Raw genomic sequence first — 72,089 nt, 5'->3', positions numbered from 1 at the left:
AAATCAACCACACACAAAGGAAGACAGTATGCAGGAAGTGAGGAACCAAAAAGCTGTCAGGCATGTAGAAAACAAACAGAAAAATAACAGAAGTCCTTCCTATCAGTAATTACCTTATTTATTTCATTTACTTATTTATTTATTTATTTTTTAGTAATCTCTACACCCAACATGGGGATTGAACCCATTACCCCGAGATCAAGAGTCACATACTCTCCTGACTGAGCCAGCCAGTAATTACTCTAAATTGAATTGGATTATTCTCTTTTCAAAGTACCATACAAAAAAAAACTTTATTCATTTTTCTATAATGGTAGTTATTACTCAAATAAATGGTATTTTTAAAACACATGAAAGTAAACAGAATTCACTGAGATTTCTATATTTAAATAAATTACTATAATATTGTTTTTAAAAAGAGAATGACAAAGAGAGAATCTTGAAACCAAAAGCAGATTCTTTGAAAACATTAACAAAACCAACAGACCTTTAGTTAGACTGTGATGGTTAGTCATGTGTGTCAATTTGGCTAAGCTGTTAGTGTTAATCAACAACAAACACTAATCTAGATGTTATTATAAAGGCTGTATTCGTAATGTTTCTTTAGAATTAGTTTCTCTTACCAATTTATAAACTACCCAGGAAAAATGAGAGAAGATTCAGCCTCTTAAACCAGGAATAAAAGTAGACCGTTGCTACTAATGTTGCAGAAATAAAAAGAATATAAGGAAATATTATGAACAATTGTATACTAATTAAATTCAAGAAAAATGACAAATTCCTAGAAACATAAAAACTACCAAAATCAACTCAAGAAGAAAGAAACTACCTGAATAGACCTATATCAAGTAAAGAGATTGAGCAATTGAAAAACTTTTCAAAAAAAAAAAAAACAAGTCCAAAATGGCTTAGGTGGTGAATTCTACCAAAAATATAAAGAATCATTAATACCAATCTTTCACAAACTCTTCCAAAAAATAAAATAGTATGAAACACTTCCCAACTCATTCCCTGAAGGCAGTATTACCTTGATTCCCATATTCCCTAAGTTGATCTATAAATTCAAAGCAGTCAATAAAAATCTTACCTGCTTCTTTTTCAGAAATGGGTAAGTTGGTACTAAAATTCATATAGAATTTCAAGGACCATGAAAAGCCAAAATTATCTTGAAAATAAGTACCAAGTTGGAGGACTCACCCTTCCCAATTTCAAAACTTACTATAAATCTACAGTAATTAACAGTGTGGTACTGGCATAAAGATAGAGCAATCAAATAAAATTGAGAGTCAAGAAAAAAGACTCACCTATTTATAGCAAATTGATTTCAACAAAGGTGCACAGACCATTCAATGGGGTAAGTTAATAGTCTTTTCAACAATTGTTGGTGGGACAACAGGGAATAAAGCTGGCCTCTACCTCAAACAATATATAAAAATGAATTAAAAATGGATGAAAGATCTAAATGTAAGAGTTAAAAGTATAAAACTCTCTAAAGAAATCATAGGTTTAAATCTTTGTGACCTTGGGTCAAGCAATAATTTCTTAACATGACATCAAAAGCACAATCAACAATAACAAAAAATAAATTGTACTTCATCAAAATTAAAACTTTTTGCATCAAAGGGCAGTATCAACAAAAAAAAGATGACCCACAAAACAAGGGAAAATATTTACAAATCATATATCTGATAAGAGTCTAGTATACATAGCATATAAAAACATTCTGAACTAAACAAAGGGACAAATGACCCAATTTTAATAAAAAGAGGCAAAAGACTTGAGCAGACATTCCTCCAGAGAAGATATGCAAATATCTAAAAAACACATTAACAGATGCTCAATGACATTAGTTATTAGGAAAACCAAAACCACAATGAGAAACCACCTCACATCTCCTGGAATTGAGGTAATTATTTTTGGTGGAAAATAACTAGTATTGGTAGGATGTAGAGAAACTAGAACCTTTATACAATGCAGGTAGGAATGTAACATGGGGCAGCCTCTACGAAAAACAGTTTGGCAGTTCTTCAAAAAGTTAAATATAGAATTACCATATGATACAGAAATTCCACTTCTAGTTATTTACTCAAGAGAACTGAAAACATGTACGTACAAAAACTTGTACATTGAGACTCAGAGCAGGATTATTTATAATAGCTAAAATGCAGAGACAACCCAAATGTCTATCAACTGATGAACAGATTTAAAAAAAGCTTTATTTATATCCATAGTATGGAATATTATTCAGCCACAAAAAAGGAATGAAGTACTGATTCATACTAAAACACGGATGAATCTCAAAAACATGCTAAGTGAAAGAAGCTTGATGAAAAAATCCAGACTGTATAAAATGTGGACATTTATATGAAATGTCCAAAATTGGCAAATTCAGATAGAAAATAGTAGATTAGTGATTGCCAGGGCCTAAAGGGAGGTGGGGAATGGAGAGTGATAGCTTAATAGAAATGAGGTTTCTTTTTGGAAATAATGGAAATTAAACTGACTAACCAAATTTTTGGGCTATACATCATATATACTAGAGCAAAATCTCTGATGGTGAAGTTTCAAAATATGCTTTTGAATAAGCATGTCAGATGATTTTATTATGTTCTAAATTTTATGTATATGAATAAAAACATATTCTTGGATTATATATTTATATGTATTCTTGGTTATATATATTCTTGGAAGAATATGACTTGACCCATACTATAACTGGGTATACTACGATGCTTTATAAACATTTTCAAAAAACATAGTAAAGTGTATGTACAGAATCAGCATAAAAAAGGATCACAATAATGACTTTAATGTTCCAAATACAATTATGATTGTTAGAAATATCTGAATTATATTCCAATTTCATTTCATGACTTCAGACAATCTAGATATTCTGTTTCTATTTTTATAAATGTTAGGATGGTGGAAAATATGATGAATGACATTAAATAAAATACAGAAGATGACTGGCCATCTATACCTCAAGTAATTAAGCTCTCAAAAAATTCTTTCAATTCTCAAATTCTGAGGAACTGATTATGGAGCTTGCATTTCTGGTCACCTTCTTGTTGTCTCTCCTTCTGCATTTCAGTGCTTGTTAACACTCACTCCTGAGAGCAGGCATCAAAAGAAAAATGTAGAATTAATATCAACCAATTGTGACTTCTTAATAGCTCTGTTCATTTCTCACAGTGAGAAAAAAGTAAGGGGGATGGAATAGGACATCACTGTGATTATACAGAAATAGAAAAATATAGTTTGCCAGCATTGAACACATGCCAATGAAGTGAGAGGCTTCAGGTAGTCTTGAAAAGCACTGGAATTCTATTTGTTTACATTTATTCTTTTCTGCTAAAAAACAGAGTTTAAATGTTGGTTGTGCTTCAAGAAAAGGTGAAAAGTATCACAATATGTTTTCTAAAATGCTTTTTGACAATTACAAAACATATCATTCCACTATCACATTCCTCTTAATAACAGGGTGTCATTCTCATCTACATTTATATTGTTAGAAAGACGGATTTGGGTTCCAGAATGGCTGGGTTCAAATTCTAACTGTGTTATTGGCCAGATAAATTTGAACAGGGTACTTCACCTCTCTGTGCCTCAGTTTTTACATGCATCATTTTAAAATCACAGTGTTCTTGCAGAGATTAAATAATGTATTGAAGTATTGATACATAATAAGTGTAAGGTATTAACTATTATTATTGTACAGTACTTTATATTTTTAAAAGAACTTTTTATATTATCATGTGTGGTACCTTTATATTTAAGGGAACATGATCTTTTTTTCCTAAAGTTTCTCCCTTAATTAACAAAATAGTGTTCATTCTAACTACCTAGAAAATAAAATAAGTAATAAAATACGAAATAAAAATGAAGGAATAAAATATGAAGAAAAAAAAACACCCAAAACTCCTGAAGACAATCACTATAAATATTTCCTTTCATTCTTTTTTTACATTCTATGCATATTTTTATCTCATTGAGATTATAATAAATTAAAACCTATCAGATGGCAATACTCAAATTTTAGACCTACAAAAAGATCAATTTCATTTAGTATATAATGTTGTACCTTGCATTTTTGTCCATTTATTATAAACATTGATAATAAAATAGAAGAGTAGAGGTTATTATTCCCATTTTGTATTTTTTAAATTTTATTGTTTTTTTTCCATTTTTTTATGTTATGTTAATCACCATTCATTACATCATTAGTTTTTGATGTAGTGTTCCATGATTCATTGTTTGCATATACCACCCAGTGCTCCATTCAGTACGTGCCCTCTTTAATACCCATCACCAGGCTAACCCATCCCCCCACCCCCCTCCCCTCTAGAACCCTCAGTTTGTTTCTCAGAGTCCATAGTCTCTTATGGCTCGTCTCCCTCTCCGATTCCCCCGCTTCATTTTTCCCTTCCTACTATCTTTTTTTTTTAACATATAATGTATTATTTGTACAGGTCTGTGATTCAATAGTCTTACACAATTCACAGTGCTCACCATAGCACATACCCTCCCCAATGTCTATCACACAGCCACCCCATCCCTCCCACCGCCCACCACTCCAGCAACCCTCAGTTTGTTTCCTGAGATTACCCATTTTGTATTTTTAAAAACTGAAACTCAATATAGTTAAATAATTTATCCGACAGATGATCTATCAGTGTTGCAGGTAATAATAAAGTCTAGGTCCTTTAATTTCAAAGCATATGTATTCTCCCTTATAGTAATTCATCTTTTCAAATTGTTAGTGTAATAAATAAGAATACTTAAGTTTTTATTTCCAGCAGCTTCCTATCATTCTTCTGTCTTTATAAACTACCCATCTTCTCATTTCTTTTTTCTATTTCATGCACTCTTGATCATTGCTTGATCTCTTCATCATCAGTTCACCCAAGGTCACATACCCAATGCCCAAAAACTCATCCTAGTGTTTTAAAATCACCATACTACAAGTAATATAATGATCTCATCACCAAGATTATTAAGATTATTTCTCTATTTTTTATCTGCCCTCATTCTTAGGAAAAATATTTTAAGCCATTTTTATTTATTTCACCACTCATTTTAGTATATATCTCCAAAAAATATTAATCTTCTCTCATATAACTGTAATGCCATTATCATATATAACCAAATCAACATTATACCTTAGAAGGTAAAATACTCAGCTCATATTCAAATTTCTTTGACTAAAAATGTGCTTCACATTTGATTTTTTAAATGGAGTATAATTGCCATATTATATTAGTTTCAGGTGTACAACATAATGATGTGACAATTCTGTACATTATGAAAGGCTCACTACCGTAAGTATATTTACCATCTGTCACCATACAAAGTTATTACATTATTGACTAGATTCCCTATGCTGTAATTTTTATCCCTATAACTCTATTTCCTAAGTGGAAGTTTGTATCTCTTAACCCTTTACCTATTTCACCCATCCCCATACTACCCTCTTTTCTGGCAACCACCCAACCACCAGTTTGTTCTCTGTATTTATAGGTCTGTTTCTGTTTTTTATTTATTTTGTTTTTAGACTCCACATACAAGTGAAATCATATGGTATTTGTCTTTCTCTGACTTATTTCACTTAGTGTAAGTTCCTTCCATGTTTTTGTGAATATTTCATTCTTTGTTATAAAGAAAGATATCAATAGTAATACAATGGTAGGAGATTTTAGCACCACACTTACATCAATGGACAGATCATCCAAATAGAAAATCATAAGAAAACAATGGCTTTGAATGATACACTGGACCAGATAAGACTAAAACAGGTACATTCAGAACATTCCATCCTAAAACAGCAGAATACACATTCTTTTCAAGTACTTACGCATGGAACATTCACCAGAACAGACCACAGGTTAGGCCATAAAACAAGTCTCAACAAATTAAAAAAGATCTAAGTCATTCTGTGCATTCTGAACACAAAACTATGAAACTAGAAATCAACCACAAGAAAGAGCACAAATACATGGAGGTTAAATAACATGCTACTGAGCAATGTATGGGTCAACCAAGAAATCAAAGAGAAAATAAAAAAATACAAGGAGACAAAAAAAAAATGAAAACACAATGGTCCAAAATTTGTGGATGCAGAAAAAGCCATCCAAACTTTATAGCAATACAGGCCTAATTCAAGAAGCAAGAAAAAGCTAAAATAAACCACCTAACCTTACAAAAAAAGGCACAAAAAAAAAAAACAAACAAAACTCAAAGCCAGTAGAAGAAAGGAAATAACAAAGATCAAAGCAGAAATAAATGAAACAGAAACTAAAAAAATATATAGAACAGATAATGAAACCAGGAGTTGGTTCTCTGAAGAGATCAAAATTAATAAACCTTTAGCCAGACTCATCAAAAAAAAAAAAAAAAAGCAAGAGACAGGGCACCTGGGTAGCTCAGTCGGTTAAGCAGCTGACTGTTTCAGTTCAGGTCATAATCTCATGGGTCGTGGGATTGAGCCCTGTGTCAGTCTCCATGCAGTGGGGAGTCTGCTTGAAAGATTCTCTCCCTCTGCCCTCCCACCGTGCTCTCTCTCTCTAATACATAAAATAAATCTAAAAAAGAGAGAGGATTCAAATGAATGAAATCAAAAATGAAAGGGGAGAAATAACAACCAATACCACAGAAATACAAACAGAATCTAAGAAAAATTCTATGGCAACAAACTAGACAACACAGAAGAAATGGCTAAATTCCTAGAAACATATAACCTTCCAAAACTGAATCAGGAAGAAATAGAAATTTTGAACAGACTGATTAACCACAATGGAATTGAATCAGTAATCAAAAAACCTCCAATAAGCAAAAGTACAGGACCAGATGGATTGACAGGTAAATTCTACCAAACATCTAAAGAAGAGTTAATATCTATTCTACTCAAGCTATTCCAAAAAACAGAAGAGGAAGGAATGCTTCTGAGTTCATTCTATGAGACAAGCATTACCCTGATACCAAAACCAGAAAAAGACATCACCAAAAAAGGGAACTATAGACCAATATCTCTGATGAACATAGATGCAAAAATTCTCAACAAAATATTAGCTAATAAAATCCAAAAATACATTCAAAAAAATCATTCAACATGATCAAGCAGGATTTATTCCCAGGATCAAAGGGTGGTTCAGCTATTTGCAAATCAATTACTGTGATACATCACATCAACAGAAGAAAGGATAAAACCATATGGTCATTTCAACAGATGCCTAAAAGGCATCTGACAAAGTATAACCACCATTCATGATAGAAACACTCAACAAAGTAAATTTAGAGGGAACATACCTCAACATAATAAAGGCCATATATGAAAAACCCACAGTGAATATCATCAAAGTCAATGGTGAAAAACCAAGAGTTTTGTCCCTAAGATCAGGAACAAGACAAGGATGTCTATTTTCACCACTTTTATTCAACATGGTACTGAAAATCCTGGCCACAGCAATCTGACAAGAAAACGGGATAAAAGGCATCCAAATTGGTAAAGAAGAAGTCAAACTTTCACTATTTGCAGATGGACATGATACTATATACAGAAAACCTGAAAGACTCCATCAAAAAACTACTAGAACTGATGAATGAATTCAGTAAAGGCTGCAGGATATAAAATCAATATACAGAAATCTATTGCATTTCTATACACTAATAATGAAGCAATGGAAAGAGAAAGAAAGCATCCTATTTACAATTTCACCAAAAATAATAAAATGCCTAGGAATAAATTAACCTAGGAAGTGAAAGACCTGTACTCCAAACTATAAGACAGTGACGAAAGAAATTGAAGATGACACAAACAAATGGAAAGATATTCATATCCATGCTCACGGATTGGAAGCCAAATACTGTTAAAATGTCCAATACTACCCAGAGCAATCTCCAGATTACTGCAATCCCTACCAAAATACCGACAGCATTTTTCACAGAACTAGAACAAGTAATCCTAAAATTTGTATAGAACTACAAAAGTCCCCAAATAGCCAAAACAATCTTGAAAAAGAAAAACAAAGCTGGAGATAATGCAATTTCAGATTTCAAGTTATACTACAAAGCTGTAGTAATCAAAACAGTATGGCATAAAATAGACACATAGAGAAATGGAAATGAACAGAATGGCATAAAAATAGACACATAGAGAGATGGAACTGAACAGAATGCCCAGAGACCATGATTATATGGTCAATTAATTTTTGACAAAGAATATGAAATGGGAAAATGACAGTCTTTTCAACAAATGGTGTTGGTAAAATTGGACAGCTATGTGCAAAAGAATGATAGTGGACCACTTTCTTACACCATATACAAAAATAAACTGAAAATGGATTAAAGACCTAAATGTGAGACCTGAATCATAAAACTCCTAGAGGAGAGCACAGGCTGTAATTTCTCTTGACATTGGCCATAGCAACATCTTTCTAGATACATCTCCTGAGGCAAGGAAACAGAAGCCAAATAAACTATTGGGACTACATCAAAGTAAAAAGCTTCTGCACAGCGAGGGAAGCAATTAACAAAACTAAAAGGCAATCCACTGAATGAGAGAGGATATTTACAAATTACATATCTGAAAAAGGGTCAGTATCCAAAACACATAAAGAATTTATACAACTCATCACTCTAAAAACCCAATTAAAAATGGGTAGAAGACATGTACAGACATTCTCCAAAGAAGACATACAGATGGCTAACAGACGCATGAAAAATTACTCAACGTCACTCATTATCAGGGAGATGAAAACCAAAACTACAAGATATCACCTCACATTTGTCAGAATAGCTAAAATAAAAAACACAAGAAACAACAGGTGTTGATGAGGATGTGGAGAAAAAGGAACCCTCGTGCACTGTTTGTGAGAATGCAAACTGGCATAGTCACGGTAGAAAACAGTATGAAGGTTCCTCAAAAAATTAAAAATAGAAACAGCATATGATCCAGTAATTCCAATACTGGGTATTTACACAAAGAATACAAAAACACTCATTTGAAAGGATATATGTATCCCTATGGTTACTGAAGCATTATTTACAATAGCCAAATTATGGAAGCAGCCCACATGTCCATAGACTGATAAGGAAGATGTGGTATATACATATATATATACACACAATGGAATATTATTCAGCCATAAAATGAATGAAATCTTGCCATTTGCAACAACATGGATGGAGCTGGAGAGTATAATGCTAAGCAACATATGTCAGTCAGAGAAAGACAAATACCATATGATTTCATTCAAATGTGGAATTTAAGAAACAAAAAAATGAGCAAGGGAAAAAAGAGAGAAACCAAGAAATGGAGTCTTTAACTATAGAGAACAAACTGGTCTTACCCGAGGGGAGGTGAGAGACGATGAGTGAAACAGGTGATGGAGATTAAAGAGTACACTTGTCATGATGAGGACTGAATAATGTATAGAATTGTTGAATCACCATATTGTAACACCTGAAACTAATATAACACTGTTAATTAACTATACTAGAATTAAAATTAAAAAACTTTTTAAAAGTTAAAAAAAAACTAAAAAGCCAGGGGGGAAAAAAGGAAAAACAAAAATGTCTATTCAGGTCCTCTGACCATTTTTTAATTGGATTGTTTTGTTTTTTGGCATAGAGTTGTATGAGTTCTTTGTATATTTTGGATATTAACCCCTTACCAGTATATGATTTGTTAATATTTTCAATCATTCAGTATGCTGCTTTTTCATTTTGTTGATGGTTTCCTTTGTGTGCATAAGTTTTTTATTTTGATGTAGTCCCAATAGTTTATTTTTGCTTTTGTTTCCTTTGCATGAGGAGACATGGCCCTACATATGTTGCTAAGGCTGATGTCTAAGAGATTACTGCTTACATTTTTTTTAACAAGTTTCATGGTTTCAGGTCTTTAATCATTTAGGTCTTTAATCCATTTTGAATTTATGTTTGCAGTGTGAGAAAATGGTAGTTTCATTCTTTTGCATATAGCCATTCCGTTTTGCCAACACCAATTATTTATTATGTATATTTTCCCAACTGTGTATTCTTGCCTCCTTTGTTGTATATTACTTAACCATGTAAGTGTGAGTTTGTTTCCAGGGTCTCTATTCTGTGCACTGATCTATGTCTTTTTTTGTGCCAGTATCATATTGTTTTGATTACTATAGCTTTGTACTATAGTTTGAAATCTAGGAGCATGATGCCTCAAGCTTTGTTCTTTCTTAAGGGTGTTTTGACTATTTGGGGTCTTTTGTGGTTACATACAAATTTTAGAATTATTTGTTCTAGCTCTATGAATAATACTACTGGCATTTTGATAAAGATTATATTGACTCTATAGACTGTTTTGGGTAGTATGGACATTTTAACAATATTAATTGTTCCAATCCATGAGCATGAAATATCTTTCCATTTATCTGTGTCTTTTTTTATTTCTTTCATCAACATCTTACAGTTTTCAGAGTACACACTTTCTTGGTTATCACATTTAGTTTTGATTCCAATTCACATAAGGTCCTCACATTGTCATTGGAAATCATATCCACTTATACCTCTAGGAAGAACTAAGACGGTTTTTAAGATAGGATTAATTTGGTGTATTGTCAGTTTTAAAACTTCCTATTTTCCTACTACCTCAAATCCCCACAAACAGGCTGTGAGCACCGTGCCCAGGTGACCAAGAACTCCAGTGTAAAAAGGCTGGCCCCTGCCACAAATTCCCTTCTTCCCCTCCATTGACTGTGACCTAATGACTTCAAATCCACAAAGGAAATCCCCTCCTATTTTTTGCTGTGGACTCTACCCCAACTCCTAATAAAGGCATTTGCCCACAAGTTCACCTTCTTCCCACCCCATCTCCCTTTTCTCCCCACTTACTTGGTTGAGCCTGGTCCCTCAGTTCTCCCCCTGCTTCCTGTGTGACCCCCTCTTTGTGGTATGTGGTGACTCTCTTTTTAGTACTGTGTGTATAGTAAATTTTTCCTGCACCTCTCCTGCGTCCCCTCTTGTGGTCACACCTGACTGAACATCTCATGAAAGAATATACATCAGTAGGCATTGAGAGCCCATTATTTATTAGGAATTATAAAAAGAAAGAAAGCAGAATTAGGGTGAGGCACAGAGCCATGGTGCAATTGTAACAAAATTTCTGTCAGTCCAACAGGAAGTTCAGGAGCAAAGAATACCCTTTAGAGGCACCCTGTCTTGGCAAAAATCGCCAGCCCTTGTACCACATTCTTGTTCAGCTCATTAGCTAAAGTAGAGAGAAAAGCTGAGGACATCCTACAGGAACTCACATCTGGAAGCTGTCAGCTAGGCACACTGTTCAAAGCTAGGCAACAGTGCCTTCTTGAAGGGGGACCTAAGAGGTGCATCTCTGTCTGCCACAGTTGTATCTTTTAAGTCTCTCTCTCCTTTTTTTTAATGCCACTGACTTATTAAAAGAACAGGATCAAGGTTCCTATAGATTATCCTACATTCCAGTTTTGCGATGTTCTTTAACTTGTTTTTATTCTTCATATTCCTAATAAACTGTAAGTTACTTATGAAGGCTTGGTTGAACTAAGGAAACATTTTTGGCAAAAATACTTCACAAGTGCTGCTTGAAACTCAATTGTTATCTATCAGTTAGGAAACAAATCCCTCTACTGTAAAGTTTCCCATCAACTTGATGGGTATCACATGATGAATAATATATTATTAAGAAATGCAAAATCATAATTTTATAAATCTATCATTTCTTCTACTTACTAGCATGGAATCTTCTATAAAGAATAACTTTCTCCTATCAATATGAACTACTTGGTCATCCTACAATGGAAGTTAAAAAGAAAAACAAAATTAACTGTTTTCCTTCAAATTGCCAATTTTCATAATAAGGAGTGTGTCCTAGTTAGTTCCTATGACACAGTGAGGAGCTGGTTTTATTTTGTGTTTTTATTTATATTGCTTTTGGTTTTCTCTTTTTTGTGTCATATGAACTCATGGGTTTTGTTTTGACCCATACTTGAGAAGAGAATTTCTGAATTACTGAATAAGAAGAGATTGTTTAAGTATGAAAATCAAAACTTACCATTTGTTCTAAATTACTCTCTACTGAAATTTTGATGGAAGTAATGAACTCTCTTGCCCCTCAAAACTATTAAATGCACAGATAAACATTTAATTCTTCCTCTCATACTAAGACTAAAAACCACTGTTCTAAATAATCTCTATTATTTTTAGAACTTAGTACATTCTTTTGGCCATTGTGTACTATATGTCAAATCATAATGTTCCCCACTCCTCAAGAACCCTTCCATCCTTTTGTATTTTTTTATTTTTTAACTTTTCATTTTGAAATGAATTCAGGTTTCCAAAACTTTGCAAAAAATTAGTACAAAAAATTCTGAATACCCTTCATCCAACTTCCTTGGAACAAAGACTTGTGGCTATTTAGGACAATGTGTCAAATTTGGGGAGAGAAGTCATTAACGAAGGTAGTAAAGTAAAAGAAACCTGGGTCTTGAACAACAATGGAACTGCCAAACCAGCTGAATACTGTCTGCTTCTGAATTGCTTGTTAATGAGAGAGAAATAAACCTCTATTTTGTATAGCCACTATTTTAGGTTTTCTATTATATGCAGGCTAAATGAATCTTAGCTGATATCTAAGTCTTCTTATATCCCATTCCCAATCCTATCAATTCCATAACACCCTCCAATATATTGTTTACTGCATATTCATATATTTTTCACGTTGAACTATTCCATAATATTTCTAGGAAAGAATTATGTTCTGAAATATGGCTTTTGGGTATACATACTAATAAGCAACCACTAAAACTTTTATACATATTTATGCAGTTTACACCCTTTCTAAACCCAATGGATAGGTAATAAATTTACCTTGATTGTATGTAATCACTACTCCAAGGCCTCTGTGAGCAAGAATACATGTCTTTTGCCTTGAAATCAGTTGTGCTTTGACTATTCAGTCTCTCTATTTAATCAAAATGCATCAAAGATTCTCTATATTCCATTAGTATCAGTTGGTCATTACTACCAGGTATTAAGATGAGCAGAATGGAAATTATTGAAAGTTAATAAGTAAATAAACTATGAATAAGAAATATCAAAATGATTTTCTCATGATCTCATGGCTGACAAGTTATACAATCAGAATTAGAAAATAGGGTTTCTGGTTTCTGTTGCATATGTATACTATTTTAATATATATCAGAATAAGCATCTATATATAATAAAGACCCATATGGAATAGAAAAAAAATAATCTTGCATTTTAACACATGATGATTTCCAAGTCTCTAAAACACATTATTTCCAGTATTTCATATATTATTTATTTGCACTATATCATATTTAGTTCAAAATAAGTAGTAATGTTTTTAATATATATTAAGTGAGGCATCATCTCTATAACAGCAAAGAAATCACATCATCTTCATCTACATTTTGAATGTTTACCAAAGAGGAAGCCATATTGTTTTTTATGTTTGCAGCCAAATTGATTTTGTGATTTTCCTATTTTTACCAGTTAATTGTGACCAGTATGATAGTATTACTTACTCCATAGAAATTTTTTACATTGTGAGTGCAATATAATTTTAGCAAGAACTACTGTGGCTTATATTTATTTTTTATTTCCCATTACAATTCATAAGTCATATACAACATTTAAAATAAATTCTACTTGGCTAACTTGCAAAAGCTGATTAGTAAAGAATCCAAAGGAAACTGTAATAGACACATGACAGTGTTTTCACTAACATAAAAAAATAGGTAGGTTTTTTAATAACAACACACATATAATCAGAATATTCTGTAACTAAACCCAAATTTATATGTTTACTAGAAGATAAGATAATTACTCTAGAATTGCCATGGAAATGAGGACATTTTAAGACCATCATCATTGAATCTTTATGACCATTTATGCTACAATCTCTCTATGTTTCAAATTTACTCAAATAGAAATGTTGCTAGACTTCTGAAATAATTCACAAATTATTACAGTTATTACCTTGCATCCAGTTCCCAGAAATGCAAAACTCATGCCTGCAAAGAATATTTCTAAGCATTTTTTTCTCATTTACCATGTGCTTTGCAATGCAGTAAGAACATTACTAGCATTTACAAATAGGAGCATATAATGTATAATATACAAGATTTTCCTCATTTGTTGGTTTTTCCTAATTTTTTTGTCACATTGATCTGTATGGATAGCAAGACAGCTTGACTGAGAAATTAACTCTGTCTTTGTTTTCACTATTGTGATCTCAGCATGAAAAAAAAATGTGAGAGGTTTGCCCATCTTCATTCCTTGAAAATGAGGAGTCAGGGCTTTGGGTCTTAGAGTTAAGGGTGTCCCCTCCCCTACAGTAGAGGACTTTGTTTTTATAAATACAGGATTCAGAAAGTACTGTGAATGAGAGAAGAATAAGGGTATCAATGTTAACTGAGTGGAAGTTAACCGCCCTGGAGAAGGGTGGGTTTCTTGAGAGGCATTTCATTCTTCATGCAGCACTCCAGAAGTGGCAGTGCCTGCAAACAATTTGACTGCGTGTATGTCTGGCACTAAGCATCATTTTTGGAACCATAAAAGAAATCCTGTATCAAAATTAAGCAAGGATAAAGTAGATGTTGCCACCAAAGAAACGTGCTATCTAATGTATCATATAAACTGAGTAGGGAGAGAAAACAGACTGAGTCCACTAAAGTTGTACAACACAACATGGTAGCTAGCACCCATATGTCCCAATTTCGATTTGAATTTATTATGGATGAAAATTAAATTAAAAATTCATTTCTTCATTAACACTAGCCATACTTCCTGACTGCAAACTATATGACAAAGCTATAATAATCAAAACATTAAGGTACTGGCATGAAAACAGATATATAAAACAATAGAATAGACTTGAGAGCCCAGAAATAAACCCATGCATATATGTTCAGCTAATATTTAACAAGGGAGGCAAGAGTCTCAATGGGGAAAAGATAATCTCTTCAATAAGTGGTGTTGAGTAAACTGGACACATGCCAAAAAATGAAATGGGACCCCTATCTTACAGCACTCACAAAAACAACACAAAATAGATTGAAGAATTAAATAATAACACACAAAATCCTAAAACTCCTAGAAGAAAACATAGGGTAAAAGGTCCTTGATACTGGTCTTAGCAATAATTTCATGGATAAGACACCAAAAGCACAAGTAACAAAATCCAAAATAAACAATTTGGACTACATCATACTAAAAGGCCTCAGCACCCCAAAAGAAACAACCAATAAAATGTAAAGGTAACCTAGAGAATGGCAGAAAATATCTGCAAACCACACATGTGGTAAGTTGTTACTATCCAAAATATATAAGGACCCATACAACTCAATAACACACACACACACACACACACACACACACACACACACACACATCCGCCTCAATTTAAAAGTAGGCAAAGAATCTGAACACTTTTGCAAAAAGGATACACAAATGGCCAACAAATCCATGAAAAGATGCTCAAAATCACCAGGGAAATGCAAATCAAAACACAATGAGGTATCACTTCACACCTGTCAGAATGGCCAGTATCAAAAAGACAAGAGACAACAGGTGCTGGCGAGGATGTGGAGAAAAGAGAACCCTAGTGCACTGTTCGTGGGAATGTAAATTGGTGCAGCCACTCTGGAAAACAGTATGGAGATTTCTCAAAAAATTCAAAATAGAACTACTATATGATTCAGCAATTCCACTTCTGAGTATATATCTGAAGGAAATAAAATCACTAACTTGAAGAAATATCAGTAGCCCATATTTATTACAGCATTATTTACAGTAGCCAAGACCTGGAAACAACCTAAGTCTCCTTCAAATGATGATATGTAATATAATATAATATAATATAATATAATATAATATAATATAATATAATATAATATTATATATACATTATGTATATAAATATCTAATATTCAGCCATAAAATAGAAAATTTTGGCCTTACGACAACATGGTTGAACCTAAAGGGCATTATGCTAAGTGAAATAAGTCATACAGAAAAACACAAATAATGTTTGATCTCACAAGTATGTAGAATCTTAAAAATAAAATGAACTCATACAAACAGAGCAGAGTGCAGATTGGTAGTGGGAGCAAGAGTAGATGGGAAAATGGGTGAAGGTGATCAAAGGATACAAACTTCTAGTTATAAGATGAATAAGTTCTGAAGCAGTAATGATATAATGTACAGCATAGTGATTATGCTTAATGATACTGTATTGTATATTTGAAATTTGCTAAGAAAGTAGATCTTACAAGTTCTCCTTGCCAATATATATATACACTTAAAAATATATATATTTATCCACACACATATACATATGTACGTATTTAGAAACTGTGTGAGGTAATGGGTGTGTTAATAACTAACCTTACTGTGGCAATCTTTTCACAATATATAGTACATCAACTAAGTACGTTGTATACCTTAAACATACACAATGTTACATATGTCAATTATATTTCAGTAAAGCTGGTAGGGGTAGGGGGGAAGAAGTCAGATCTAATCAACAGCCTAACCTTCCACCTTATGAAACAAAAAAAAGGGGGGGTGGTAAATAAGCCTAAAGGAAACAGAAAGGAAATAATAAAGATTAGAGCAGAAATTAATGGGATAGGGGATAAAAGTTCAATAGAGAAAATCAATGAAACTAAAAGCTAGTTCTTAAAAAGATCTACAAATTGACAAGTCTTTATGCTTACCAAATAAAAAGGGAGAAAAGATTCAAATCACTAAAATCAGGAATAAAAGAGTAGACATTACTACCGGCCTTAAATAAAAAGAACTAAAAGGTAATACTATAGATTACTATATGTCAATAAATTAGATAAACCAGCAAAATGGGAATAGTCCTGGAAACAAACAAGCTACCAAAACTGATTTAAAAAAAGAGAGAGAGAGAAAAATCTGATTAAATGTATATTAAGTAGATAGATTGATTTAGTAATCAAAACACTTCCCACAAAGAAAAGCCCAGGCCCAAATGGCTTAACTAATTAATTCTACCAAACATTTAAAGAATAATTAAGACCAATCTTTCCAACTCTTTGAAAAAATGGGGAGGGAAGACTTCTCAACTCATTCTATGATGCCGGTAGTATTATTCTAATACCAAAACCACAGAAAGACATCACAAGAAAGGAAAATTGTAGAACAATGTTCTTTTTGAATATAGCCACAAAAGTCATCAACAAAATGCTAGCAAAGTAATACAGTAACACAGAAAAGGGATTGTACTTGATGATCAAGTGGAATTTATCAGTAATTCAAGATCAGGTAAACATACTAAAATCAATCAATGTAATACAGCATATAAACAAAATAAAGGGAAAAAAACCACACATGATCACCCATCAACAGATGCAGCAAAGCAATGGATAAAATCCATACCCTTTTATGATAAAATATACTAAACAAAATAGGAATAGAGGGTAATTTCACAACCTGATAAAGGGCATTTTTGTGAAAAACCGACAGCTAACATCATGCTTAATGGTGAAAGACTGGATATTTTTTCCTGAGACCAGGAACAAGACGAAGATGTCTTATTTGTACCACTTCTATGCAACATTGTACTGAAGATGCTATTTAGGGCAATTGGACAAGAAAAAGCAATAAAAGATATCCAAGATTGGAAGGGAAGAAATAAAATTATTTTTTTTCAGATGACTTGGTCTTGAATAGAGAAACTTTTACCGAATCTTCAAAAATATTATTAGCACTAATAAACAAGCTCAGTAAGGTTGCGGGATCAGTATGCAAAAAAAAAATGCAATTATATACATTAGCCATAAACACTAAAGCTACAGTAATCAAGGTAGTATGGTAATGACATAAAGATAGATAAATAGATAAAGGAACAGAATACTGAGTTAAGAGATAAACTTACACATTTACGGCAAATTGATTTCTGACAAGGCTGTCAAACCAATCCAAGAGAGAAAGAAAAGTCAACAAATTGTGCTGTAACAACTTGATATTTCCATGCAAAAGAATGAAATTAGACTCCTACCTCAAATCATATATAAAAATGAACTCAAAATGGACGAGAGACCTAAATATAAGGGATAAAACTATAAAAAATCTTAGAAGAAAAAGAGTAAATCTTTGTGACCTTGGATTAGGCAATACTTTTTTCAATATGATAGCAAAAGTAAAAATGCAGAAAAAAAAGATAAGGTGGACTTCATAAAAATTAAAAACTTCCATGCTTCAAAGAAAGTGCACTTCAAGAAAGTGCAAACACAGCACACAGAGTTGGAGAAAATATTTACAAATAAAATAGAAAGTACTTTGACAAGCCAAAAATAGGCAAATAAGTCAACTTAAAAATGAGCAGTGTGGTGATCATTTTGTAATATGTACAATTATTGAACCATGTTGCACATCTAAAAATAGGATAATGTTATATGTCAATTATACCTCAATTTTAAAAATGGGTAAAGAATCTGACTAAACATTTCTCTAAGGAAGACATATTGGCAAATTAGAAACCTCATATACTGCTGGTAGGCATACAAAATGGTGCAGCCTCTTTGGAAAACAGTTTGGCAGTTCCTCAAAAAGTTAAAAAAAAAAAAGACGTACTATATTATCCAGCAAGTGAACAACTACATATATAGCCAAGAAAACTAGAAACATATTCACAAAAAACACTTGTACTTGAATGTTCACAGAATTATTCATAATAGTCAAAAAGTAGAAACAATTCAAATGTCTATTAGTGGATGAATGGATAAACAAAAAGTAGAGTATCTATCTATACAATGGAATATCATTCAGCTGTAAAAAGGAATTAAATACTGATACATGCTACAACATGGGATGAGTCTTGAAAACATGGTAAGTGAAAGAAACTGATCACAAAAGCCTCCATATTATATTATTTCATTTATATGAAATGTCAAGAATATGTAAATCCATAGTGACAAAGTAGATTAGTGGTTGCCAGTGCTTAGGGGATTATGAAATGTGAATACTATTCCTATGGAGTTTCTTTGTTTTGTTTTTGGAGGAGTGAAAACATTCCAAAATAAACACGGCAATAGATGAATATACTAAATACTCTAAAAACCACTGAGTTCTGTTTTAAAGGATTGAACTTTATGGTATATAAATATATCTTAATAAAATTGTTTATAAAAAATACCCTTAACATCTTATATGGAAAACTATAATGCACTATTGAGAGAAATTAGAAAAGATGTACCTAGATGGAGAAATACTGCATGTTCCTGGACTGGAAAACTTCATTTTAAATGTGAGTAAATTCTCTTCAAATGTGTCTCTTGATTCAATATAATCCCGATCAATTACAAGTTTATTCTAAATTTTTTTAAGATTTTATTATTTGAGAGAGAGAGAGTGTGTGTGTGCAGGGGGGAGGGGGAGAGAGGGGGAGAAAGAGTCTCAAGCAGAGTCCACACTGAGTACCCCTATTCTAAAATTTATGTAGAAATGCAAAGGCCAAGAAGAATAAGACATTTTTGAGGTAGAACACAGAAGGTCATCATATTTTACCAGACATGAACATTATTATAAAACCATATTAATTAATTCTTGCATTGACACTTAGACAAAGAGAACTGCCCACTGTTGTAGGGGCTCCAGCCAACCACAGGACCCAATACTGCTTCCAAAGAAATTAAGTGGAGGGGTAACAACAACCACAGGTGCCAAACCAAACCTGGGAGAGGACACTTTTGGATCACACAGCAAGACCTCCAGCTCCCTGCCAGAAAGCTGCACAGGCTCCCCCACAGCTTTCCTTATCATTACAATAACATGATCCTTTACTTTATACTGTTAAAACTTTTGAACCCCAATTATCACATTAGGGCAGATTTTAAAGGGATTCCTCAAAAGCACTTGGAAAGGAAATAATTATGGAGAGTGGAGTGAGGTCTAGTAGCTGGGAATGCAGTATGTTAGCATAGTTTCTGGTTAGTATAAGCATCTCCCAAAGGGCCTAGCCTTCTAACCTAATTTAAGCAGGAATGAGCTGCACCTCTGGGGAAGCTTCATTCCCTTTAGCTATACATCTGCAAATTGTTGAAAACCACTGCAGTTCCAATACACAGGAGAAAATACTCCACCCTTGTCCCAGGATCAGCCCTTATATTTTATGTATCCTGCCTGAATAAATATTTACATATTGTAGTTTACATATGGTACTATGTCATACTTTAATGCTTTCACTCAACCTCTTATCCTGTTAGAATAGCTTGTATTTCTAATCTTTCAAGTCCTGTAAATCTATCCTGAACTTGACCCTAAGCCCTTGATAACACTACTTACTTCAATTACTTTATTAGGAAATAGGCATAAAAATACGTCATACAAATTGTAACTATCAAGTGAGTATGTAAATATGTCTTGTGAAGTATTTTCAACTGTAAGGTAAGATTTCTATATTAGTTAAGGTTGGACAACTGCTAAAACAAACAAACCCTAAGCTTTCATTGAGTTATTTAAAATAGTACCAGTTTATTTCTCATTTATGTACCAGACTAGACTGGGTTCAGTTGATAAGGGGAGATGGTCCGCTGCAGTTATTCAGTTACCCCAGTTGTCACTGCTCCTGACATCAAAAAGAGGCTTCCTGAGTTCCCTTAGGCATCGGCATTTCCCTGGCAACACAACTAACTAAAAGGGAAGCTGTGAAATATAGTTTTCTCACATGCCCAGGGAGAAGAAAAACCACTTTAATGATAGGCTAGCACCACAATATTAAAGCTATTTCCCTGATCACCTTAGATATCCCATTTTATATATAATCACTGAATTTGCATTCAAGTCAATTCAGAGAATGGGACCAAGTTAGTATGAATAAATTGAAAACCAAGAGGTAACTGCTTGGGAAAAGCTTCCCTTTCAGTTAGTTGTGTCGCCAGGGAAATGCCGATGCCTAAGGGAACTCAGGAAGCCTCTTCTTGATGTCAGGAGCAACGGCAACTGGGGTAACTGAATAACTGCAGCAGACCGTCTCCCCTCACCAACTGAACCCAGTCTAGTCTGTTACATAAATGAGAAATAAACTGGTACTATTTTAAATAACTCAATGAAAGCTTAGGGTTTGTTTGTTATAGCAGTCCAACCATATAGCTTAACTCAGGCAGTAAAAATGGAATCCTAATAAAAAAAGGCTGGAAGTTGTTATTTGCCAAGTGGTAGTAAGCAAGTTGGTGGTAGGGTAGGAAGGAAGAATATAGGCAGCTTGTGGATCAGCCTGTGGGATGGAAAAGAGCTTACTGCAATACATTTTCAAAAAATAAACACATTCAAATAGTTTAAAGGACCAGTGAGTAAGTGAATGTAAAAGCCGTGAACTTCAAAAAAGCAAACAAAAATTTGGAAAAAAATAAAAGCTACAAGCCACTCTAAAACGCAAGAATAACCAAAAACTGTCTTTCCTTGCCAAGGTGCATAGTTTTTTAAAATTTAATTTAATTTACATGCAATTAACATACAGTGTATTATTAGTTTCAGAGGTAGAGTTCAGTGATTCAACAGTTGTATATAACACCCAGTGCTCATTACATCATGTGCCCTGATGTCACCCAGTTACCCGATTCCCCCACCCATCTCCCCTCCAGCAACCCTCAGTTTGTTTCCTACAGTTAAGAGTCTCTTTTGGTTTGTCTCTTCTCTCTGATTTCATCTTGTTTTATTTTTCCCTCCCTTCTTCTATGCTCCTCTGTTTTGTTTCTTAAATTCCATGTGAGTCAAATCATATGATAATTGTCTTTCTCTGATTAATTTATTTCGCTTAGCATAATACCCTCTAGTTCCATCCACATTGTTGCAAATGGCAAGATTTCATTTTGTTAAATGGTTGAGAAATATTCCATTGTGTGTGTGTGTGTGTGTGTGTGTGTGTGTCTGTACGTGTCTGTGTATACACATATATACCACATCTCCTTTATCCATTCATCTGTCAATGTACATCTTGGCTCTTTCCATAATTTGGCTATTGTGGACATTGCTGCTATAAACATTGTGGTGCAGGTACCCCTTCAGATCACTACAATATGTGCCAGTATATTTGAATAATTTCATTTTATCTTATCTAAGGAAACTGAGACTCAGTCCAAAGTCACACAGCCAATAAATGATGGAGCCATAATGGCAAACTTAGTCTGCTAGGATACAAATCTCGTGCTTTGGGGCACCTGGGTGGCTCAGTTAGTTAAGCATCTGCCTTCGGCTCAGGTCATGATCCTGGATTCCCAGGATCGAGCCCCACATCAGGCTCCCTGCTCAGTAGGGAGTCTGCTTCTCCCTCTGTCCCTCACCCCACTCATCTTCTTACTCTCTCTGTCTCTCTCTCAAATAAATAAATTAAAAAAAAACTTTACAAACCTCATGCTTCGACATTACACCACTGCAGATGATCACTGAGGTTCTTTTTCATTTCTAATAATCTCTGAATCTATTCATATTCATATGCATTATTTTCTCTCCTTTGTATTATGTTTCAATATAATCAAACATTTACTGAGTGGCTAGTACCACTACAGGTATAAATGGTGGGAAAAATAACCAATATTATCTATATTCTAAATATGCTCACCATTTAAAACAGAAGGCAGAGAATCTGACATTGAAAGCAAAAGCAACAAAAGCAAAAATAAACAACTGGCACTACACCACACTAAAATGCTTCTGCACAACAAAGGAAACCATTAACAAAATGAAAAGGCAATCTATTGAATGAGAGAAAATATTTGCAAATCATATATCTGATAAGAGATTAATATCCAAAATATATAAAGAACTCCTAAAACTCAACAAATTAAAGGCAATCTTATTTAAAAAATGGGCAGAAGATCTGAATGGACATTTTTCCAAAGACACACAGAAGGCCAAAAAGTACATGAACGACGTTCAACATCACTAATCATCAAGGAAACGCAAATCAAAACCACAATGAGGTATCAATTCACATCTGTCAGAATGGCCATTATCAAAAAACAAAACAAAACAAAACCAAGAAATCATTAAGTGTTGGCAAGGATGTGGAGAAAGAGGACCCTTGTGCATAGCTGGTGGAAATGTAAACTGGTACAGCCACTCTGGAAAACAGTATAGAAGTCCTCAAAACCTCTACATAAAATACACAGGTATTTGGGTATTTATCCAAAGAAAATAAAAACACTAATTCAAAAAGATATACGTACCCCCATATTCACTGCAGTGTTATTGACAATACCCAAGATGTGGAAATAACCCGTGTCCATCAATGAATGAATGGAAAAAGAAGATGTGATATATATATATAATGGAATATTAGTCACATAAAAAAGAATGAAGTCTTGTCATTTATGACAACATAGATGGACCTTGAGGGCATTATGCTAAGTGACATAACACAGACACAGAAACACAAATATATGATCTCACTTATATGTAAAATCTAAAAACAGAAACACAAAAAACCGAGCTCATAGATACAAAGAACAGACTGGTGATTGCCAAAGGCAGAGAATGAAGAAAATGGGTGAAGGAACTCAAAAAATAGAAACTTTCTGTTATATAATAAATAAATCATGGGGACCTAATGTACAGCATGGTGTCTATAGTTAACATTGTGTTGCATATTTGAAAGATGCTAAGAGAAAGATCTTAAAAGTTCTCATCATAAGAAAATTGTAACTATGTAACTGGTGACAGATGGTTAACTAGACTTACTGTGGTGATCATTTCACAATGTAAACAAAATTGAATCATTATATTGTACACCTGAAACTAATATATGTCAATTATACCTCAATTTAAAAAAAAGGAAGACAGAAACACATATTGTTATATTTGAATGTTCAGTAGCAATTTTGATGGCCTATTTAAATTTTTTTTCCATTAATCTGCTGGGAAAGAACCACCGTTCTGAGTTTTCAGCATAAACAAAAGGCAACAGATTCCCTGTAAGCTGAAAGTAGATTATCTTAACCTTTTCCACGGATGTCAACAGCAAAAAGTGATATTGGCTATGAAATCCTCTGAGATTTACACCATGATTTAAACACTGACCTTGCCTCAACTATTATTTGTGCTTTTCTTTATTTGCTCCATACCGAGAGATGAAAGGACAGAAGTATCATCAACTGTATTTTATTTCAGGAAACATAGTATTTGTAAAGTATCATTTAAAACACTCAAATCTCAATAACGTTCAACTTATCACTGCCATATTCAGCCTGATGGTGTTGTTGGAAAGCCCACGTATCATTTTCTGATATAGTGAAATAAAACTACCCATTATCAGGACCATTTCTGAATCATTTAAAAATATATGACACTCGAGAACAGATTCTATTCATTTTGATGTTTCTCTATAATGTAAAATACTACATGTATATACTAGTATTTCTGAGTAGTTTTCAACTGACTGTTGAGAAGAGAAAATAATACGCTTCATGACCCTCGTATTTATTACCACAAGCCAAGAAGGGTAGTCTTAGGTTTTTTGATCTTAACACCATTGGGTATAACTTATATAAACTGCCCACTTATGGCATTCTTAAATCTATTTTCCAAATGGATACATATTATTTTAATTTCTGGGCCATTTTGCCTCATTTTGCCTTGTTCTAGTCATCTCTGTCTTTCAAACAATTAGTTATTGATCTTCATCTAGTTATTACCATTCTTGGTAATTTTATGTGTTTCTCCTTCTCACTGATTGTTAAAGTCTCTGACAATATTTTTTTTCATGGGTAAAGTTCCAGTGTCCCTCTGTTTCTGGCTTCCTTGAAGTGGGCAACAGGCAGAGGAATGTGGCTACAGATAAGGAGAAGCTATTCATTAGAAAACCAAATGATACCTCCACAGATTAATTTGTTGAAAGGCTTTTATTTATTATACCATTACCTGAGAAAATAACATTATCTTATATGGTGAACTCTTTCTACTTTTTACATGTCTCTAATATGGAAATGAAGTGATAACTGGAACTGGAGCACATAAAAGACAACAATAATATGATGATATTCCCCTATTTTATTTATTTATATCCCCACCAACTTCCAAAATGATTTCATGAAACTTACAATAAAAGCTGAATGTGCACAGGATATTTAAAATAAGGATGAAAGACAAACCCAAACCCAAATAGATATGGGAATATTTTTATGTACAAAGTAACAAAAAATGGTATGCCATATCCTTAATCCTGACCATCTAGAGAAACCTAAAAACTCCGAACAGATTCTGAAAGCCCATATTCCTACTAAAGTCAGATTACCACACATAGCTAGCACAGCTTGATTGGCTAGCAATGGATCAGAATATAACTGCAGTCAGAAACTAAACTTGGCATTGAGATCTGTGGATTGAGAAAGGGAAGCAAGTAATCTAAAAGCAGACACAGCCAGAGAGAACTAATTGGGAGCAACCTACAAGAAAGCCCTCCCACCCAAAAAGGTGTATTCCCTTTCCCTTCCTTACAATGCACATTGCTAGACATTTTTCTCTTAACACATTATAGTAGCTGAAGTTCCAAAACAGAGGTTCATTGAGATTATTATGTACCTCCTTTAAAGTGCAAATAATTAAGAAGTGTTAAATAACTATCAGTCATTCACACTGTCATCTCAACCGTTCACTTATGTTCAAAACAGAAAGAATTTCATACGTTCTCTAATGGAGATGTGGAGCTAAAGGGTGGGAGTAGTAGCAGTAAAGTAGGGAGACTGGAGTTAAGTAATTTAGGAACATGCCTGTTTCTCTTTCCTTGACTCAACCCTGCATACTACATCAGAAGAGTCCAGAGGGACCCGGGCCATATCACTGTTCCTGCTTTAAACAAACCAAGATAAATAAATAAATACACATATACATAAAATAAGCCACTACTTCTTGGTATGAATTCAGGTCCTCTGTAATCTGGCCTCAGAAACCAACATCTTTAGGTATTTGGTCACTGTTACCCTCCGTCACACACACTATACCAGGGATTCTCAAAATGTAGTCTTCAGATCAATAGCACAGTGCAATTTAGGAATGTACTGGCAGTTCAAAGTCTCAGGCCCACCCCAGATGTACTAAATCAGAAACTCTGGGGGTGGAGCTCAGCATTTAAACAAACTCTCCAGGTGATTCTGATGCAGACAGTTTGAGACCCACTGCTTTACTCCATTCATTATTATCCAAATTCACTTTTTTTTCTTTGTCCTTGCTTTTACTAATGTTCTTTTCTCTTCCCTGAATTAATTTTTTTCCCAACTTCCACCTGTTGAAACACTACCTTTTAAGGTCCCTCTTAAAATGACAAGTCCTCCATAAAGTGCTCGCCTAAAAATGGAGAACAATGATTACTGCAATGTAGGAAAAGTGTTTAATCAGTACTAGGCACATGGTAGCCATTCAATTGATTGGCAGAACAGCATTCTCTTCCCAAAAGGAGAAAATCCAAAAATTGTGTGTTATATATTATTTACAGAGGCAATGTTAAGATCCATGTTTAAAAGCTGCTTGTCTGTCATAGAGTTTAACATCTCCCAAGTATTGACTCTTTTTACTTTAGTTTTGTTGTAGGCACACCCAAGTGTTATTCTTCACCATTCTGAAATCTTTGGAACAGTGGTTCTCAAACTTTAGCCTTAATCAGAATCACCTAGAGCGCTTATACCAACACTAATTGCTGGGCCCCACTCCCAGAGTTTCTGTTGCAGAAGCTCTGTTACAGGCCTGAGGGTTTACATTTCTAACAAGTCCTAAGAAGATGCTAATGCTCCTGGTCTAGGAAACACACATTGAAAATAATTGCTATGGAATAAAACCTAATAAACCAGCATTTTTCCAAACTGACCTGACCATATAACTCATCTAGGTATCTTTTAAACATATTAATTGCCCTTTTTTTAGAGGATCTGACTCAGTTTGGGCTGGAACCAAAACTCTGTGTGCTTAATAAGAGCCCCACATGATTATATAATATGGCGTGTTTGGAAAACACGGCTGTATAGAGCAGTAGAATATATGGTTTTCTACGACTGCCTTTATTTTTACAATCATTTTATTTACTTATATAATCATTGACAAAAGCATAGCTTTTCATTATTTTTATATTTTATTATATATTATTTTTGTTATTTTATCATTTTTCTACTCTGATTTTTTGATCCCTCTAAGACCTGAAATATTTAATCCCCATGCCTGAATACATCTCACAATGAGGTAGATGTTTGGGGGAGGTATACAAAGAGAAGTATTTTTGACTAGACTGGATGTTCAGCACTTTCACTCCTCCCAGATATCATCATCTTATTTTTGATAAGGAAGACATTAAGTTTCACCACAGAAGTAAAAAATTAAATGGTCCTGAAATTAGCAGAAGTCTCAATTCTACACACACACACACACACACACACACACACACACACACTGACCAGATAATGTTCAGCAATCTCAAGGTACTGACTGAAAAAGGAACTACATCTTTTCAGCATAATTATATGTTGGTCTACTTCCTTCCCTGAAACTGGGAATTATTAAATTCATCCTTTCTCTAACAGGTACACCTCATGCTCTAAGATATACATCCAATCATACTTCCCTTGAGTTCTTCATTCTGTGGGAATTGCTCTGTGGCAGTCTCACCTTTTGAGGGCACAATTCATTTCACTGACTCTTGCTGCTACCAACCAAGGACCTATCACTCTTCTTCTTGAGATAAAAAGATCTTCCTTCACCCTTCCTCAGCTTGGCTCCACAGTTAAGTCCCCATTTCCTCTGAGGGTAAATGGTGGTGATATGTAAAATCCCACTCTAATTACCACTTTCATTGTCAAATATTGTTAATTACTTAAAGGTAACAGAGTTAAGGTTTCAGTATCTATATATCAAAAGAATTATTAGAAGAAATATTAGAAGTTGTCTGCATAGAAATACCAAAAGCAACACAAGCCCATTAAGGAACACACAAAACTACTGTTCATTTATCAGTTAGCTCTTGTCACAGTGATGCTCTGTAACAAACCACCTCAAAACTCAGTAGCTTAAAACAACAAGTGTTTATTTCTCACTCATAGATCTACAGGATGGCTTGAATTGGACAAGACTGGACTTTGTGTTCTGGGCTCCAGGTCTCAGGTTAGGTTCAGGTCTGCTCCACATGTCATTTATCTGTTTAAGACCAACAGCCACCCAAACCATGCTCTTCTTAAAATGGACTGCAAAATTCAAGTCGAACTATACAAGTATACTTAAGACTGCTGCTCGTGACACATGTTAACATCTCATTGGCCAAAATAAGCATATGGCCAGGAACTACCTAAAGAATAACACTTTCTCTACTCTATATAGCATCTCTATAATATTTTGTTTGAGGACTGTCTGCCCTTCTCTCCTACTACAATCTACAGGAGGAGAGCAATGTCTGCTTTTCAGTGGTATCTATCATGTAGACTCTTAAGATAGACGAACTCAAAAAATGCTCAGCAAATTCATAAATTAACAAATACTACTACAAACACATACATTTACACAAATGTGATCATACTATCCACATTTTATTAAGGAAGTATGGTTTTGATTGTAAGTAACCAAGAACATGACTAACAGTGGCATAAGTCACAAGGATATTTCTTTTTTACCAAAACAGTAGGGAGACCGGTGCTCCACAACCAACGTAGCAGCTTAACATGGTTTCAGAGACCACATCCTTTCTGTTTTGCCATCCTCCACATCTTGGCTTTTTGTCATCAGCTCAGTGGCTTCATGGTCACAAGAAGGGAGCTATAGCTCCAGCTATCAAAATCCTTGCTCTAATAGTTAAAGCAGGAAGCAGGATACATTATGGAGCTAAGAGAGGCCTTCTTCTCAGCCTCATCTCATCCTTTATCAAGGAGTGGGTTTTACAAGATGACAAAGCCAAGAGAAAAAAAAAAGACAATGTTATATCAGTTTATATGTTCACCAACAGTTTGTGAGAATAATTGTTTCTACATACTCATCAGTATCAGGTATTATCAAGCTTTTTTTAAAGTCTGCCAATCTGGTAGTTGAAAAAAGTACACTGTTGTCCTAATCTGCACATGTCTAATTATAAATAACACTAAGCCTCTTTTAATAAAATTATAATTTTTCTGTGAATTGCTCATTTTTTATTTTGCTGATTTTCTACCACAATGTCTGTGTTCTTACTAATATATACAAATTCCTGGATCATCATGGAAATCAGTCCTTTAATTATAATTTGGACATGCCAATTTCATCGTATGAACTTGAACTTGGGAGGAAAATACCCCAGAGTTTGGGACCACCACAGAAGAGAGATGCATAAGGAGAAAGCTTCAGGCGGGTTGTCTAAGAGTCAAGGGTCTGCTGGATGGGAACATCAAGGGGAGGAAGTGAAAAAAACAAAATTTCTACTAAGTTTTACACAGAAGTAACTCAGATTATATTGATCCACCAGGCAAAATGTATGATAGACAAGTATGACCTTGGGAAACAAACTCAGGGATGATAGTATTGCTTACCTTTAAATGTTCTATTTTGTCTACCATTCGAATACATTTAGTTGTTTGTTTATATAAACTAGTCTAAGAGGAGGCAGGATAGGCCTCTCAATGTGGTACCACTGTTAGAGGCAAAATGTTACATTTCTATATTGGGAAATTCCCTTGAAATAGCAGAATTTACTGATTCGGAATATTTGCTTTGACAAAACATTTTAAAGATTAGGCCTGTTACAAAACTAATGGCCACATCCATATGCATCAGTTAGTTCCTTTCCCTAAACTGTTTTTTCTTGTAGTTGGCTGGACCAGGAGTACTGCTAATGAATTGCACAATAGGAGACCTTACTTAATTCATCATATGGACTCTTAATATGATTGTAGTAGGCAGAACAGTCATCATAATTACAGACATATAAGGTATACAAGCAATGATACACTGATTACCTATGCAATTTCATGTAAACTACTACAGAACGACCTGATTAAGTGTGCACGCATGCAAGACTAAGTGAAGAAAAATCTTGTCCAGCTATTCAAAGGCTTTAGCAAATGGCTTCAGTTTATAAAATAAAGCTAAGTAGTTTTTCTAGAAAGAAAAGTCATATGATGAAACCTATTTATCATATGTACTCTGTGTATATTCTGGCATATAGTGCCATCTATGTTAATTTATACCAGAACACTTTTTTTAAAACAATGAATTCCATTTCAGCCAAGATGGTTCATGGTTTGTACCATTTTGAACCTTAAATTATGAGAAAGGTCTATGTAAAATGTAAATGTAAAATGTAATTGATTAGTTGAAATTGTAAAATGTAAATGTAAAATGTAAAATGATTAGTTGAAATTCATTATATTCTCAGATATCAGTAATAAATTAGTAATACAAATATGAGACAACTAAGATAATCCTTATGAAAACTGTAACTAGCTTATCTTAGTTCTTATTAACTAGAATTAAGAACCAGAACTAGAACATTTAGTTAACTAGCTCAAGTTAGCCCATACTGTGATGTTTTAACTATTTTTTACGACATTCAAGGAGTTCATCAAGATATGTTTACTTAGTACCAGAAAGAGAGTTTCTAAATTAAATGAAGTAAAAACTCCTTGGCATGTCTATCCAGCAGATTTCTCCAGTTTCTTTTTCTTTTATTTTTTTTTAACTCTTTCTCTCTCCACCACCCAAACTCCTCTCCCCCAGATTGCCATGCCTTCATTCTCATGTTTTCATTTGGTCTCTATCATATTCTGTTCCCTTTGATTGAAATACTTTTCCCTCTTCTTTCTAGATTAACTTTCCTCATCCTTCAGATATCAATTGAGACATTACTTCCTCCAGAAGGTCTTCCCTGATCCCATAAAGACTGAATTAGATGTCCATTCCATGTGCTCTCTTACCTCTGTCATAACTCTTAAAGCACAGCATGTCTTTCTTTGTCTCTTTCACTAGACTGTAAGTTCCCTGAGGGCAAAGAAGACTGTGGTAACCACACAGGTCTCCAATGAATATTTATTGGAAGTACAAGTAAATACCATGAAAACAAAAAAATTAACTAGACCTGTGCTGGTCACCACCACAAAGATAAAAATTTCCTGATATACTGAAACAAAAAATCTTTCAATAGGAAAACTTCTAAAGTAATTATCAAGGAAGATAAATTTAGGAGTTAATTCAAGGAAGAGAATTCAGGCATACATATTTTAAGGGAGGGATCAGGCAGATGGAATATAACCCTGTCTTAACTTTAGAGTAGAAAATTTTGGCTTCAGATATTTAAAAATCTTTCTGCTTAATGATTACATGATGGAATAATTCTACCAGACTGAAATTTTTAGTGATATAACAGAAGGAGAGACAAATTTCTGGGCTCTGTCATAGTAAAAAGATCCAGAGTTGCTGGAAAGACTAATCATCAAAATGCCCTAGCCTTCCTCCCCTCATGTAATTTCTCCAAGCTGACATTGAATGAGAGGTCTCTGACAAAGAGACAGCAAGGAAATAGACAGCAGAAGTAAAATAACTTAGGTGATTGGGTTGATGATGACTGACTACAAATCATAATGTTAAATTAACCTGTTGTTTTCCTGCTCTAGCAGATGAACTGAACATTCCTTCAAACAGTTTTGGCATTCAAGGTAATTCAAATATCACATATAAAACTTCATTTGGTTGGTCCATGATCTCAGATAGAATTAGATGGTACTGTCCTGGTAATGCAATATACTTATGGCAAACTAGACTGCTTTACTACATCAGAAAAGTCTGAATTAAAAGCATAAAGTTGGTGAACAGCCTACTCTTGCCCACTTGGAATAGTATGTATTTTTGTTTTACCTGATCTTACATAGAGAAAGTTAGAAAGTTAGAAGAGTTAGAACACTGCCCTTTGTGGTCTTCCTTCTATTCTCCATCAATATATGCACATGATTATCTTTTATATCTTTTATATCCATGGGAATACTTACATCCAGGGGTGTTACACTATAAACAATGGTGGGAGAAGAAAGAAACAAAGATCAGCCCATGTAATCAGCAGATTATGAATGACTTTCAGCTCCTGTTACTACAAACCAAACATGACTCAAATTCACTCTGAAAGCCTAGTAGTTCTTAGCTTCGGAAATATAGAGTTCCTGAAGTCTGAGGTAGCTCTGAGGTAGCTGGCCTCGGTTTCAAACAATACTACTAAAAAGTGATCATTCTGGAAGTGAAAATAGATACTTTACAAAGCAAGTAGTTGTAGAAATCTATATATCTTATGTTTTTCAGATTGTGTATCTATAGAAATTTCAAAGGGAAAAATTTTCACTACAATATTTAAATAATTACAATTAGTGTACAAATTTATGAATTAATGAAGTAAAATGGTATTTTCTCTCCTACTAATTTGTTTTAAGCTAAAAACAGTTTAGAATGTGATTAATACACTCAGATTATTTACAATCCTGAATATAGATAACTGATAAAGTAGGCTTCCAAGTCCAGTGGTTCCTTTAGGATTTCTCTTCTACTGCCACTCACTTAAGCAAGGTTATTCTGTACATGTTCCCAATGTGCTGTCAATTCCCAACATAAGATCAACATGTACAAAGCCCCATTTTGAGAATGCAATATTTGCAAAGACAGGTAAATAACAGACATAATGTCCTTCAATTATTCAATTTTATAATTGTGATGGTCCCTTACAAAGTGGTAGAAGGAAGGACTAAAAGGAAGGAAAGAGAACAAAACCCATTTAGGGCCAATTATTTCTAAGCACAACATTAAGCACTTAACATGGGTTATTTCATTTACCTATCACAACTCTTTGAATTAAACATGAACATTCCATTTTTAAGACACTGAAACTGATAGATTTTAATTAACAAGTCCCATCTCCCACAGGTGAGATTCAAACTCTGGTCTGATTGGCTCTGAATAAATCCTACAGATGCTTTCTCTACTGTGCATGGAGCCCCACAAATGTCCACTAAGTAATATTACTCTTCTGTCGTTCTTTTCAAATAATCCTTCAGAATGAGGGGAGAAAAGACCAGGTACCACTTCATAAGTTTAAAGAGTGAAACATGACGTGTTCCAATTCAAACACACACTTAACTGAGTACCGTTTGGATACTCCTCTGTCAAACCACTATGTCTTCCAGATCCAACCAAATCCTGGAGAATAGTAGTAGCTCCCTTCTGTGTTTACAGAATACTCATACCTCTTATTTTATAGAACTTCTAAGGTATTTCTGTTGGATGTTTTAAATTTTCATCTTCATTAATTTTGTCCTGACTGCATGTACTAGATTTTTCTGGATCAGAGACAGATTTCTATTCACTCACAGCAAATAGCACTGGTGCAAGTCTTATCCCAGAGGTAATGACATGAAAACAAGAACAAACGTCTTACATGTACAAATAGAGTCTGTATTACAGATAAAAAATGGTTAAAAATAAATGTCCTCTAGCTTATATGGATATGCTGCCCCTTCTCCCTTAGAGAATCTTGAAAATGGAGTAAGAGGAGGAATCCTGGATTTTTTTATTTTATTTTTTTTAGGTTTTAAAAAATTTATTTTTTAAAAGTTAACATGTGCATAAAAGGAAACTGAAAAACACAAGAAGCAAAGAACAAAGTCATCCATAAACACAAGCAGTTTACAGTTTGACTTCTAGGTCCCATGTGTGTATCTACATAAAAGTAAGCATTTTAATGTAATTAAGATCGTACAGTTATGTATCATGCTTTTGTATCACCATGAATATTTACCATTTCAAAGTCCCCAAACTATGAGTATTTTGATAACCAAGAATACACTACACCAGCTCCATCTGAAAGAAAAGAAAAAATGTAATCCTGCTTTTCTTGGCGACAAAAATCTCATAAAAGACAAAAATGGCAACAGGCCTCTAGATAAAGATATCGGCAGAGTTACAATTAAAATACTGTATTCCCTTAATGTTCAATTAAAACTGAGACAACGGAAGAGTACACAACGTACAATGCTTCTAAAAAGAATTCATTATCCAATCTATATTGGAATCCTGGATTCTAACTCTAACCTTTGGTATGTAAATAAATCTCTCCACTAGCCAGATAAGCCCAGAGTCTCCAGCTTTACAACTCAAGGATGTCTCCAAGGTTTCAGGCCTCACACCTCCTTGAATGAAATACAAACACAAACCTCCAGAATTAGGTTAATCTCTCTGGGAGTCTCACTACTATTACAGTTGTAAATTTCTTTCCATAGCTTGATCTTTTAGCACAGGTCTTATATTTAGACAAAATTTGTGTAGAATGCACCCAACTGCACAGGGACACACAAAAATATTTTCTCTACACAAAATTTTCTCTACAACAAATGTCACATTTATTGACTTAATTTTTTTTCTCTATGTATGAGAGCCTGGAAAGAAAAAGAAAAGTGCCTTAGCTTTGTACCTCTACAGCCTAGAATAGTGCCGGGCACATATTATTACCCTTTATAAACAAGATAATCTTATTTCCTGGCTCACCTGGCATAGCCCCAGCTTACTCTTATTTTCCCAACGCAAACATTTGACAATTGTTTTTACTTTGAAGAAGTTCAAATCATCAGAAGAGTTGCATAAGTACTATACTCAATACCCATATACTCTTCACCAATGTTCTACAACTTAGTCATAATCATTCTCTCCCTTCTCTTTCCCTTATTGTCTATACACACACACACACACACACACACACACACACATATATATACACACTCACAAATACATACTTTTTTCTCCTGAACCATTTGAAGGTAAGTCATAGACATCATGACAATTCAACTTTGAATTCTTCAGAATGTATATCTTAAGAACATTTTCTTATATGACTTCGGTAAGGTTATCAAATTCAAAAAATTTAACCTTGACATAATCGAGTACATAATAAAATTTTCCCTATTGTCCCCACAATGTCCTTTACTGAAATATTTTTTTATTTATTTTTCAGATTAAGAATCTAATCCAGATCACACTAAATTTAGGTGACATGTCGCTTGTTTTCTTGAATCTGAAGTTGTTTCTCAGCCTATCTTTGTCTTCCATGATATTTTTCTGGCAAAAAAATTTAATGACACCCTTCTCACTCTTAGAAGTGTCCCAGCTTGAGCAAAACATTACATCTCACCTTATAAGTTTGGGGGGGAAATACTCTATGAATATTGCCATGTTTCTGCTTGATTAGTGCTTTCTGAGCAAAAGGCCCTGGCACTTGGATTAAATGATTGAACAGCAACCTTAAAGACAGAAACAAGATGTATCCCCCCAGAGCCATTTGTTTACATTGCAGGGAGTAGAATGGTACCCTCTCTTCCCTCTTCTCAGAGAGGATTTGTTTACGTTCCAGAGCAAAGGTCTTCTTTCTCCTTCCAAGGGGGAGGATGGTCAGACATGCCAGCCACCCCAAATAAACTCCACGTTTTCTATTTCAGGATTCCTCTCTTGTGGTGCAAATCTGGCTCTTACGGCATGGCCTGCATAGACCGGGAAGGTCAGAACAGTGCAAGATGTCCTGTGAGTAAAAGTTCTGTCCTTTGATCCAGAGGTCTCATGTTTCTGCCGCATTTTAACTTGTTAGCTTATAAGACCCTTCAAAATTTCATACTTCACATTTTGTCAATAAGCATTTAATTGAAATGTTATGAGGGGCACTAAAGGAAAAGGCCAGGTCCCTGACCAGTAAGAATTTATAATCCAGTAAAGGAAACAAACCTAAATTAAAATACAAGGAGGAAAATGCTGTGTATGCTATGGTCAAAAACTGGACTGTGAGAAAATGCAGTGAATTATTATTTCCATTAACTAAATTTCACTATTGGTTAATAAAAAGTCATAATGAGAAAGTAAAAATGAGTCAGGTAAATCTGTCTCACAGAAAAAATAGTTTGTAGTGCATGGTATTTGATGGTGCAGCCACAAGTTTAGTTCAAACTTTTTAATTTTAATACCTGTGCAAACTATTAGCCCTCATAATAAGTCAATTTGCATATACAGTTATATTATACATTTTACATTAATGAGCTGTTTACATATGCTTTGAGAAATCCATGTCCTTGATTTCTATGCAATGGCACAGTGCATAATACTTGGGAAACAATCTGTATTTTAGGTTTAAAAGACACACATATTTCAAACAGTTAAGTCCTAGAAATATCTATATTTGGGGAAAAAATCATCTTACATTTCAAGAAAATTGAACCATGGTTTCAGATAGGAGAGACTAATTAAAAATTTCATTATATCGAGGTTATGTTGACAGACAAGGAAATGGTTTCATACATATATGGAGAGAGAAATGGATAATAAATTCAGATAAGCAAGTGTAGCATAGAGCAACCAGAATAAAATTATTGAAATAATAAAATCTGATGTGCATAAAATATTCTAATGTCAGTCTTGGATGAGATATTTATTACATTTTCAGCTACAGAAAAATTAGTGTTACAAACTCAATTTAAATGCAATTATTGTGAAATATCATTATAGAGATATTATATAAAGTTTTAAAAGTAAATTAAATTTTTTATAAAGGTAACATTGTACCACTAATATTTCAAATGTAAATTACATAACTATGATGATTAACTTTATGTGTCAACTTTATTGGGCCAAAGGATGCCCAGATATCTGGTTACATATTATTGCCCTGTGTGTTTGTGAGGGTGTTTCTGGAAAAGATTAGCATTTGAATTGGTGGACTGAGTAAAGCAAATAGCTCTCCCCAGTGTGAATAGGTATCATCCAATCTATGAAAATAAAATAGAATCTTAAAAACTAGGGCTAAAACATCCAACATATGTGGTTCTTGATGTAGAAAAAAGTTGGGGTTTGGAGCCAACGGCCAAGAAACAATTCTTGAGACATCTTTGGTGCAAAAAGGTGGTTTTATTAAAGCATGGGGACAGGACCCATGGGCAGAAAGAGCTGCATTGGGGTCGTGACAGGTGACTGTTACATACTTTCAAGTTGGGCGGGGTTTAGGGACAGCACAAACTTCCAAGGTATTTTGGAAACAAGGTTTCCAGGATCCTGAGGGGCTATTGTTAGGAAAAGGTTATTTATTACGGTTTAGTTAAAACTCAGTCATGAGACTCTTCAGATGTCTATCAGTGTGCCATATTCTTGGAGGATGACTGCCAACATTTATCCAGTGGGGGAGAGATAAAGGAAGTTTCCAAAAGAATTTTTATGTGTTAAAGGAGACTTACAGGATCCTTCGGAGTCAGGCTAAGATTGCCTCTTGCCCTTAGCAAAGTATTAACATCAAGGCAGCTGAGTTCCTAGAGGGATGTTGCTCTGCCTGTTTCAAGGACTTGCCAATGGGCTGTAAGTATTAAGGAAATTTAATTTTTCTTTTGCCTTTGTTTCCCACATTAGTTCTGACATGTTTTCTCATAAAATGTTAGAGCTTCACAGTATTATCTGTAATACTTTAGCTACCAACTATTTAATTTTTCAAAACTCCAGTTATCTTTTCCATTGAAATAAAATATCTGTCATGGGCAGAATGTACTCTTAGGTATATACCTATACCTTCCAGGTTAACTTATCATGGAAAAAAAGATAAGCAATTTTTGTGACATGAATAGCTACTTATATTCATGCTTTACTGGCATGATTCAATATTTTCTGGGTGATGATACCAGTTATACTTAGTCAATGATGTAAGTATAAGAAGAAAAAAAAGAATGAAAAGCATGTAGAATATTGATAAGCCTTAATATAAATGGCAAGAAGATGGTCAAAGGAAATTAGGGACAAGACCATTCTCCATTGTTTCTTCCACTAAAGCAGAGAAATTACTTCTCTGAAAGCAACAGGTAATAGTTGTGGAGTATCGGAAAAGAATAGTCATTTATAAATCCAGAAAGGGAGTAAAAAGAATTCAAAAAGCTAAAGGAAAGAGAGCAAGAAGAGAATGGAGGGGGGTGTAGGGTGGAGGGAGAAAAGGAAGAAGGAAGAAAGGAGTATCTCCTGAATCTTCCATTATATTAAGGAAAGCTCTATTTCCAAATTTTAAACCAGGACAGGTCCATTCAGTTTTAGGTTGATGTTTATTGTCTTACACATTCATCCACCAATGCCTTTCCTGACTGCCTAAATGCAGCTACAACACATGAACTTTCCAAGGCTTTCACTCCTAACTATTGCCCCCCAGCGCATCGTCCTCCATCTGTGCATCCAAGGAGTTTCACAATGTAGGCTAAACGTGTTTTCTTCCAGGTCTCTTTGACAAAAAGAAACAGCAATGATGGATAATTTTTTAAATGATATGTAAATTAAAATAATAAATAATTGAAATAATAGAGAAAAATAATTTGGGGGGAGAAATTTTTTTCTTCACAGTCTACATTATTACTGGGAATAGATGCTTATTTAATTATTTTTTAAAGATTGATTATTTATTTAGAGAGAGAGCATGCATGAGAGAGTGGGGTAGAAGGAGAGGGGGAAAGAGAATCCCAAGCAGACTCCACACTGAGCACAGAGCCTAATGCAGAGCTTAATCTCACAACCCTGAGGTCATGACGTGAGCAAAAATCAAGTCATATGCTCAACTGACTGAGCCACCCACACACCCCTCAATGCTTATTTTAAATGATGTGGCATAACCTATTTTATAATATTTTATTATCTAATTTTCTTTCCCTTTTTAAAGAATCAAATACCTTGGACATATCTGCATTTACTGGATGATTCATTCCTTTAAAATGCTTTCAGTCATCTATCAAGTACCTCCACACCAAGGCACACTATCCAGTAAAAGATCTACACAAAATTAAATGAGACTCTGTGAACACAGTTATTTAATCCATAAGAGTGTTATTAAAATAAAAAGAATACGAAAAACATGGATCGTGGATCACTACATCAAAAACTAATGATGTGGGGGGGGTGTGGAGCAAGATGGCGGAGGAGTAGGAGACCTGGATTTCGTCTGGTCTCAGGAATTCAGCTGAATAGGAATCAAACCATTCTGAACACCTATGAACTCAACAGGAGATCGAAGAGGAGAGTAGCAACAACACTCTGAAGAGAGAAGCGACCACTTACTGGAAGGTAGGACGTTTTTCTCTTTCTTTTTTCTTTCTTTCCCTTTCTTTTCCCCTGGTTTCAGGTCTTTTCTGATTTGTATAGAGTATATTTGCTGGGGACGTTGTTAACCTGTTAGCAATTTGTTCTCTCATTCATCTATTCTCCTCTGGACAAAATGACAAAATGACAAGATGAAAAAAATCACCTCAGCAAAAAGAACAAGAGGTAGTACCGTCTGCCAGGGACCTACTCAATACAGACATTAGTACGATGTCAGACCTAGAGTTCAGAATTATGACTTTAAAGATACTAGCTGGGCTTGAAAAAAGCGTGGAAGTTATTAGAGAAACCCTTTCCGGAGAAATAAAAGAACAAAAATCTAACCAAGTCGAAATCAAAAAGGCTATTAATGAGGTGCAATCAAAAATGGGGGCACTAACTGCTAGGATAAATGAGGCAGAAGAGAGAATCAGCAATATAGAAGACCAAATGATGGAAAATAAAGAGGCGGAGAAAAAGAGAGATAAACAACTACTGGATCACTAGGGCAGAATTCAAGAGATAAGCGATACGATAAGATGAAACAACATTAGAATAATTGGGATCCCAGAAGAAGAAGAAAGAGAGAGAGGGGCAGAAGGTATACTGGAGCAAATTATAGCTGAGAACTTCCCTAATGTGGGGAAGGAAACAGGCACCAAAATCCAGGAGGCACAGAGAAACCCTCAAAAATCAGTAAAAATAGGTCAACGCCCCGACATCTAATAGTAAAACTTACGAGTCTCAGAGACAAAGAGAAAATCCTGAGGGCAGCTCGGGAGAAGAGATATGTAACCTACAATGGTAGAAACATTAGATTGGCAACAGACCTATCCACAGAAACCTGGCAGGCCAGAAAGGACTGGCATGGTATCTTCAGAGCACTAAATAAGAAAACTATGCAGCCAAGAATGCTATATGCAGCTAGGCTGTAATTGAAAATAGAAGGAGAGGTAAAAAGCTCCCAGGACAAACAAAAACTAAAGGTATTTGCAAAAACGAAACCAACCCTAAAAGAAATATTGAAAGGGGTCCTCTAAGCAAAGAGAGAGCCTAAAAGCAGCATAGATCAGAAAGGAACACAGACAATATAGAGTCAGTCACCTTACAGGTAATACAGTGGCACTAAATTCATACCTTTCAATAGTTATCCTGAATGTAAATGGGCTAAATGCCCCAATCAAAAGACACAGGTTATCAGATTGGATTTAAAAACAAGACCCATCCATATGCTGTCTGCAAGAGACTCATTTTAGACCCAAAGACACCCCCAGATTAAAAGTGAGGGGGTGGAAAACCATTTGCCATGCTAATGGACACCAAAAGAAAGCTGGGGTGGCAATTCTTATATCAGACAAATTAGATTTTAAAACAAAGACTGTAATAAGAGATGAAGAAGGACACTATATCTTACTTAAAGGGTCGATCCAACAAGAAGATCTAACAATTGTAAATATCTATGCCCCGAACATGGGAGCAGCCAATTATATAAGGCAATTAATAACAAAAGCAAAGAAACACATTGACAACAATACAATAGTAGTGGGGGGCTTTAACACCCCCCCTGCTGAAATGGACAGATCATCTAAGCAAAAGATCAACCAGGAAATAAAGACTTTAAATGAAACACTGGACCAAATGGACTTCACAGACATATTCAGGACAACCATCCCAAAGCAATGGAACACATTCTTCTCTAGTGCCCATGGAACATTCTCCAGAAGAGATCACATCCTAGGTCACAAATCAGGTCTCAACCGATACCAAAAGATTGGGATTATTCCCTGCATATTTTCAGACCACAATGCTTTGAAACTAGAACTCAATCACAACAGGAAAGTCGCAAAGAACTCAAATACATGGAGGCTAAAGAGCATCCTACTAAAGAATGAATGGGTCAACCAGGAAATTAAAGAAGAATTTTAAAAAATCATGGAAGCCAATGAAAATGAAAACACAACTGTTCAAAATCTTTGGGATACAGCAAAGGCAGTCCTAAGAGGAAAGTATATAGCAATACAAGCCTTTCTCAAGAAACAAGAAAGGTCTCAAATACACAACCTAACCCTACACCTAAAGGAGCTAGAGAAAGAACAGCAAATAAAACCTAAACCCAGCAGGAGAAGAGAAATCATAAAGATCAGAGCAGAAATCAATGAAATAGAAACCAAAAGAACAGTAGAACAGATCAACGAAACTAGGAGCTGGTTCTTTGAAAGAATTAACAAGATTGATAAACCCCTGGCCAGACTTATCAAAAAGAAAAGAGAAATGACCCAAATCAACAAAATCATGAATGAAAGAGAGATCACAACCAACTCCAAAGAAATACAAACAAGTATAAGAACATGATATGAGCAACTCTATGCCAGCAAATTAGATAACCTGGAAGAAATGGGTGCATTCCTAGAGATGTATCAACTACCAAAACTGAACCAGGAAGAAGTAGAAAACCTGAACAGACCTATAACCACTAAGGAAATTGAAGCAGTCATCAAAAATCTCCCAACAAACAAAAGCCCAGGGCCAGATGGCTTCCCAGGGGAATTCTATCAGACATTTAAAAAAGAATTAATACCTATTCTCCTGAAACTGTTCCAAAAAATAGAAATGGAAGGAAAACTTCCAAACTCATTTTATGAGGCCACCATTACCTTGTTTCCCAAACCAGAAAAAGACCCCATCAAAAAGGAGAATTACAGACCAATATCCCTGATGAACATGGATGCAAAAATTCTCACCAAATACTAGCCAATAGGATCCAACAGTACATTAAAAGGATTATTCACCATGACCAAGTGGGATTTATTCCTGGGCTGCAAGGTTGGTTCAACATCCGCAAATCAATCAATGTGATACAATACATTAACAAAAGAAAGAACAAGAATCATATGGTCCTCTCAATAGATGCAGAAAAAGCATTTGACAAAGTACAGCCTCCTTTCTTGATCAAAACTCTTCAGAGTATAGGGATAGAGGGTACATACCTCAATATCATAAAAGCCATCTATGAAAAACCTACAGCAAATATCATTCTCAATGGGGAAAAGCTGAGAGCTTTTCCCCTAAGGTCAGGAACGCGGCAGGGATGTCCACTCTCACCACTGCTAGTCAACATAGTATTAGAAGTCCTAGCCACAGCAATCAGACAACAAAAAGAAATCAAAGGCATCCGAACCAGCAAAGAAGAAGTCAAACTCTCACTCTTTGCAGATGATATGATACTGTATGTGGAAAACCCAAAAGACTCCACCCCAAAACTGCTAGAACTCATACAGGAATTCAGTAAAGTAGCAGGATATAAAATCAATGCACAGAAATCAGTGGCATTCCTATACACCAACAACAAGACAGAAGAGAGACCAATCAAGGAGTCGATCCCATTTACAATTGCACCCAAAACCATAAGATACCTAGGAATAAATTTAACCAGAGAGGCAAAGGATCTGTATTCAGAAAAGTATAAAATACTCATGAAAGAAATTGAGGAAGACACTAAGAAATGGAAAAACATTCCATTCTCATGGATTGGAAGAACAAACATTGTGAAGATGTCAATGCTACCTAGAGCAATCTACACATTCAATGGAATCCCCATCAAAATACCATCCACTTTTTCAACGAAATGGAACAAATAATCCTAAAATTTGTATGGAACCAGAAGAGACTCCGAATAGCCAGAGGAATATTGAAAAAGAAAAGCAAAGCTGGCAGCATCACAATTCCGGACTGCCAGCTCTATTACAAAGCTGTTATCATCAAGACAGTATGGTACTGGCACAAAAACAGACACATGGATCAATGGAACAGAATAGAGAGCCCAGAAATGGACCCTCAGCTCTATGGTCAACTAATCTTTGACAAAGCAGGAAAGAATGTCCAATGGCAAAAAGACAGTCTCTTCCACAAATGGTGTTGGGAAAATTGGACAGCCACATGCAGAAGAATGAAACTGGACCATTTCCTTACACCACATACAAAAATAGACTCCAAATGGTTGAAAGACCTCAACGTTAGACAGGAGTCCATCAACATCCTAGAGGAGAACACAGGCAGCAACCTCTTCGACCTCAGCCGCAGCAACTTCTTCCTAGAAACATCGCCAAAGGCAAGGGAAGCCAGGGCAAAAATGAACTATTGGGATTTCATCAAGATAAAAAGCTTTTGCACAGCAAAAGAAACAGTCAACAAAACCAAAAGACAACCGACAGAATGGGAGAAAATATTTGCAAATGACATATCAGATAAAGGGCTGGTATCCAAAAATCTATAAAGATCTTACCAAACTCAACACCCAAAGAACAAATGATCCAATCAAGAAATGGGCAGAAGACATGAACAGACATTTTTCCAAAGAAGACTTCCAAATGGCCAACAGACACATGAAAAAGTGCTCAACATCGCTCGGCATCAGGGAAATCCAAATCAAAACCTCAATGAGATACCACCTCACACCAGTCAGAATGGCTAGAATTAACAAGTCAGGAAACGACAGATGTTGGCGGGAATGTGGAGAAAGGGGAACCCTCCTACACTGTTGGTGGGAATGCAAGCTGGTGCAACCACTCTGGAAAAGAGTATGGAGGTTCCTCAAACAGTTGAAAATAGAGCTACCATACCATCCAGCAATTGCACTACTGGGTATTTACCCCAAAGATACAAATGTAGGGATCTGAAGGGGTACGTGCACCCCAATGTTTATAGCAGCAATGTCCACAATAGCCAAACTGGAAAGAGCCAAGATGCCCATCGACAGATGAATGGATAAAGAAGAGGTGGTATATATACACGATGGAATGTTATGCAGCCATCAAAAGGAATGAGATCTTGCCATTTGCAATGACTTGGATGGAACTGGAGGGTGTTATGCTGAGTGAAATAAGTCAATCAGAGAAACACATGTATCATATGACCTCGCTGATATGAGGAATTTTTAACCTCAGGAAACAAACTGAGGGTTGCTTGATTGGTGGGGGGTGGGAGGGATGGGGTGGCTGGGTGACAGACATTGGGGAGGGTATGTGCTATGGTGGTGCTGTGAATTGTGTAAGACTGTTGAATCACAGATCTGTACTTCTGAAACAAATAATGCAATATATGTTAAGAAAAAAAAAAGAAGAAGATAGCAGGAGGGGAAGAATGAAGGGGAGTAAGTCGGAGGGGGAGACGAACCATGAGAGACGATGGACTCTGAAAAACAAACTGAGGTTTCTAGGAGGGAGGGGGTGGGGGAATGGGTTAGCCTGGTGATGGGTATTAAAGAGGGCACGTTCTGCGTGGAGCACTGGGTGTTATGCACAAACAATGAATCATGGAACACTACATCAAAAACTAATGATGTAATACATAGTGATTAACATAACAAAAAATATAAAAAAACCTAACGATGTATGGTAACTACCATAACATAATAAAATTTAAAAAAATAAAATAAAATAAAATAAAATAATAGAAAGTAATCAGGCACAGTCCAGTTTCTGTTCTGAGGTACAAATACTTACGAAAGAATCTTTTCATGCTTTGGCTAACTCACCATTCAGGTTAAGCAATGCACAAATCTCCATTATAGTAAAAATACTTACATAACATTTTCTAAATACTTTCTCGTGTATTATTTAATTTAATCACAAGAAATAGTAAATAGCTAAGGTCTTATTGCTACCGTTTACAGATGAGGAAAATGAAAAAATGAGACAAGTCTTGTTTATTAAGAAAATCAATGGCAGAAGCAAGATGAAAGCCAAGCTCTCTTGATTACTTGCCCATTGCTTTTCCCACTACCCCACACTTTTATATACTTTTGTATATGCAAAGTCTTCAGCACAGTTGCACTGAAAGAATGTAATAAAATGACAAAATAAAGGCTAATTTTTTCCTTATGACTTCAGTGCTTAAAGGAGAAGTCTTAGACATTCAAATACCCAATTAACATTAAAGTAATGAACTGAAGTTATATTAAACCTTCCTCCCTTTCTGTCCTCTAGTGAAAATGTTAAGCAATCACAGTCTTGTCCAAAGATCCAACATGTATAACTGATCACTAAATAATTAAAGAATATTATTTCTACTGTTTGCAGGATGAGGGATGTATTAAGAAATTGTGATTGATGATGTAAGGTGGTTTGACCAAAGTCAAATAAATAAAAAAGCAAGAACCTGAGTACATTTAAGATATAAAATATCAATTAAAAAATAAGTATATGTTAATAGTCTTCATTTATACCTGATAATTGAATATGAATGCTTTAAATTTATCAAGGTCATATTAGTCAGAAAATAATAGTTATTTCTGTCACTTACTTTTTATTCTGGTCCCTCCATAAATTATTACTCTAAAGTCATAATAGATCACTGATAGACTGTAGTGAACAATGAGAAACCTCAGCAAATCCATTTTTGTCAACTTTATGCTGATATAAGGCAATATTCACATTTTTCAATTAACACAGAGCACAAGCAGATTTTTAAAATTTGTGACAGAGAAATTTAATAATAAACAGAAACAAATGAAAATTATATAGAAAGTCTCTAAGTGAGCAGTGTGAGCCAAGAGAAACAAAGAAGAGAAAGCAAAAATCCTAACTTCCCTTTACCTCTTTGTCTATTGTCTGTTTCAAAATTCCAAGGCATGACTGCCTTACACCTTCTGGAAGATGCGCTGATGTGAAAACCTGCAGGATCCCATGGCTGCAACCTGTCAGTGCTTGGATTTAAGTCAGCTGCAGGTTCTTCCCTTGAGAATTAGCACAAGAATGACTTGACTTATGTATTTTCAATGGATGCAAATGTCAACCTTATCACCAAGGAAGACATATGGTACCCAGTTCCGAAAGCTGAATTCCTTTTCATAATGAATTCAAATCTCCTGCTGCTATCGGAACTTGGTGCAGGGAAAGGCTGAGGTCAACCTGCCTAGAGGGTTGTTTCAGTGCCCCACGCAGTGCCTTGGAGCTACCTGAAAATGTCAGTTTTCAGAACACGTTTCTGCAAGTTGCTTTTACAAAAGTGTGTGGCTACAATAAAAGGAGAGATTAAAAAAAATCATTGAAATCATTTTTTTGGGGGCAAAGAAAATCATATAATGTAGGGTCATCCAGTTAATGTGAAAGTTTCTTCTGCTTTTTTCCACATTTCCTTGAAATGTGCAAGGGAAAATTGCCAGTACATAAATTGTAGTTAACATAATCACCACTGGATTTCAACTGTTGCACTTGGATAGCTGCTGGGGTTGTCTGGTTCTACAGAGGTGATAACGTGGCCTAAAGCTTTCTTCCTACACAGGCCACTGATGAACAAACTTGGTCAAAATCCCTACTTTTGCCCTGAGGTCCATCTAAACTGTTTTGTTCCAAAATTACAACTCCATTGTATTAGTTTGCTCAAGCTGCCATAACAAAACACCACAGGCTGGTGGCTTAAACAACAGAAATTTATTTTCTCATACTTTTGGAGGCAGGAAGTCCAAGATCAAGATGTCAGCAGGTTTGGTTTCTCCTGAGGCCTCTCTCCTTGGCTTAGAGAAGGCCATTTTTCTTGCTGTCTCCTCACATGGTCTCTCTTCTGTGTGTGCACCTGTATCGTGTCTCTCTGTATCTCGAATTTCCTCTCTTCTTTAAGGACAACAGGCTGATTGGATTAGGCCTACCCTAAGGGCCTCATTTTAACTTAATCATCTCTTTAAAGACCCTAGGTCCCAAAAAGTCAAATTCTCAGGTACTAGGGGGTTAAGACTTCAACATGTGAATTTTGAGAGGGCACAGTTCAGCCCATAACGTGCATGATGTGACATTACAAACTGTTTCCTATTATAACTGATCCCACAGGCAGCAGTCATGCTCAATCTGCAGGTTTGCAAATCATGTTTGTTTTCATCCTGAGTATTAAGAAACTCAAAGATCTAGGTAGTGGCCCTCGTACTAGTTTCCTGATACAGTTATTTCCCCACTTCCTATGTCTTTTTATCTAAGATTTTTATTTCAATATGCCTATTGCATAATATCCTTAACTAGTAGATCATGCAGTATGGCAGAGCTAGTCTGGTTTAGAGCCTAGCTCTACTCATTGCATCCTGTGTGATCCTGACAGGTTTCTATGCTCCAGTTTCCCATGTGTAAAATGGGTATAATAACAATATATGTAACTCAGAGTTGTTCCTGTTAAATGAGTACATTAGTATGTAAAGCTCTTTGCACCAGACACATTGTAAGCACTATGTAAGCGATTGTTATATGTAAGCTAATTTTATGCAACCCATTTATCTGATTTTTAAATGTCTGAATAAAGAAGTAAATTTCTGATGAGTGACAGACTTTCAGAATACAATCTAAAACAGACTGTAAATGCACACTTGTATTCAAAAATTTTTTAATCTTCTAGTTGATCAAATCTCACCCTTATTCCATAGCTACAATTGCTTTGAATTTCCTTGTTTTATCTCTTCACTTAGGATAAATGTACATTCTCTCTCTTATCACTAGAAGCCCCCTAGCTGCTCTATTTCACCTTTCCAACCCCTTCTCCAAGGCTACTACAGAACTTGTCACCTAACTCAACCAATACTATGTTAGCTACGTTTCATGTATGGAAACACAAGCTTGAGGATCATGCTGCTGTCACTCTCTCATAGCCAGCAGGTTCCGTTCCTCCTACCTGCTGCCTTATGGATGTTTAACTGTCAGTATCTACGATGATTTATATAATCTGAGATCTATTTTTCATTTCACTTTTTGCTACTCAGATCTGTGTCTGTAGAGATGATCTCCAGGCTTTGGTAGGATGTTCTTCTTTCAGCATTGCTGATTTGAGCCTTTTTTTCTGTACTGCGGCTGTGCTTCCTCCATAAAGCAAGTAGCCCAGACTTCATACTTTGATCTTCGGAATAGGACAGGGAATACAACATACTCTGTGCAATTCAATCCTACACTCCTAATTAGACCCCTTGCCCCTGCTCTCAAATGATAACCTTGTTTCTTATTTCACCAAAAATAAAAAGTCAGAAAAGGCCTTATTTCCCTAGTACCAAAACATCAGCCTGCATCTGTGCCCAGGTCCTCTGCTCCTCTTCTGTTACAAGGAGCTATCACTGCTCCTGCCTACAGATGATAACCCTTCCACAGGTGCCCTGGATCCCAGCCAGCACCACCTACTCAAGGCCTTTGATCCTCTAACATCTCCTTTCCCATAGCATCATTTCTTCCCTCTCTATTGAACCATTCTCATCAACAAACAAAATGTAAAGCCAAAAATCCTTCCCTTTACCCCAAGTCACTGCCCAGGGGTACTGTTCTGTTTCCCTGCTTCTTTTTGCAGTCAAATTCCTCTAAGGAATTGTCTGTAATCCATGTCTCCACTTTCTCACCTCCCATTTTCTCTGGAATCCATTCTATCAAGAATTCAGCCTCAACAAAACTTTGAAACTGACTCTCTTAAAGCAAACAGTGACCTCCCTGCTGTCATCTCCAAAGGTCAGTTCTTAGTCTTCTTATGTAACCTCTCAGGAGCAGTGAATATGGCTGACCACTGCCTGCTCTTGGAACTTTCTTTACTTGGCCTGTGCAGCGTAAACATCCTAAAAATATCACAAGCTTTAGAGTCAGGCAGAGATAAACACAAATTCTGGATTTCTACACTATACTTGTTGGACTTCAGCCAAATTATTAAAGCTCTCTGAGCCTTAACTTTTATATTTCTGTAAAACACGGATATATTCTGTAAAATACCTCTCCTGTAGGATGTAGCACCCTGGCTTAATTTAGGGCACATCACAAATACTCAACAAATGATAAATATTAGCATTAATATTATTATTGGTTTATCTGATTCCTGCCTTCACACTCTGTTTATGTCTTTACATCCATGTAGTAAAAGTAGCCTTTCTCTCTCTAAATTCTTTCACCTGTGGAAATCCTATCACAATCTTAAGACCCATTTCCAATGTAGTCTCTTCCATGAAGCCCTCTCCTTACATGCTTCTGAAAGACAATGACCCTTTCTGTGAGCCCTTAATTATTTATTTTATCTATGATTTCCACAGCTGTTATTCATGAACATATTTTATTTCTCTTACTAGTTTTAAGTTTCCAGTGGGCAAAACCAGTTTTGTAAAATAAATAAATTAAAACAATCCTGGCAGGATTCATAATTTGGTAATGTCTCAAGTTTGGAAAATTTTGTAAACTTTTAGCCAATATAATAATATTACATAACCAAGGACCTGTGAAAAAATTTTGCGCTTAAAAGCAAACTTTATCTGAGAGTACCTGGGTGGTTTAGCCACTTAAGCAGCCGATTCTGATTTTGTCTCAGGTTGTGATCTCAGGATTCTGGGACGGAGGCTCACACTGGGCTCCATGCTCGGCAGGGAGTCTGCTTGACGATTCGCTCTATCCCTTTGCCTCTCCCCCTGCTCATGCGCTAGCACACACGCACACACACTCTTTCTCTAAAATAAATAAATAAATCTTGGGGCTCCTGGGTGGCTCAGTCATTAAGCGTCTGCCTTCGGCTCAGGTCATGATCCCAGGGTCCTGGGATTAAGCCCCACATCGGGCTCCCTGCTCTGTGGGAAGCCTGCTTCTCCCTCTCCCACTCCCCCTGCTTGTGTTCCCTCTCTTGCTGTCTCTCTCTCTGTCAAATAAATAAATAAAATCTTTTAAAAAAATAAATAAATCTTTTTTTTAAAAAAAGCAAACTTTATCTGATAATTATGGGAAGCCAGTTTTTCCAGCAAAATTAAATACTTGAAAGGTTCACATATGCCTGTAAAGGCCTTTGTACCTCCTTTCCACACTCTCCTCACATAACTGGCTCTCATGTATCCAGATTAAAGGAGAGAGAAAAACAGAATAGCTAGCCCACAGAGGCCAGGGCTCCATGAAGAGTCGAACCAGGGAGACCACTGGAATGTGCCTGCCCCTCTCTATAGTATTTCACTCCCTCTTTATGATTATAGTGGGCTCTGTGCATTTTTAAACAATCTCTCTAATGGTAGCACCATAAGTATCTTTTATCTACAGTAAACATCTATGGACTCCTGGGTATATTTGGCCTTGACACCTAAAACGCCATTTACTCATCATCTTTACTCTGCCACTGTCATCTCTTTACATTCTTGTTGTCTAGAGAAGGAGCATCAAGGTCTGATATTTATTCCTTCTCCACAAGTGTGTTATTTAACCACAATTAAATTCATAACAAAGAGTTTGTATCGTCACTAAAATTATCATGAAGTTACTGCTTTACATTTAAGAAAGCAATTATCTATATATATTGATATTATGCAATCTCCACAGTATATTAAGTGAAAAAAAGCAGCAGGCCAAATAACCTATAGTGTATGCTCTCATGTGTATACAAAAGGGATATATGTATATTATGTGTGTGTGTGTATAAAACATAATACATAGATAGATAGATATCTACCCACCTTCTTGGCTATGTATAGATTCTCTTTTGAAGGATTCAGAGGAAATTATTTGGTGATTGCCCCTAAATAAAATTTAAAGATCTGGGAATGGAACTTATTTTTACCTTCACTATATGCCCTTTATTCTGATGAGTGTTTGATAATGTATATGCATTATTCTTCCATTAACAAAAGCTTGGTTAAGAATAAAATTATGTATTACATTTCTTTAGTTGGGATTTTGAGCAGATCTAAAGCAAATGGATACCAGGAGTGAGCATGAGGAAGTTATGCATGAAGATGCATAATGAACACTGAGAGATTCCTCAGCTATACAGCAGTCTCCAGAGACTAACCTCAATCACCCTCAGAGTCTGGGTTCCAAAGAAATTCAAGAATTGTCTTTCATATCCTTTCCCACTTCTAAGTTTTTGCTTAGCCTATTCTTTTCTACCATGAATATTCTTTCTTCACATTTCCAAATGCCCCAATGGTACAAATATTATCAAGGCCAGTATAATAGATTATTTATAAAGATGACCACGAACAATTCTTCCCATACCCATATACAAATGCTAGTTTCCTTCCTTTTGTATAAGGCCTACTCTTGTGACTTGCTTTGACCAATAGAATGCGGCAGAAGTGAAATTTTACCAGGTCTGGGCCTAGGCCTTACAAGGCCTGGCAGCTTCCACTTTCATCTCCTTGAATCTAGCAAACATAAAAAGGTCCAATTGCCCTGCTAGAGAGAGAGGCCAGGAAGTGAGGAGAGGCCAGGAAGTGTGAGGAGGAGAGACTACGAAGGATAAGGGAGAAAGGTAAGCCAACCCCGACTACCTCAGCTAAGGTACCAGCCACGTACATGAAGATATCTTGGATCCTCCAGTCCCAGTCAAGCAATCTGAGCCAGCATTTCATGAAGCAGAAACAAGTTGCTTCTCTTGAGCCCCACCCAAATTGCAGATAAATGTTTGTTGTTGTTAACTGCCCAAGGTTTAGAAATGATACTCTCAAATGGAAATGATCCAAACTACTCCTATGCAAAATCCTGTAGCATCACTTTCTACACTGTGTAGAACAAAATATCTCTCAGACTAGACTCTATGTAACATCCTTGAGAGGGATTTACTGTGTCTTATTTATCTTTGCATTTCCCAGCCAGGACAATATTTTCTTGTATAGGGTTCAACAAACACTTCTGTGCATGAGTGATTGGATGTGTGTTCATATATGCCAATCACACACACGAACTCTATACAGTTAGATAGAGACAAGTCCCTCCTCACCCAAAGCAATCAATGTCCTTTTTAGCACCTTGGAGTACTGCTGTATCAATCAGATCAGCCCAAGGTGATGCTGAGGTATTCCTAACAGTATTGATATCTACTGCATAACAGCTTGAGTTATTGAGATAAAATCAACCATTAGAATGCATTTGTTTTTGGTTTACCTTCCTGCAGATACATTTTAAAGTAAAATAGCTGGCCTGGGGTCCATTTTCCACTTTTTTACACATGCGTTATCATTTTCCTATGGGTTTTCAAGTATTTCACAGTGAAATAGAAAGTATTTCTCCCAATATATGTATTCACAACAATGATGGCAGCAGCCCACGTTGGCTCCCAGGAGAGGTTTTAGTATACTTCACAGCATGGAACTGGCCTTGTGACATGACAGGAATAAAATGGAGACTATACAGTGGAAGGAAGCAAGCAAAATATGGAGCAAACATGGGCAATAAGGAAAAATACAGGACAAAGTTCCAGGGATGACAGCCCAACTCCAGGCTGACTATGGGCATCTGTCAGTAATGATGAGTCAGAGAAAAAGAGCAGGGGCATAGCGAAAGGAATGTGGTCAGAGAAGATGTTCAGTGTCAGGTACAGTACGTCATTAAGTGGGTGTATCAGTTACAAGTAAGGGGAAAGATGTGAAAAGCAGAAGCTGAATCCTGGCAAAGAGCTGGTAGGATCCTCCTAAGTGAAGGCAGGTTAAAATTGGCCACCTGGATCACAGACCTGGATCTTCCACAGATGACAAGGCCTCTGGATGAGGGCACACTTGACAGGTTGCTGTCTTTTTTGGGAAGAGGGTAAGAGGTCAAAATTTCAGCAAGCTAGCTTTATTTTTTAAACCTCCAAAGTAACAAGTTTTTGTAAACTCCAGATCCCTCAGCCCTTCCAGCATGAAAGAAGAGAATACTATTTTTGACTATCACAACTGGTGATGGCAATAATTACCACTTATTGTTGGTTACTATATTAACCCAGTAGGGAAATAATACCACTTTTTCTAGATGAGAAAACTGAGGTCATGAAAAAGACACTTAGTTGTCCAGGATTTAAACACAGGTCTACTGACACCAAGCTTGAGCTCATCCCACAACAGTTCCATCCTCCTGAGAACTTCTGCTTCTCTGCAAGACCAGGCTCCGAGGTGGTGAAGCAAGTCAGCCTGCGACAGGAGGATGACGATTCCTAACAGAGTTTTGTTAAACTGGAGGTAGGGATGGACACCTACATTAATATCTAATATTTACACTGCAACAGGCTGACACATACCATACCTAAAATGATGGGCTTGGAATTTAACAGCAAAGAGATAAAACTATAACACTGTGGACTTGAAAAACAGTTTCATCAAGAGAAACATGGCTGCCAAAAAATATATACATGCTTACATACATACAAAGAAACCACTTTTTATATCTGCTTAGGACTACCTCTGGGTACATAACTAGTAATGTGTGACATCATTCCCTGTATAGATTCAATATCTGTGTCCCCTCAAAATTCCTATTTTGAAGTCCTAACTCCCAGTGTGGCTGTATTTGAAATAAGGACCCTAAGGAAACAATTAAACTTACCAAATGCCATAATGGTGGCAGCCCTGATTTGATAGGATCAATGCACTTAAAGAAAGTTCTCTCTTACTTTGTGTGAACACAGAAGAGGTTACAAGAGCACAAAATAAGATGGCAGCCACCTATAAGCCAAGAGAAGAGAACTCAGAATGAAACTCATCTTGCCAGAACCTTGATCTTGAACTTACCAGCCTTCAGAATATGAGAAATAGATTTCTGTTGCTTAAGCTACCCAGTCTATGGTATTTTGTTAGAGCGGCCAAAGCTGACTCATGTGTGCTTCAGGTCCCACAACAGGGAAGAAATGAACGAACTTGCTCAGTTAACACAAAGGCTCCTTGTGTATATAAAACTGCTAATTTTTAAAATCCTATTTTGGATCTGGTTTGCAGTTATGTGGACAAATATCCTTAAAATATGGATGTTTCATCTCCAATTGGCACCGTATGGCACTTTGGGCCCTCAAACAGTGCTCATCTTCATTTCTTTTGACATATTCCTATTCCTTTAGGAGCGAGTCAGATATTAACTTCCTTCAATAGTTAAGAGCTTAAATTTTCGAGAGGGATAACCACAATTCTAATAATGGTTTGGTCACTACTAGCATTGAGCAAGATCCTTAACTGAGTCAAGACTCGGTTTCCCTGTATTTAGAAAGGGACTAATGATACTGACCTCCTATGTTTACACTGCTGCCACTCCTTCTACTTCTACTAGTCCTATTACTGACACTATTGCTCCAACAAGAACAACCATATAATGCACCATATATCAAGGGTTTACTATATGCTGGGCAGTGGACTAGTTGCTTTAACTACATGTCTACACTGACTAATCCAAACACCAATTTTTCAAAGAGGTCGTATGTTTATCCTTGTTGTACAGATGAAAAGGTTTAGAGGCAAACATCTTAAGTAATGCAACTAATAAGTTCTAAAAAGCTAAGATAAAAATCCAGGGTTTTTAGGGTTTTCAAAAAGTGTACTCCCAACCAGCAGACAATACTGCATATGATAATGAAATGAGCTCGTGTATGTAAAGTGTTTGGTACAAAGCTGGGAAAGACTGGAACCTCCATAAAGCATTCTTGGAGCTATTTTATCCACAGTGAAGCCTTTTCCACCTTCCCCAGTCATTCACTGTTCTATGTTCTCAAAGTGAATATTGGTACATATGTACATAACTTTCTCTTTCTGTACAGATCTTTACTGAAGCAACTTTCTTGTTAAAATTAAGTGTATACCTGCTTCTCCTTCAGACCATGGGCTACTAGAGAATAAGAAACTTTATTCAAGCCTGTTTTGTACCCCTGTCTTCACTGCCTCATTCCTCTATCCAGACAGGGTTGTCTTTCTCCTTTATGACCCTACTTTGCTTTAAACATACCTGTACTATAACCCCATCACATCACAGCTACTCACATTGATACCAGTCCTTATGTAAAGGCAAGAAATTCATCATACTCATCTTTACACTTGAGGTACCTCCCACATTGTAGGAACATAACACATATCAATGAATGAATGAGTTGATAAGTGAATGAATGTTACTTGGATTTCCTGATCGTGTCTTTTCTCCTGCATTTATTCAACAGCAACTAGTTATAAAAGCTCTAATCTAAAATCCCTAACCCATGGGTTAAAATATAAACTGGAAAGAGATCAATCAGTATAAAATATTATTTATATAACTGTATCAACTTTTATTTTAGATCATTATATGTGAAATAGAAAACTCTGGAGGATACAACAAAAATACATTTCATTTATACCATGCTTTTAATTTTCACAGTGATGCTGTCGGAAACAAGCTCTTGTTTCCCTCTGGTCCATGAGTAAACCAAGGCTTGGAGAGAGGTGAAGCAATTTACTGAAGGTCCCAGGGCTGGCAAGTGAGGCAATTTGTCCTCAAGTCCAATTCTCAGATATGAAGTCCGGATTTCTGCACAAACTAGAGCTATCTTTCTCGATATATTACTAAGAAAATTTCTGAAAATGGCCACCAGAACAAACTTGTTAAGCTGAAAAGCTAAATAACTGAAAAAAAAAAGGAAAAAGAAAGGAGGTTTTGTTTTGTTTTTTGTTTTTTCATTTAAGTTGTCCAGGTATGATACTCAGATTTATAATTGTGTGAATGGCAGTCTTATAAATAAAGGACCTTTTTTCTTCTACCCTTCCATGGATCTGGGGAAAGGATGTCTTGGGCTTTTCTTGGCTAACTCCGAAAGAAAAAAGATACAGAGGCTCCTTGGCCACATAGGCTGTGCCTAGATATAACTTGTCATGCCCAGGGGCAAGTCAGCAGCTACACATGACTACTTATTCTCCAACCTACAATGGTGGTTACTTAATAATGGAAAATATAATTGAAAGCTTGTCTCCAATTGTTTAAAAATTATCTGAAAAAAAATTTTTTTTAATTTTTTTATTGTTATGTTAATCACCATATATTACATCATTAGTTTTTGATGCAGTGTTCCATGATTCATTGTTTGTTCATAACACCCAGTGCTCCATGCAGAACGTGCCCTCCTCAATACCCATCACCAGGCTAACCCATTCCCCCACCCCCCCTGAAAAAATTTTAAAAATAAAAATAAAAAAACCCACCTCTGGGTCTAATTTTGCGTTCACGTTACTTCTAAAACAGCATTATAGTTAAACATATACTGAGAATAAGTCAGTCTTCAAAGACATAATTTTTATTGAGTGGTAAACCTCATGGTCTAAAGCTATTCTAGAACAAAACCATTCTGAAATTTGGTACCTGAAAAGAATTTATTTCTTAATTCCTGAAATTAACTAATGCAGCTGTTCTGACAATGTTATTTGAATATTTGAAAATGTATTATGGAGAACAATAACTCATCCCCCCATAAATTGTTTCCAAATAAATTAACCCAAAAGCCATTAATGCACCAGCTGTTGCAATTAACCAATACTTCTAACTTGCTGATTTGGCAATTTGGAATAGAGAGGGAAGCTGAGAATACTTGTGGAGAATACTATAGAGATAAAGCTCAATTTAAAAATCCAGGATAGTAGGGGAGGGAAGCACCATACACCACTATATAAGCAAACACAAACCACGCACACTTCCATGATGATGACCAAAAATGTTTACATCTGGAATTCAGAATGGCTGAGACCTGAAGACACACATGGGGTCTATGCTTGCCAAATCACAGTGGGTTTGTCATGTTAATCAGTGAAGGTGATTGTAATGTTTGGTAAGGTTTCATTCCATGATGTTTCAAACCATAAACCTGCTGCACAGAAGCAGCATGTTTCTGCCTATGCTACAGTTCTTATATTGGATCGCTCTCTAATGGGCTGCTCCCAGCCTGTATCTCCATGTAAAACAATCTGGTTAGCACTTCTGGGCTGCTAAGACCTGCTAAGCATGTATTGGATTTTGTTATTGTTGTTGGGTATTGTATTTCTCCCCTTTGAACTCGTGCTCCGCTAAGAACCACAACTAAACCTACATGTGTAGAGATTAAAGGCAGGTCTGCTGTGGGCTTTTCAACATCAAATGGCCAGAGTTGTACATGACTCAAGTAAATTGCATGGATCATTTTCTTCCCCTTCATGCTAGAAAATCCTACATTATCATTCTTGTGACTGCTTTCCTCCACTCTCCTGGTGATGCCAGATATCCATCAGAAGTGATAAACACTCTATCCCCAGAGAGTATATGTTCTAATCCATAGCACAAGGGTGGTTGGGAAGTAAAGATGGGAGGGGAAAGGTGGAAGGAGAACTGACAGGACAGGGAAAGAGGGAAAATCTGAATTGACCAACTAAATCTTTTGAGAAAAGGTCACATGCCTATCCTGACAGATAAAGATTATTTGCAGAAACAGTTCTGTTCTGAATCCCAAAATCTGATTATAAGCATGATCCGAATTTGATACAGTTTCCCCATATTAAAGAAAATTTCCTGTGGAAATTGAGCTTTTGTTGAAAAGAAGAAACCAATGCTAAAATGAAGCTGCTTCAATAGAATAGGATTCATCACTTACCTTCAAGAAGAGGAAGCCCCAAGTAACAAACCAATGTAAAGAAGCCTCATTCTGACACAATTTTTGGAACCTTGAAGCTGAACCACAGAATCAGTGAAAGTTGCTTCCTAATGAGGTCCCTGATGTTATTAAACTTGAATCTGTGTCTCTTCTCAGAAAACTTTACATTCAGTTTCCCAGACAAAATGATGTGAAGGATATGCTGTTCTGTGTATAATGAATGCTCAATAAATGCTATTGACTTATCAATTGAACAAAAAAATGATTCCCTGTGAGTCCAACAGAAGTCTAACAATACGTATTTTCTTATTATAGAAATTCCTAGAATTTAAACTCTAATTAGTACCAGTTGGCAGGACACCAATTTGAAGTCACTGAATTAAATCGTTTATAAAAATCAATTGTTTTTGAAATATTTCTGAGACCTTCTTTTCTTTGTGTGCTCTGGATTTTCTCTAATCCTGGTTTTAGACTTTCTAGTTTTCATATCACTTAGGGAGCAGGGAGCTCAGAAAATTCTTACTTTATCTATTTACCCACCTCCTGCTCTAGCTACTCACTTTGTGTCCCTTTCTACACTTGAAGGAGGGAGATTAGGTGCTGTTCATGAGGTGTGGCCTCCTCAGCACATATCTACTCTATGTCACTACTTCTGTATTTTCTCTTTTGTCTCAGGAATGCACACAAGTCTCAGAACTGATTTTTTCCTTTATCCAAGCTTATAGGTCTAATATGCTTAGAACAAAATTCCATAGGCCTGTCTGGAATCTCAAGGCTGCAAGTGGACACTAACATGACTGTAGAATACAGCTACTGCTTTAGTTTCTTGGAGACCAAAAAAAAAAAAAAAAAAAAAAACTTGAAGAGATAGATGAAGGCAATCAAAAGGGGTCTTTTATTAGCTGCTCCCCATGCATACATACTTAGCTAAAGCTGATTACAACCCTCCATTAAAGAACAATGGCTTATGTGATTAGGTTTTATAGATTATCCTTGAGAACGCTGAGATATGGTATACCTTATTCTCAGGAGCCCACAGCCGCCAAGTTCTTGCATATTCTTCATGGTCTCATTTCAAGTTTCCCAAATGCAATTAGGGTTATTGGAGTAGACAAGAACCATTGTATTCTGCCAGATGGTGCTTTCCTAACTAGATAAGAAAGCCAGCCATTCATTCTGGGACCCTTGCCCTCCTTTGCCAAACTTTACGAGCATCTGTTACAAGCATTTGTCCCAGGCACTGTCTCTGTGGCAATCAGAGCTGTATTCAACATATCGGAAAAAAATCTTAAGATCACCAATGCCCAGAAACATATCTGCCACCGATTCTAAAACTCTTCAAGAAATGCTAAAGAAGTATTTTTTCTACTGGAATTCTATTTTTTATGTTAATTAAACGTACATTTTCACTAATTGAGGCCTAGAGACAAGAGGTTTCCTTAAACTGCAGTACTACCACTGCAAAAACTATTATGTGGGTATGCTGGTGAATCACAAATTCTAGCCATTATGGGCACTCTATTAAAGTCAGGCTATTTTCTCCATTCATCTTTTTAAAAAATTGTACAATATATTAGTCTCTACAAGGATTCATTTTTAAGCCTACCAGAAGTTGTTAAGATATCACTTACAGTACCATTTAAGTGCTTACTGCTGAATCTGTACCATTTGAGCACATACTGAATTATGGCTCTGTCAGAGATGCACATCCCAGCCAAAGGGCAGCCGGGGAGGGAGCCAGGGGAAAAGCAGCAAAGTACCTCATCTATATTCATTTGTTTGTCTCTACCTAAGTTGATTTTAATGTCAGAGTTTGCTTACACTTTTTAAACTATGTAACATATTTCAAAGAGACAGGTTCAATTTTCAAGTAAAACAGCAGATAATGGCATCAGGGATGCCTGGAACCACAAAGGAAATATACATAAAGAGGACAAAACACAAGTTAAATGTTTGCATAAACAGCCAGATGGAAACGAGATTTCAAACGGTCCCCTTCCTACCTGGAACTTGCTTGGTACTATATATTTTTAGGACACTTTTTAGTCATTAAAATCACATAGCATTACTATTATCTCTATTATACATGCTCATCAGTTAATAAAAAACAGAAATGTCAAATAATTTGCTGGAGGCTACTTAACAAGACAGTACACAGATATGAAGGACCTGTGAGGAGAGCTAAACTATTTTGCTCACTTTAGAAACATGGAATACATTAATCACCTAAGATTTTTAAATGGGGGTTCAGAGAGGCTAAACAGAAGTTTGGTTTTGAACTAAAGCTGTATAAGACAAGAGTGTGGTCTGCCTTATTTACTACTGTGTCATTAGGACCTAGCATAATGTAAGATTGTTAAATGAAATAAAAAATGAATAAATTAATCAATCAATAAAAAATGGAGGCTTCTGACATATAGAAACTTGATAAGCACATTCAGTTAGAGTTTTAAGTTAGAATCTAGTAAACTAGGACTACATGTTCTCTAGTTTGGGTTTTCCCTACCCAGCACATCTTTGGTTTTTTGTAACTGTCTTGAAAAGGAAGGAGGGGAGAATATTTCTGAAAGGGCAGTATATATATGGCAGAAAGGATAAGTTGCATATAAATCAAATTCATGAGACTTTATAACCAGGTTTGCCTGTGTAACCTCTGAAAAGGGATGACCTTTCTGAGTTTCAGGCTCTGGAAAACAAAGCAACCATGATATGCCAGAGAATCAGCAGAGTGAAGAATAATTGGGGGGTAAGTGGGCTTGACACAACCAAGCTCCTTCAAGCCATTACTGTGGTTGAAGTTTGGGGGTCTTTTTTATAAACTAAGAGAATGGTGAGTTCATGCCAAAGATGACTGAATTGCCCTTACTATCAGCTCTCCTGGTTGTGGGCAAAGAAGAGAGAGGCTGGAGTACCTAGTCCTATATGGTGACAGACTAGGGGTAGAATTAGGAAGAAGGAGATGAAGATGAAAATGGATGACCCATAAGAAGGAGAAAACTGTGGCACTGAGGAGAAGGAAGGAAAGAAGGGTTATGTGAAGATATTTAGATTAGATTCTTAATATTTGTGAGTCAAAGAACCCTTTGAAAATCTGATAAAAATAATAAATATGCAAACCAGAAACATGTACCTACAAAAATATCCTGCATATTATTTCAGCTTCAAGCGCCTTCTTAAAGCTATCCTTGAAGGGAACCAGGACTTCTGCATCAGATGTCTACAAAGACCCCTCCATCTCTAAGAGCTGTGATCCTATAAAATAAATTTTTTTTAATCTGATGCCATTTCTGGGATATCTTAAAGTCATTAACACAAGGTATCATTCCTTTAAAATGTCAGCACAAAATTATTTTTCTGTCTTAAGTGTGCTTGTCAAAGCAAAGTCTGGAGACTTCCTAAGCATACTTTAAGCTATAGAAATAAGGGGCCAAGTATGTCAAAATTCCTAAATCATCATGGAGTGGTGACTGAGAATGGAGAGACTATTTTCAGATGGCATGAATTTGCATCCCAGTGTTCCCACTATGTGACCTTGGATAACTTACTTCTCTTGTGCCTAATTCCCCTCATTTGTAAAATAATAATAATAATAAAACTTAATTCAAGGACTTAAATGAGCTGTGATTACTCAATGTGTTCATACGTGTCAAACACTGAGAACAATATCTGAAATATTTTGAATTCTCAGTATATGTTAGATTGAGCTGCAGTAGCATCATTGTTTTTCTGTGTTTAGAATAACTGCCTCAGCCCATTCAGGGGAAGATGCTATCTGAGAAGCTCTGTTTCACCTCTCAGCCAACATCTCCTCAGCACAGCACCCACAGAGCTGCTCCAAAGCACTCTAGATTGTCTAGACATGAAGTCCTGGGATTCCTGTCTAAAAGTTGGGCCTGGAGAGCCACACCCATTACCCTCGGTGTTTAAGCTACTGTGGGGCCTGACTCGGAGCAAGCAGTGATTGCAGTAATCATGTCCTTGTCCCTACCATCTTATGGCATCACCCACGAGTCCAATTAGTGTCAGGTTGGCCACCCTATGTATCACTTTAAAAACACAGGGTAAATGAGCTCGGTGTATTTTTAAGTGCATGCAGTAATTACTGCTCTGCTACCTACTTTACATTAGAGCAGTTTTAGTTACTTACTGGGATTTAAGGACAGCCCAGAATTCATTTCACAGTTGGAAGGATAACATAATGTCAAACACTCAGAAGGTGTAAGACACTGGGAATATTGTCTTCACTCTAATAGCCCCAACCGCTGGAACTAAAGCACATGACCAAACCATTAAGTCATTTTCTGAAATCCTGCTGCTACTAGCTGACTCCACAAACATGCACTTAGCCGTATTCTCCCTGGGCTTGCCATTTCGTGGTTGTAAATGGATACCAATCAAAGCTATATTAACTCTTTCAGCTATATCTCAACTCCGGCCACTGAACAGAACATACAAAAGCAGCAATTTACTAAATGGATTTGAATTATTCTCAACACTGTTCTTGGAAAATGATGGTAAGCCTTAAAGGACTTCAAAGGTTGTAAAATCAAAAAGAAAGAGTATGAAAAAATTGTATCACTTAGGATTTCTGTTAACTGTAAGAGCAGATACTGATTTTATGCAAGCTGTGTAGCAAAACATGTATGTCTTCTATTGTAAAAATAACCACATGAAAGACTTTATGGCTGGAAAAGTTACATGGCTCTAGCTCGATAATTAATTCCTTCAAATGATGTTTTCCTCCAAACCAAAACTGTCAATTCCTATTCTATTACTTTTAAATATGAATAAAGTACTAACCATGGCATTCGATTCTAAGTGACATAGATGACTCATTGGCAGTTGTGGATATTATCAGAATATAGTCAAACAACAAGTATATATAAGTTACATAATAAATTAGTAAGATAAGATCAGACAAACATTCTTGTGGGAAATCAGAAATTGTTCTCCTGATTTTTGTTACCTCTTCCTGAATGTTACCATTCAAATCCTTGGAAATAATTACATCCCAGGTTCCTAATTCCCAGCTCCATAATTTGACCAATTTTGAAAGATCTTCATTTAGCATCTTTGAAATTTCATTACAATGCTTTTATAGTCTCCCCCAGATCGTTAATAAAGGCATTCTAGGAGGTCAGCCATCTGACTCACAATAACCACTTCCTCCAGACTCTAATAGAGGGTTATTTATTAGCAATCTCTGGTCTTTCAATCCTTTTTTTACAGTTCTTAATCCCTAGTAACATCTGAACACAATGAAACTTAGAAAAACTTCAAATAGAGAAGTTTTATTTTGATTTAAAATAGATTTAAATTGCCAAATTTTGTGGTTTCATTGATCTTTCCCATCTTTCCTTAAGCTATCATATAAAACAAGAATGAGTATTCTATTACCACCAAACTAAAAAGCATCTTATGACAACAGAAGAGCATTTTAGATGATAGCTAGTCTAAACAAGTTTTATATTTAGTTGGTATCCCAAGGTCAAGTCATTCAAATTGCTCACAAATACAGCAGTTTCCTTTCAGACTTTCTTTTTCCTAAAATATTATCATATTCTAATTATCTCTATAGTAGGTGTATGTTTTAAGATGAAACAATATATGAGTTAAAAAGTAATACTGCTTAAAGAAAAAGGAATTGCTGAAATATTTCCCTTTTCCAGTGCTTGACACAGTAGCCATTTAATGGGGTTTCTTAAAGTAGATCTTTTTAATATGGATATATCTAAGTAATAATATATGATATGTTACCCTGTAGTTACACATAGCATTAATTAATTTTAGGACATTATTAGAGTTAAACAAACTATACATTTGAGGTAAGAGTTCCACAAGAATACCCTCACTTCAGACACTAGTCACAAGTTTGGGGGGCCCCAAGGCCACCCTCACTTCAGACCAGCAAGCTACAAATTTGGGGATTCTCATGATCTCCCTCAGGCTTGATAATTCACTAGAACAACACAGAACTCAAGAAAGCACTAAACTTATTATTACAGTTTTATTATACTGAAAGAATACAAATTAGAATCAGTGAAAGGAAAGAGATGCAGGGCAGAATCTGGGAGGGATCCATACATAAAGCATCTGGTCAGCATCTCCCACGGAGTCCTGAATAATGTTAACTCCTCCGGCTATTAGTGTCTAATAGTATCGAGTAACATGAACCAGGGAAGCTCATCTGAGCCTTTGGAGTCCAGAGTTTTTATTGGGGATTGGTCACATACTGCCAAAATGGCTGACCTTTCATCACCTGGACACTTTCAACACCTTACCCCACCAGGACACTCAGAGACTAATAATATCTTTAGTCACCAGTTCCTTAGGAAGTCAGAACTGTATGGAATATTCCAAAGACCCTATCATAAATCACACTGTTACACTGTCCACAGCAAAAGCCTCCAAGCAAACAAAGATACTTAATCAGACAGGTCATTCCAAAGATCTGGAGATCACCTCCCAGTAGCCTGTTTAGGTAGTTAATCCTTCACTGTATAGACATTATTGTTTCCTTTTTTTTTTTTAAGATTTTATTTATTTATTTGACAGAGAGAGACACGGCAAGAAGGGAACACAAGCAGGGGCAGAGAGAGAGGAAGAAGCAGACCCCCTGCCAAGCAAGGAGTCTGATGTGGGGCTCAATCCCAGGACCCTGGGACCACGACCCGAGCCGAAGGTAGATGCTTAACGACTGAGCCACCCAGGCATCCCAGACATTATTGTTTCCTAATGGGATGTTGGATATTGGATAGAAAAAGGATACTAAAATATAAACTTGCAAACAAATCTTCCCCAATATTCAAGAAGAATTACATGCATAGGGTATCATATGCAGTTTTTGCCAAAGTAAAAAAGCATAAAGGATGAAAAGTAGCAAAAACGATTAAAATCTGTTTAAAGAATCAAGCATACAATTAAAATAAAAGGAGCTAAAGGAAATTGATCCTGAAAAAAATAAAATTAAGAAGTGAGTCAAAAATATTCCCTTAAACCAAAACTAATTTTATCTTGCAGTTATTCAAATTTATGCAGGTCACATACTTTGTGATATTTCTAATACTTGCTAATATGAAAAATAGTTTAGGGCACTGAGTAGAGAAAACTAAATTGGCCCATGTGAGAATAAAGTTTATGACTTTAGCTGGGCCTTTCAACCAACTGATTTTTAAAGAATCACAAATGTGTGAACAGCAAAAGAAATTTCACTTAAAAATTAATATATTGCCTGAGTGAAAAAATAATTCAACATTTAGATAGCTCTAAAAGATGTAATCCAACCTCAATTCAGAGAGAACTTTTAAAATAGGATAAATTAAGCAACAATTTTGGGGGAGTGATAAGAACCAAATAACCAGATTAACACTCTGGACACCTAGGAAATATAAAATTCTATAAATTTCTAAATAAAGCAAAACAAAAATAAAAGCAAAACTCTCAAATTAGACATAAAGGAAGTCATTGTTAAATAAACAGTCTGAAATAGAGGAAAACCTTTGTAAGGAATATCACGAGGAAGAATATTAACAAGCATTTAATTTTTGATATTACTTATTTAATAAAACTTTAATAAAAAGGCATCCAGGATACTCTTGGATAAACAGCATAACAATAAACAAAATATATGTTGAATTGATATCTTAAAATTATTGAGGAGCCTAACCAACACTCACGTATTCTTTTACTAAAAGTACTCACACCAGTCAGAATGGCTAAAATTAACAAGTCGGGAAACAACAGTGTTGGCGGGGATGTGGAGAAAGGGGAACCCTTCTACACTGTTGGTGGGAATGCAAGCTGGTACAGCCACTCTGGAAAACAGTATAGAGGTTCCTCCAAAAGTTAAAAATAGAGCTACCCTACAACCCAGCAATTGCACTACTGGGTATTTACCCCAAAGATACAAATGTAGTGATCCGAAGGGGTATGTGCACCCTGAAGTTTATAGCAGCAATGTCCACAATAGCCAAACTATGGACAGAGCCAAGATGGCCATCAACAGATGAATGGATAAAGAAGATGTGATAGATAGATAGACAGATAGATAGATAGATAGATAGATAGATAGATAGATAGATAGATAGATATAGATATAGATATATAGATATATGGAATGGAATATTATGCAGCCATCAAAAGGAATGAAATCTTGCCATTTGCAATGACGTGGATCGAACTGGAGGGTATTATGCTGAGCGAAATAAGTCAATCAGAGAAAGACAAGTATCATAGGACCTCACTGATATGAGGAATTCTTAATCTCAGGAAACAAACTGAGGGTTGCTGGAGCGGTGGGGGGTGGGAGGGATGGGGTGGCTGGGTGACAGACACTGGGGAGGGTATGTGCTACGGTGAGTGCTGTAAATTGTGTAAGACTGTTGAATCACAGACCTGTACCTCCGAAACAAATAATAAATTATACGTTAAAAAAAAAGAAGACAGTAGGAAGGGAAAAATGAAGGGGGGGAAATTGGAGGGGGAGATGAATCATGAGAGACTATGGACTCTGAGAAACAAACTGAGGTTTCTAGAGGGGAGGGGGTGGGGGGATGGGTTAGCCTGGTGATGGGTATTAAAAGGGCACGTATTGAATGGAGCACTGGGTATTATACACAAACAATGAATCATGGAACACTACATCAAAAACTAATGATGTAATGTATGGTGATTAACATAAAATAATAAAATAAAAATTTAAAAAGTACAAGCAATCAAGTAATTTAAGCATTTTTTCAACATCTTCTCAAGTTTATCCAAGGAAGTTTGGATAGTTGGAAAAATATTTCATAGCCTAGGAAAAGTCAACCTAAAAATATCAGTAACTAAATTTAACAAATGTGCTTCTTGACTTAAAGATGTTTTCAGATGATAAGTGCTCCCTCTGGTCTTATCATACAGAGAAACTATGTATCATTTTATGAGCTTATCTCTATGTGACATGAAATATAAAGAAAGTTCCACAGCTTAAAAGAGAATCTGATTCTGCTTAAGCCAAACCTTCTACTACTCCCCATATTATCTTCCCAAAGAGACTCAAATGAGTTTTAAAAGCCCAAGAATGATTTAATAAATGAAAAAGATATATCATGTTCCTGGAAAGACTTAGTATTATTATGAAGCTCTCAATTCTCCATAATCTATAAATTAAATGCAATTCCAATTAAAATTCCATTAGAGTTTTTTTTATGAACTTTAGTGAATTAATTCTACAATGCTTTTTCTAGAGGAATCAGGGAATTTTTTAAAAATTGCAATTATGAGGAAAGGGAAAAAAGCCATATTGCTAGCTCAGCAAACAGTATCACAAATTAAGAGTAATACATTCCAGTTTTTACTTTATATCATTCTATGAATTTTGTGTATGTTTTTATACTGAACATGAATTCACTTTAGAATTAAAATCTCAGTAAAGATAATTCTTAGAAAAAAAGCTATGTCCTATATTTGAAATTTTGCCCTAAAAATTAATAGTTAGGAAAGAATGAGCTCTAGAAAACTAGTTATAAGGATGGTGATTTTTCTGAAAAAAATAATTATTACTTATCTTCTGGAACGTATAGAAGTATAAAACTTCTGTATAGAAGAAGCCATTTTTTTATGTCCTGAATGTGTTCCTTCACTTTATATGTTGAGATATATAAATATATAAAATTATCTTTCTGGACTTGCCTTACACTTTCCTCCTTTAAAAAATTCTGATATTCCCCTTACACTGTGCAGAATCAGCTACTCCCTCATTTTTCACCCCACTGAATTTCACATATAATTATATTACCTATTGCTATTATTGATGGTGCATGGAATAATATATGACTATCAATGGTGAGAATGCAAATTTGTCTGTCCTTTTGGAAACCAATTGGCAGCATCTATTAGAATTTTAAATTTTGATGAATAATATCATTTTGATTTGTAAATCTCCCCAACCTTGTATATACTTTCTATGTTCGAGCATGTTAAGCATCGTTCTAGTGGCAAAAAGTAGAAAGAAGTTAAATCTCCAAGAGAATAAGGGTTGAATAAATTTTCATATAAATTTTATATATTCCCACCATGGAATATTATGCAATGATTAGAATAATAGTTGCCATAGTTGCCTGGAGGGATTTCCATGAGGACATGATGAATGAAAAAAGTGAGAAGCAGAGAAATGAATATAATATAATCTTAATTTTGTAAAGCAACAACAAAAATATAACAGTGTCAATTGAGTGTACATATGCATATAGAGAAAATTACTGAACACTATACAAGTGGTTGTTAACATGTGATACCTGAGAAAGAAGAAAAGTGATGTAGGGAAAAGGAAAGTAAGACAGACAAAACTAAAGACTGCACTTAAGACAAACCTTAATCTATGGCTGTAGTAGACTGCATTGACAAATTGTGCATAATCAAATCATCTTTGAGTTCCTATGATAAATAATAAGTTATCTTTATTATATAGTGCTGAATCCATAACACTGTGTTGCACATCTTTTTCCATGAGATTGGTTTATAACACTGCTGCCCAACAGAAATATAATGTGGGCCACATATATAATATTTTAGTAACTAGATTAAGAAAAAAAAGTGAAATTAATATTTAACCCAATAAACTAAAATGTTATATAAACGTAGTATTTATCAACATAATTAATTAAAAAATTAATGAGATATTTCATTCTTTATTTTTCCTAAGTCTTCTAAATCTGTATGTATTTTATACTGGAGTACATCTCAATTCAGATGTAAATATTTCATCAAAAATACTTATCTATATTTATACCATAAAATTTATGGTTGAAAGATAGATTTATATAACCAAGTCATTCCAACCATACTTAAGGTTTTCCAATGATCAAATCAAGGGTCTTTTTTAATTTAATCAAAAATGTTTTCTGTTTAAAAACTTTTATATCTTAATGTAATTAGGATGTTAGCTGAAGGCCACATTCTACACAATGTAGATTGGAACAGTTAAGCACAGGGCTCTTCTTATATCATTTCACACATAAATTCAACTCAATTACATGTTAATGAAAGGAAGATGTTAGTTGAAGGACCCATTCTACATGGTGATGTTTCAAGCAGTTAAGCACACAGCTACACCCATATAATTGTACATGTAAGTACAAACCAGTTACATCTTAATGAAAGGAAGAATTTTGTGGAATGATACATTCTCCACAGGGTAGCTTCAAAGAGTTAAGCACAAGGCTATACCCATATGATTGTACACATAGGTGCAAAACAGTTACATCTTCAGGAATAGATATATATGTTAGTTGTAAGATGTATTCTACATAAAGAACTTTGAAGCAGTTTAGCATAGGGCTATTCTCATGTACTTCTACACCTATGATTAAAAACACTTATATCTTCATGAAACAAGATGCTACCTGAAGGACAGTTCATATATGGTTCCTGGAGATTTTACGGGTTCCTTTCTTTTGGTCAGTTTTGGTCTTTCCTTACCACTCAAAGAGTCCCCTTCAATATTTCTTGCAGGGCTGGTTTAGTGGTCACAGTCTCCTTTAGTCGTTTGGGAAACTTCTGATCTCTCCTTCTTGTCTGAATGATAGCCTTATTGGATAGGGTATTCTTGACCACAGATTTTTCCCATTCAGCATGTTGAATATATCATGCCACTCCCTTCTGGCTTCTCAAGATTCTGTGGAGATATCTGCAGCTAGACTAATGGGTTTTTCCTTGTAAATTAGGGACTTCTTTTGTCTTGCTGATTTTCAGATTTTTTTCTTTATCATCTGTGCCTCCTGGATTTGGATGCTTCCTCCCCTGGTTAGGAAAGTTTTCAGCTCTGATGTCCTTAAATAAACCTTCTGCCCACTTTACTCTCTCATCATCATCTAGGCCTCCTATAATACAAATGTTATTACATTTGATGGAGTCACTGAGTTCCCTAAGTCTATTCTCATGTTCCATAATTCTTCTTTCTCTCTTTTGTTCAGCTTCATTACTTTCCATTATTTTATCTTCTATATCACTGATTTGTTCCTCTGCTTCTTCCATCCTTGTGTTTATTACATCTAGTCTGTTCTGAATCTCCGTTATTGTATTCTTCATTTCTGACTCTTTTTTAACTCTTCTATCTCTGCAGGAAGGGCCTCCCTGAAGTCTTCCATTCTTTTCTCAAGGCCAGCAAGAATCCTTATGATTGCTGCTTTAAATTCTCCATCTGGCATATTACTTCTACCTGTTTCAATTAGATCTCTGGCTGTGACCTGTTCTGGTAGTTTCATTTGGGATGAATTCCTCCATCTTGGCATTTTGTTTAAGTCTCGGTCTTCTTCTGTGTTTTAGAAAAGCCTATTATGTTTCCTGCTTCTGAGAATACTGGCTTGATGAAGAAGAGGTCATATAGTGTCCAGGGCCTGGTATATCAGGGAGTGTCTCATATGTGTGCTGTTTACACTCTGCTGCTGTATTTCGGCTGCTCTATCCCTCAGGTCAGTCATCTGCAGAGGTTTTCCTTGCCTAGAGTAGGCAATGTTTGGACGTTGGCCAGAGTGTGGCGAGTTTTAATTAGATGTGCTCTTGTCTCCTTATTAAATGAGACCTGATTCTATTTCCAGTAGAACCAAAGCCTTTTAGAACTCTCTGGTCAGGAGATGTGGTGTGAGTGTGGGTTCTTGGTCTGGGGAAGGGGCCCAATGCACTGGGACTGAAACACACTTGACTGAGAAGGTAAGTACCCTACCAAAAGAAAATGGGACTTGGTTTAAGCAGGTTAGGCAGCCAGTGTGGGTGCTGTGCTGTTTACTGCAGGTGGTTCTGGGCTTATGCTGAGAGGCAAGGGAGGAAAATGATACCCACCAGCTCTTTTGTCCCTGGAGAGGCATCTCTATGAACATCACCTCTCACAGATGTGTTGCAAGAAAAGAAAACAAGTTCTCCCTTGTGTACCTTAGGCATTCCTCAGATGGCACCAACTGCCCCCAGGTTGCCTACATGCCTTATCTCCAGGAACAGGGAAGTGTCCTGAGAACTCTATCCCAGCCAAGTCTGCCAACGTTCAAAACTCCAGTTTGTAAGCACCACAGGTTGCAAAAACTCACAAAAATCAGCCCTTCTCATTTTCCCAGCCAATGGCTTTGGGGAAGTGTTCTCTTTGTGCATTCCTGTGTGCTCCTCTCTCTCCTGCCTTTCTCCACAATCAAGGCTCCCTTCCCTCCAGAGCACCTGCAATCCATTTCTTCCCCAAACCACGTCTCCACACATCCTACTTTCTTTGATGGGGCCTCTTCTCTCCCTCTAACGAAGGAGTTTGTTCTGTCAGTCATCAGGTCAATTTCTTGGGTATTCAGAATGATGTGATAGTTATCTAGTTGTGTTTGAGAGATGAGACGAGTCTAGGGTCCTCCTAATATGCCACCATCTTACCTCCTCTTCAAATTAATCAGTTTTAAAAACTTGAAAATTCAGTTCCTCAGTAGCACCAGCCACATTTCAAGTGCTCAACAGATATCTGCAGTGAATTGGACAGCAAAGTCCATTTCCATTATTGCCCTATTCTATCGAGGTATCAATGTTTGCTAGTCTCACAAAACTATGTAGTTTTACCTCTTTTCTTGTCATTGAAATAATTTGCACAAGATTGTTATTACCTATATCTTGAAAAATGTTACAAATTTCCTTAGATAGGCAGGGTTAGCGTCTTTGGTGGGGAGAGTAGTATGAGAGAAAGAAGTATTAAATTTTGCAAGGGTTATTATTTATCCAGATTTTCTATTTCTTCATGAATCAATTGTAGTCATTAACAATTGTGAATTTACTTTGTTTTGTTTCTTAAATTCCACTTATGAATGAAATCATATGGTATTTGTCTTTCTGTCTGACTTATTTCTCTTAGCATTATACTCTCTAGGTCCATCCATCTCGTTCCACATGACAAGACTTCATTCTTTTTTAAGGCAGAAGAATACATGTCCCATACATACACAAACACAAACACACATACACACACACACACACACACACACACACACACACATACTACAGCTTTTTTATCCATTCATCTATCAATGAACACTTAGGTTGCTTCCATATCTTGACTACTGTAAATAATGCTGCAACATTAACATAAACATATATTTTTGGAATTAGTGTTTTCATTTTCTTTGGGTAAATACCCAGTAGTGGAATTACTGAATCATATGGTATTTCTACTTTTAATTTTTTGAGGAGACTCCATAATGTTTTCCACAGTGGCTGTACCAATTTACATTCCCGACAACAGTACACAAGAACTCCTTTTTCTCCACATCTTTGCCAACACTTGTTGTTTCTTGTCTTTTTTATTTCAGCCAGTCTAACAGGTGTAAGGTGATATCTCGCTGTGGTTTTGATTTGCATTTTCTTGATGATTAGTGATGTTGAGCATTTTTAATATGTCTGTTTGCCATCTGTATTTCTTGTCTGGAGAAATATCTATTTAGGTTCTCTGCCCATTTTAATTGATTATTTTGGGGGTTATCAGTTGTATAAATTCTTTATATTTTGGATACTAACCCCTTATCAGATATATCATTTGGCAGATTGCCTTTTGGTTTTGTTGATGATTTTCTTCACTGTGCAAAGGTTTTTTATTTTGGTACAGTCCTAATAGCTTAATTTTGCTTTTATTTCCCTTACCTAAAGGGACAGATTTAGAAAAATGTTTCTATGACTGACGTCTAAGAAATTACTGCCTATGT

This window comes from Callorhinus ursinus, unplaced genomic scaffold, assembly GCF_003265705.2.
Source record: "Callorhinus ursinus isolate GAN/ISIS: 27379988/994484 unplaced genomic scaffold, GSC_fseal_2.0 scaffold22, whole genome shotgun sequence".
NCBI classification, from domain to species: Eukaryota; Metazoa; Chordata; class Mammalia; order Carnivora; family Otariidae; genus Callorhinus; species Callorhinus ursinus.
This window is presented reverse-complemented; position numbering follows the sequence as displayed.